The following is a 70,215-nucleotide window of genomic DNA, read 5'->3' as shown; positions in this document are numbered from 1 at the left end:
AGATTACTGTAACTCCTTATTATCAGGATGTTCTAACAAGTCTGTTAGAATCCTTCAGTTAATTCAAAATGCTGCAGCATGAGTTCTGACAGGAACTAGAAAGAGAGACCATATAACCCCAGTGTTAGCTTCTCTACACTGGCTCCCCGTACAGTTTAGAATTCAATTTAAAATCCTCCTCCTCACGTACAAAGCACTTAATGGTCAGGCCCCTTCATACCTGAAAGACCTAGTCTTACCTTATCACCCTAACAGACCACTTAGGTCACAAAATACAGGTTTACTTGTGGTTCCCAGAGTCTGTAAGAGTAGAATGGGGAGCAGTTCGGGAGGCGGGGCCTCTCTCTGTATTTAAAGTTAGACTTAGTAAAAGTAAGTAAAGTAGAGTTGGCTCTGGGCCACACGGTGCTGTAGTGCTTAGCACTCTTGCCTTGCAGCAAGGAAACCCATGTTCAAGTCCCGGTTAGAACAAGGGCCTTTCTGCATGGAGATCGCATGTTCTCCCAGTGTGTGCATGGGTTTTCTCCGGGTTCTCTGGCTTCCTCCCACAGTCCAAAAACATGCAATGTGGGGATTAGGTAAAGTGGACACCATTCTGACTGACTGAATTGAATTTATTGAACGTTTCGTTAACACGTAATTCAACCGGAAAGTCAGAATCTGTCAAGATTCAGACACCGGGGACATGACTCCACCATCAATTTATCTTTAATACTAGAATGAGTGGGAATAATGTACCTACTAGAAATACCATAGTGGTCATTATGACCGCTCATAATTCATTTGCATATAATTTCAATAATCAAAGTGAAAATAAATAAAGTAAAAACGTTATCTTTATGTTGTCCCTGCACTCCCACTGTCTCTGAGCCTCTGAACTGACCTCTGCCTCCCTCCTCATCCCTGGAAAAACTGGGTAACATTACAAAAATAAGATATAATCTATATTAATACAATCAAGGCTTTTTTATCCAAGTCTTCATATTATTGTTTTATTATTATTTTGTGGCTTAAAGAGAAGCGTTAAGAAGAATAACCAGCTTTATTTGATGTGTGCTTGTTCTAATATCTCCAGTTGACTAAAATGTTTTATTTCTGTCAAATCATAAATCATGAATCATATTCCAGGTTACACATTGAAGGAAAACTGTTGGTCTCTCAGTCTGACACATCACATTTACATGAAATATTTACAAAAATAATATTAACTGGAGACACCATCAAAATTAATAATCACAAAATGAATAAACTTTACAGCTGTGTTCACACGTAAAACAGATTTTGATATGAGCATGTTTCTTTGGATGTTTTGGCTGATTAGAGCTTAAATCAACAGTCAGGGGGGACTTTGAACTGTAGAGGGCAGCATTTAGCCTGATGGAATTTAATAGAAGAAGAAGAAGCACTTTGGTGGATCCCGACCCTGGAGTCAGCGGGGTCTGGACAGGCCTAAAACCATCTGTGTAATAATGTTAATAATGTGAACTTATTATTCTACAGGTTTGATCAGCTGCCACACAAAAGGCATCGTAGACGGAGGCAGTGTCACAAACTGTATTAACTCTGTTTACATTTGTCGCACCTTGTGTTTAGTCATTACATATCCCATTTCTCTCTTTCAATTTATTTCACATATTGATTAGTTCAAAGTGTCACCGCCCAGTCGCACTCACATCCCTCATCACCAAGTGCCTGGAACGGCTGGTCCTAACCCAAATTAAGACCCGCCTCCCTCCCTCCCTTGACCCTCACCAGTTCGCCTACAGAGCAAACAGGTTGACAGAGGATGCAATAGCCATCACACTCCACACCACGCTGAGCCACCTGGAACACCGGGAGAGCTACGTCAGGATGCTCTTCATTGACTTCAGCTCAGCCTTTAACACAATCATCCCTGACATCCTGGTCAGCAAACTGTCTGACCTGGGACTCCCCCCACCTGCTCCTGGATCAAGGAGTTTCTCACCAACCGACCTCAGACGGTCAAACTGGGTCACCACCTTTCCTCCACCCGGACACTGAGCACAGGCTCCCCACAAGGGTGTGTGCTGAGTCCACTGCTCTACACCCTCTACACCACTGACTGCAGATCACTGATCACGGGGGGAGACTCAGTAAACAACCTGTCTCTGAACACCACAAAAACAAAAAAATTATCCTGGACTTCAGGAAACACAGGTCAGATCCACTTCCCCTCTATATTCACGAGGACTGCATAGAGAGGACCCACACCCTCACCTTCCTGGGCACTGTGATCTCTGCAAACCTTTCCTGGTCTGCTAACACCTCAGCTGTCATCAAGAAGGCACAACAGCGTCTGCACTTCCTGAGAGTGCTCAGGAAAAGTAACATCTGCCAGAAGCTGCAGGTGGCCTTCTACCGCTCTACCATCGAGAGCATCTTAACCTACTGCATCACAGTGTGGTTCTCCCACTACACAGAGGCGGAAAAGAAGAGGCTACAGCAAGTGGTCAAGACAGCACAGAGGATCATTAGATGCCCCCTCCATTCCCTCAGAGAAATCTACTCTTCCCGCTGTGATTGCCTCAGGCAATCACAGAAGACAGTTCCCACCCAGCACATCACCTCTTGGACCTGTTACCCTCTGGCAGACGCTACAAGTCCATCAAATCTAGAACAAACAGACTCAGAAACAGCTTTTACCCACAAGCCATCACTGCACTGAACACAAACAAACACTGACACACACACACACACACACACACACACTCACACTGACTGACACGCACACACAGCAACCAAGAACAATGTGCATATACTGTAACAAACACTGTACACACTATCTATTTATCTATTTTATATCCTTTTCCACTGAACATTGTTCCTTTTTTTTATTACCTGTACTTTTTTACGTACTTTGTCGTTGTACATGTGCAATGACAATAAAAGATTCTGATTCTGATTCTGATTAATCTAATGTGTGAGCCAGTGGATCATTTCATCAGTACAGGCCGAGGTAACGCTGCACTGCCCCACGCACTGTACGCAGCAAGTGTCCGCTGAGGCGAAGCTGATCACCTCCGATACCGTTGCTGCCAAACTATAAATACGTCATATCTTATACACAAACCACATTTTTGAATTCTAAATGACTAATTTCTCACCTCAAATGATCTTAAAACTGCATTTGGGAACATCACGCGTGCATGCAATACTTTCTGGTGCGCACAAGCTACTTTCTGTTGTGCACAAAATACTTTCTCGTGAGCACCAGAAACGTTTAATTTAAAAAAAAATTCTAAAGTCCCTTTAGGGGCTCTGTACAAAACTGCTCAGACACAACAGAGAAAAAAAAAAAAGAAAACAGAAAAAGGGCATGTGGGTACAGCAATCGAAAAATATATGAAAAAGTAAATTAGTCACCTAAATCAAACCAAACATACACACAGCAAGACTACAAGGTGCTCATCAGCTAGGCTGACCTGGGAAAACCACCAAGCAAGGACTATGACAGCGTGGGCCCAATATGCTGCAAGTAAGGGTCCCATACCCTAGTGAAAGCATCTATTTTACAGTGAATCATACAGAGTCCAGACACTGTCACGACTGCTCCCCTGAGACTGTGCTTTTTTTGGTTATTTAAGTGACTTTCATCTTTTCTCTTGCGTCTCCCACAACGATAGTCTATGAACGCAGTTTACTTCTGAGCAGGGACATTTCCACTCACAATTTTAGGATTTAAACACTCCTGCTCTACCTGGCCGAAGGAGATCCTACGGGACGCAGCCCCAAACAATGGACCCTCACCTCTGCGGAAACGTAGGAAAAAACGGGGGAAAAGGGCCAGAATCCACAACAGACTGTGCACACCGTCCACCGCTGCCCAGTATCCTGCTGGCTAATGTCCAGTCCCTGGACAACAAGCTGGACGAGATCAGGGCCCGCGTACGCTACCAAAGGGACATGGGGGACATTGTTGCTGTTTACATCCCACCACATGTAGATACGGACGCTGCTTTGGCTTCACTTCATGACACAGTAATCAAACTCCACAACAAGCACCCGGACACCGCCCTCATCGTGACAGGTGACTTCAACAAATCTTATCTCACAAAAGTTATGCCGAACCTTTTCCAGCATGTGACATTCACAACCAGAGGAGGTAACACGCTGGACCACTGCTATACCCTTCTTAAGGACAGCTATAAAGCCACAGCACTGCCGGTTTTCGGTAAGGCAGACCACGCTGCCATCTTCCTCCCGCCGGAGTATAAACAGAAGCTAAGTGCGGTTGCCCCGGCAACGAGGCAGGTCAGACGATGGTCTGCCCAATCAGAGGCCACGCTGCAGGACGCACTGTGTGACGTGGACTGGGACAAGTTCCAGGAGTCCTCCGGTGATGACGTCAGTCTGACTTCATTGCTAAGCTTATAGATGATATCATCCCCATAGTGACTGTGAAGGTTTTCCCAAACCAGAAACCGTGGGTTGATGGAACTATTCACGAGGCTCTGAAGACGGATTAATCTCCGGTGACATGGTCCTTTACAGAGAGGCGTCCTACGAGCTCCAGAGGAAGGTGAGGGTTGCCAAACGGCGGTACAAAGACAAAGTGGAGGCATCACTGGGCGATTGGGACAGCAGGCATATGTGGCAGGGACTTTGGAATATCACGGACTATAGAGAATGTAAAGAATCATCGGCTGCTGTGGATCCTTCGCTAGTAGAGGAATTGAACTCCTTTTTGGCACGATTCGAGACCTCTAGCGTCGCAGCTAGTGCTAACGCAGAGAAGCCCAGCTTAAACACCGGTGATTACCATGCACTGTCCGTCTAAGAGCACGACGTGAGGAGAGCTCTAAGGTGTGTGAACAGCATGAAGGCTGTCGGCCCTGACGGCATCCCTGGCCGGGTGCTGAAATCATGTGCTGGGCAGCTAGCCCGTCTTCACCTCTATTTTCAACCTGTCCCTGGCTCACTCCGTTGTCCCTGCCTGCTTCAAGACGTCCAAGGACTTCATCTGCGCTTCACTGCCAAGCTCACTTGACCCTCTTAGTTCGCCTATCACCCTAATAGGAGCACTGATGATGCCATCACCCACTTAATTCACTCCACTCCACCTAAACAGCGGAAAGGGGAACTATGGGTGGCTGCTGTTCATCGTCTACAGCTCCGCATTCAACACCATAGTTCCTGGGGCTGAACTCCTTACTCTGCTTCTAGGGTCCAGAGCTTCCTGACAGACAGACCACAGGTGGTGAGGATAGGGAACCACACCTCCAGCCCACGCACTCTCATCATCGGAGCCCCCCAAGGCTGCGTCCGGAGCCCTCTGCTCTACTCTCTCACACCCATGACTGCAGAGCCTCCAACATTGCGAAATTTGCGGATGACACGGTGGTGGTTGGCCTGATCTCAAACAACAGGGAGACGGCCTATCTGGAGGAGGTGGATGCACTGTCAACATAGTGCCAGAAAAACAACCTGGACCTGAACGTTGCGAAGACCAAGGAGATAGTTGTGGATTTCAGGAGGGAGAAGCAGAGGAGCCATCACACCCTCCTCAGGATCTATGGGACCCCGGTGGAGAGAGTTAGCAGCTACAGGTACCTCGGTGTCCACATCTTCGAGGACCTAACCTGGACCACACACATCGCCACCCTAGTAAAGATCTCCTCAGTGCTGCAGAGAACCTTTTACACTGCAGCAGTGGAGTTTGTGCCCACCCGCAGCATCACTGCGTGGTACGACAGTTGCACTGCCAGGGACAGGACAGCTCTCCACAGAGTGATCCGCTGTGCTGAACGCTCCACCAGGACAGCACTGCCCACTCTGCAGGAGATCTACACGAGTTGCTGCACCAGCAGAGCCAGGAGGATCATAAAAGACACTCACCACCCATTTAACAGACTGTTCCAGTGGCTGCGCTCCTGCATGGCCAAAACAGAGAGGCTGAGGACGACCATCCGGAAGACCAAGTATCAAGCACATAGGGTCCATCGGTATTGGGACACCAATAGCAGTCAGATCATTCACGATACTTGACGTGAATGATCTGGGGGGGGGGCATACAATACAAACTGTGAGTATTCATAATGATCCTCATGAATTTGTAATGTTAAAGCTGGCTTTTACTAATCTGCTACCTGCAGAGGAAACTGAACTGTACAAATTTCATATTCTATTGGATCATTTACGTCTATTGCACTTTCCTACGCCCATGACCCACAACCTTTCACCATGGCACTGGCAGTCTTAGAGTGTCAGTATGGTCAGCCACATGAACTAGCCCTAACAGAGATCCAGACCTTATTAAATTTCCCAAAATTAGCTTGTGGAGTGCCGTTAGAGTGAGGTCATTGGTTGACATGTTACAATCCCTGAAATCAAGAGAAGGTGATGCAGAACTGGCCTGTGCTTCACATGTGCAGCGATTGTTGAGTAAACTCGCAGTAGAGCTAGTTTCCAACTTTGCTACATTACATTACATTACATGTCATTTAGCAGACGCTTTTATCCAACGCGACTTACAAAAGTGCATTTAAACATTTGGGTACAAATAAGAGCTAGAAGTAAGAGTTTCAAGTAGATAATTGCTAGACACACTCACTCAGCCTCTTCTAATACTCACTACAACCTGGTGGACTTTTCTGCATGGCTGGAAGGAGAGTCAGAATGTCAGGCAGTAGTCGCACAAGCTAACAGCCTTCAAATCAGTGGTCCCCAAATTCAAAGGAGAGATGCAGGTCAAAGATTCAAATCCCCATCGGCTACCATTTTTCACAGTGTTGAACGGAGGTCACCACGAGGACAAGCTGCATCAGGACATCAGCCACAACCACAAACGAGGTATCCGTGTGCATACTGTCAGTCAACCTCCCATTACCTCACAAACTGTGAAAGCTGGAAAAATTTGAGCAAAGGAGCAAAACAGATGCTGGAGATGTGGGAGGACTCACAAAGCAGCGGATAGCACCCTGAGGAAACCTTGCCCCAAATGTAATGGCCGACACCTAGGTGTATTACATGATGTAAATAAAACCCAAAAAGCATCAAAGGTGCTATATGTGAACCCACAGAGTATGTCACAAGTATGCCAAAGTACTACTAAAAATAGTTAAAGTGAGACTTTTCAACAAAAATAGGACATTTGATACATATGCCATCTTAGATGATGGTTCAGAACGTACAGTGTTGTTACCAGGTGCTGCTAAGACACAATCATGTTTGTTGAGCAGAGTTATCCAATTGAGAAACTCAAGCAATGCTATCAACATTTACGTGACCTCCCACTTACATCTTTCTCTAAAGTTCAGCCACACATCCTCATTGGATTAGACAACCCATTCCTCATCACACCGATGGAAAGAATCCAATATGGTCCGAGGGGAGCACCTGCTGCAGTGAGAACAAGGCTTGGATGGGCTCTACAAGGACCTACTTCTCTTGGTGAGTCATCCGATTCCACCCAATGCCTATTCACATCACAAGCTAATCCTTATGCTGAGCTAAAACATGATGTAGAGAAACTATGGCAGGTAGACACCCTTCCCTTCAGAAATGAAAAGCTAATCACTAGATCAAAACAAGATAAAGAAGCCATGGACCTTTTGAATGCAAAGACCAGACGATTAGACATAGGAGGAACTCAACGTTATGCAACCCCTTTGCTGAGAAAGAAAAATGCACCACAACTGACTGCCCCATTTGAATCGGTGACGCTACTTCTACGCCGCTCTGAGCGCAAACTTGAGAAAAACCCTAAATTGGCCGACATCTACAGTAACGAGATCAACAAACTGAAGGAGACCGGCTATGTTGCAGAGCTTGATGTAGGACAGATTACAGGGTCACAAGAATCATGGTATATTCCCCATCACCTGGTAGAGCATAATGGTAAACACTGTGTTGTATTCAACTGTTCTTTTACATATGAAGGCCAAATGACCAGCTCCTCCCTGGCCCAACATTAGGTCCATCACTGCTTGGTGTACTACTGCGTTTCCGCCAACATAGAGTTGCTATGAGTGGAGATATTAAAGGAATGTTCCACCAAGACTCTTACCAGAGGACAAACCACTTCTCAGGTTCTTGTGGCGTGACATGAAACGGAAAGAAAACCCAACAGTCTATGGTACAACATGTAGCCCCTGCTGCGCAACATATGCCGTCCAAAGACATGTGCAGGAGCACAGTAAAGGCAATGAGGATGTGGTTGAAACTGTTCTCAAATCATTCTAGATCACTTCCCTGCCCCAACGAAGCAAAAGAGCTCCTCCAGAAAATTAGAGCCCTGTTGTCCACTGGTGGATTTGAAATTAGGCAGTGGGCAAGCAACTTTCCATCTGTTGTTGAACACCTACCATCAGCTGCCACCTATCAAATAATGCGAACCGCAACCTGTCATTCAAATTCTGACCCTACAAGCATATCAAGAACCAAAGTAGAAATTGCACTAATCTCTCATGCCCAATCTAAGTTTCCCAGAGGAATTTCAAGCACTGAAATCTGGTAAAGAAATTTCCCCTCATAGCCGTCTGTTATCTCTTTCTCCCGAGTTTGATGAAACACCGGAAGTGATAAGAGTGGGTGGCAGACTTAGACAGATTAAAGATCTTGATCCTGATACTTGCCATCCCATAGTACTTGACCCTAAATATCCTCTAACACCGCTTCTGATTCAGGACTATGACATGCTACTCTTGCACCCAGGACCTGATAGAGTATTTGCTGAAATACGCCGCGCTTACTGGATCCTCCGAGGCAGACAAGCTGTTAAAAAACATCAATGGTCATGTAGTGCAGAAAATGGCGGGCAAAACCAGTCTATCTTAAATGGCAGACCTACCTTCCTCCAGGCTGAGGTTATGGAAACCTCTTTTCTGGTCTACAGGAGTAGACTGTTTTGGCCCCCTAAATATTAAACTGGGACGACAGATAGAAAAAAGTACTAAAAAAATACTGTTCAAGTGTATGACCACCAGATGCATTCATATTTAACTATTGAATAATGCCTTGAGATAATGTATGTTATGATTTGGCGCTATACAAATAAAATTTAATTGAATTATTTGAATAGCCTTGACTCTGACAGTTTTCTTATGTCCCTCAGGCGTTTTATTGCACATAGAGGACAACCCTTTGAGCTCCTTTCTGACTGTGGCACCAACTTCAAAGGAGGACACAGAGAACTAAGAGATGTATTTGCTGCCATGAATCCACACCTGAGAGAACAGTTAAGTAAATCCCAGATACAGTTTCACTTTAATCCTCCGAATGCCCCACATTTTGGTGGAATGTGGGAAAGAGAAATCAGGTCCATTAAAACTGCTCTCAGAGTAACTGTAGGAAGTCAAACCATTTCTGATGAGGTCTTGCACACAACCCTAGTGGAAATAGAAGGAATTCTGAATTCTGAAATCCCAAGTCTCCTCCTCACCTGCCTCATCACTGCCACACCTACCTGGACCACCCCCCTAATCCTATATAATCCGCCCCTTCCGCCCTTTGACCCCCTTATTTTCCCTCCAAACAATTCATGAGAACAAAGGAACACTGGCTGTGAGTTTTATGAACGTTTACTCATTTGATTGATACTACATATAGGAGCCGATGTGTTTGATTGTGGTATGAGGTTTGGTGTAATAACTCAATGTGTGTGTGGGGTCGCTGTGCTCTCAGAGGGGGAGCTCAGGTGTATATAGGTGGCATTATCACTGTCCTTGTCAGGTTTTTGACCCGGAAGGGCAAACGGTTTTCGACCGCTGTAGCGCGGAGGCGATCCCCATGAAACTGTTTTGATTGTTTGATGGAATTTCCTTATGTATGGAACGCACAGCAATAAAGCTGTTGATAAAGCCATTGGAGCATCGGATCATTGGACCATCAGACCATTAGACCATGGAATTACCGCACGGTGCCAAACGCACGGAGGTATGTGTAGCGCTACACCGGTAAATGGCCATTCAAATTGTGTGCACACATCGCCGGGCATAAACCCAATGCATTGGTCGCCGAAGCAAGGGGGACAAGGGATCCGTTGATTGCTGCTGGCTGTTTATGAACTGACTAGTGTGCAAAATGTTATTAAATCTAGTAGTGTGTGTAGAACTTTCTAGCAGGCAAAGCTATTTGTCTTTCATTCTATTTATCTGTTCATTGTTGTAACTGGTATCAAAGCACCGTTGCCTTTAAAGTGCCTTTAAGGTGCATCGTCAAAGCCATGTTTTGTTATGTATTGCTTTCGTATGCGCCTTTGTAGGTCCATCTATCATCAGAACCTGTACGACTTGTCGGTTTTATAACCTGACTGACTGTCTAACTGACTGTAGTTAGTAGCTAACAAGATGCTGTCTAACTTCTACCACCAACGAGGTACTGTCTAACTTCCAACTTCTAACTGACTAACTGCTAACTGACGTCTGCTTAACTATGTATGTGGAATAAACCTTCAGAAAGACAGTCGAGTTGTGCCCGCCGTACTTGTTCTGGTCACCCTTTCCAGAAGGGAGCGCTGGCTGGGAAGGCCAGCCAGCAGAAATCTGGACAGTTGTAAAACCGTTGTCGGCGCCGTATCTGTGGAATACGGACTGCCGAGCGGAGGACGGCAATCGCGAAGTACCAGGACCGGAGTGCTGGTGAAGCAGCCGTGAATCACTAAACGGAGGAGCCGGAGCAAAGAGCTAACGGAGCCGTTGAAGGATTAAAGGAAGTGCCGCAGCCGTGAGGAAGGCTGTGAAGATTGCACAAGGAATACAAAGCTCTTCTGGGCGAAGAGCCTCACAGAGGAGAAGCTGGAACAGAAGAGCCAACGCAGCCGTGAATAAGGTTGTGCACTTGGAATTCAGAGCTCTTCTGGGCGGAGAGCCTCACAGACTGACTGACTGTGACATTGAGACTTCGACAGTTGGGGGCGTTGACATTCGTGTGCCATTCATAGACGTGTCGTTTGCAAAGAACTGAATCCTTTGAACGAGTCATTGGCAACGAAACCAGAGAGTCAACTCCAATCAGTTCCAATTCCGGAGTAAGTCAGGAGTTCAAAGAAGTAAAATGGCAGACGACAAGCCAGATCTGGAAAGTCTGCAGCGGAGACGGTCAAATACGCAGCGGAGCATAACAACACGTATTAACCGCCTTAATGTCAATGCTGGTTGTCTAGGTGCAGATGAATTGTTGGAAGAGTTGTCAGGATTAAAGAGCGATTATGGTGCTTTCGTCGATGCCTGCAATGAATATATTGAAGAACTAGGACAGATAGACCCAACGGACGATAACTGTGAACTGAGCAGTGCCCTAGCGACGAGGGACGCCATTGTGAGAAGGTACCGTGAGTCTATGGAAATGCTGTGGTTCAAGGATGCTGAGCCGGAAATAGAAGCCATCGTAACACAGTTCAATTCGGCCTTCGATCAGGTTGAGGCGCTCCGGAGGGAAAATATACTGCCGTGGAGTCAGAAAGAGGCCACAGGAAGACAACTGGACCGAAAGCTTAATAGACTGAGACAGCCTGTATATGCTTGGAGAGGCTATATTCCATACGGAAAAGAGAAATGGACACTCCTTTTGGCATTAGAAGATGAAAAGGAGGCACTAATGGATAAGTGGGCGTGCCGCCGGGATAACGAACAGGGAAATGGAAATGGGATCCGACCAGTAACCCGTGTTCGTACTATCCCACCTGTTCACACGCACTCGGCTATCGTTTTTCCACCTGTTGACAGGCGGAGTACTGGATGTGTTACCAGCCCTCCGCAGCCTCAACAACCTAACCGTAAACCTAATGTCAGTTTTGCTCGACCCCCAACCCTCACTAGTATGCCAGGACTTCACGCTACTCCCGTCCACTTCAGTATGGGACGAAGGAGCACTGTGCCCACCAGCAACTTTGGTACAGTCACGGGAGGAGACAGCACTCAGTGGCCCCAACCGAAAGCAAAGGTCACACCGATAAGCTTGCCTAAGCTCTCCGGGAACGAGAAGGCTGATTGGGAGAGTATCCAGACGCAAGCGGGTCCCACAGAGTCCTTTGAAGTGGAGCAGAAGAAACTGAAGGGTCAAGTGACAGAGTTACAGAAAGTAACGGAAGTCAATAACAAGAAGGTAGAGGAGCAGAGTAAACTGAGGGCCGAGATGTCTGAGCTCAGCAGGGAGCTGAGCTCTGAAGAAACCCAAACTGCAGAGCTGCAGGAGACCTTGGTGCAAAGTCAGGAGAATCTCACTAAGCTTCAGTCTGACTTCTACCAGAAAGAGTCAGAAGAAGAGTCTGCTCTGCATCAAGACCTCAAGGCACCAGAAGAAAAACTGAGCTTAGCACAGGAGGACTTGGCTGCTAACCACACCAGCCAACTCCTGCTAACACCACTGCTAACTCCAAACCAGACAGGTTTGGAAGCTCAGACAAAGGAACTGAAGAGAAGCCAGAGCTCATTGGAGCCAAAGCTCACTAAACAAGAGCAGAAGCACCTGGTGATACTGTCTTTAGAGAGCAGACTTTCTAAGAAAATGCTAACCCAGTGGCTTTCACATGTGAGCAGCCCCAAAAACTATGCCTTCCCGGGAAACCATTTCGAGAGGCTGTTAATGTTCCTGAAAGGCCAAAAGTCATTATCCACAAGAATAGAGATTTTGAAGTTCAGCAAGCCAATCCCCATTTACATTTCTGAGAGACCCAGCTACCATGAGAAGCCGGTCGACTGGAAGAAGATCCTAGAGGGAGTGGAGAAGATCCTGAAAGCAAGGGGCTTCTACCTCAAGCCCTGGATCCAGTCTGGTCAAAGTGGGAGGAAGGACGAGGCAAAGCCAGACCAAATGACTCTCCTTACTAGAGAAGTGGATGTAAAAGCACCAAACCCATTAACTCGTCGCGTCCTACTGAGCCAGATCACTGGATTGTACGACCCCATCGACCTAACGACACCTGTGAAGCAAAAAGGTGTGATTCTCGTGAGGAAGGCCTCCCAGGAGGCTGGCAAGTTCCTGTATAGTCAAGTGAAAGATTGGCCTATGGAATCTGCAGCAAAAGTGGCGGCTGATGCTAAAGAGACAGTGAGTAAACTCCAGAAAAAAGACTTTACAGCAGCTCTCATCAGAACCCAAGCGCAGAAGTTGTTAAATTCTGGTAGTGAAGGCCGGAATTTCACAGATGGAGATAACAGGTCTCTAGCAGGGCTCCAGTTGGCAGGATATGAGACGAAATCGATCCCTGTCGAGACCAAGAAAGATGAGACACTGGGGGGAGCCGCACTCATAGTCCGAGTGGGTCTGAAAAGGTACAACCCTCTAGCTAAGCTCTGTGAAGGGGTCAGTCATGCCCGAAAGGCTGTAAAGAAATGCGTTGCTCGTATAGGGAGAGCCCCTATTCCAGCAAAGTGGGAGGTAGTACTGACAGTGACCGAACTTGAAACTGCATTCCAAGATCCCCCTACGTCATCCCGCTACGTCATCAGAGACACTGTGAGGCGGGGAATAAAGAACAGACTCGTCGTCAACAAGGACGAAGCTTCTGGGCTCCTGCGGTGCTACGCCAGAGTCCAAGCCATCACCTGGGGAAACCCAGGAGTACCCCTGGCCCCATATAATGCCTGGATCAGCACCCTCCTCACACGGGAAGCCCACGGAGCCAACAACATCGACAAGGATCAAGTCCAGAAGAAAGCGACCGCTGCTGGGACCGACTGGTCGTGGGTGTTTCACCCAGCTGACTCTCCCCATCGAAACGGAGCAGCTGAAGCAGCAGTCCATATACTCAAGAGGGCGTTGAGCAACATCGGGGTGGAAAGTCACCTGACAGCACTGGAGTTCCAGACCCTCCTCTACCTGGCAGCTAATCTGTCAAACGAAAGACCAATCGGCGCAAGAGTCCAGGTACAAGACGAGACTGTAGGAGTCATCACTCCCAACTCACTTCTGCTAGGCCGTGCTGGGCCTAGTGGGGACTCTCGAGGGTTCGAATACCTGACTTACCCCGTTGCACGCCTGAGAGCGGTCCAGATCGAGGTCGACAAGTTCTGGAAGCGGTGGAGCCAGCTGGCGGGCCCGGGCCTCTTCGTTCGACAGAAGTGGCACGCACCCGCGAGGAACGTCACAGTGGGAGACTTAGTGTGGTTGGCTGACCAGAATGCACTGAGAGGCCAGTTTAGGCTCGGTCGAGTTGTGGAGGCCCATCCTGATGTGAAAGGCATAGTTCGAGACGTTAAAGTGAGGACATGCCAAAGTTGTCCGGTTTCCAGTGGACAAAGTGGGAAAGGCAAAGAGAAAGAGAACTGTCCCTCCACCACCATCCTTCACAGAGATGTCAGGAGGCTGGTGGTTCTGTTACCAGTGGAGGAACAGAAATAGATTCCCCACCACGCGATGGTGTGTTTCGGAAAAAGGATCAAGACCCCCACCCCCTCCACCATCCTAGTGGTGTGTTTCGGAAAAAGGATCAAGACCCCCCCTCCACCATCCTCCACGAGAGGTGGTGGTGTGTTTCGGTAAAGGGCGTCACTGCGTCATCAAGGACAATGTGAAACCTTTATTTGTCATTTGTATCTGTTATTCATATTGTGTGTAATACGTTCATACTCCACGATGTAGCTTCATGTACCCATTTGAAAGTTAAAAAATTGTGTGTAATACGTTCATACCCTGCGATGTAGCTTTATGTACCCATTTGAAAGGTAAAATTGTGTGTAACGCGTTCGTACCCAGCAATGTAGCCATTTCGGAAGGCAAAATTTGTGGTTGTTGTGGCCTACTTGGATTTAGGAATCAGTAGGCCAAGTGGGAGGTGTAGAACTTTCTAGCAGGCAAAGCTATTTGTCTTTCATTCTATTTATCTGTTCATTGTTGTAACTGGTATCAAAGCACCGTTGCCTTTAAAGTGCCTTTAAGGTGCATCGTCAAAGCCATGTTTTGTTATGTATTGCTTTCGTATGCGCCTTTGTAGGTCCATCTATCATCAGAACCTGTACGACTTGTCGGTTTTATAACCCCACTGACTGTCTAACTGACTGTAGTTAGTAGCTAACAAGATGCTGTCTAACTTCTACCACCAACGAGGTACTGTCTAACTTCCAACTTCTAACTGACTAACTGCTAACTGACGTCTGCTTAACTATGTATGTGGAATAAACCTTCAGAAAGACAGTCGAGTTGTGCCCGCCGTACTTGTTCTGGTCACCCTTTCCAGAAGGGAGCGCTGGCTGGGAAGGCCAGCCAGCAGAAATCTGGACAGTGTGGCTGGTGGTATTGAAACGCAAACACAAAAACGTGTGGTTAAACTCACAGCAAAGGCGCTTGCTAATGAATTAGACAGGTTGCAGTCTGGCAGAAAAGCTAAGTTAAATAAAACAGCCATCATAAGAAAATCAATACAAGATTTGATGCTAAAGCATGATAAAACAAAGGTACAGGATGCTCTTGATGAATTGTTGGAAGTCTGTTAAAAATACATGCATAATAATTTGTTGGATTCTTTGCCATGTGAGGAAAAGGAAAAACAGGAAATATGGTTCAAGGCAAAAATGTTGCCTATTAATGAGTGTATTGCTAACACAAAAATGTGGGTATCAAATGACAGTGTTGCAAACGAAAATGGTAATGTTGTGGATGACGTTAATCCTAATGACAGTGTTTCAAATATTAGTAAACACTCGAGCCATAGGAGCCATAACAGTGCAAGATCAAGTACTGCGTCCTCTGCAGCCATAAAGGTTGAAGCAGAAAGGGCAGCACTTGTTGCTCTGGCTGCAGCTTTAAAAGAAAAGCATGACTTGGGGGAACAGGAACAGCAGCTGAAAAGGAAAAGAGAACAGCTTGATTTGCAAGCTGAAATAGCTGCGTCCACTGCTAAGCTGGCTGTATTACAGGCTTCAGAGTGGAGAAGTTCTTCTCAAGCACGCAGCAATTGCATGAATTGGAAAAGGAATGAACTACTTGGAAAAGGAGAAAAAGAAAAGGGTTTGAAAATTCTGTCACCACGTTGAACCCTATGGCAAAGACGTACCGTCCTGTTGCATGGAAATCAACACAAAATGAATTGTCAAAATGGTCACTACCACCCAAGGAAACCTTATTAAAGGATGTGCAACCCAAGTAAACTGAGCAATGGGTCCAAGCTGCTTCAACGCATCAGTGCAGCCAAAAAGAGCAGCAACAGGTCAATATATCTGAAACATCGCTGCATTTTCAACACCAGTCATCAACTGCTCAACCTATGCAACAACACCACATTGGCCAAAGTCCACCTGACATACTTACCATAATGCAAAGGCAAAATGAAATAACAGCAGCTCTGGTACAGCAACAGATATTCCCACATTTGAGGGGGACCCTATCCATTACAGGACGTTCATCAAAGCCTTTGAGCAAGGAGTAGAGGAAAAGGCAGGACAAGCGGATTGTTTGTACTACCTGGAACAGTTCACAAGAGGACAGCCACGTGAACTGGTGCGAAGCTGCTAGCATATGGCTCCAGAGCGTGGTTATGCAGTGGCAAAGGAACTTCTCCAGAAACCGCAAGTGCCTATATGGAAAAGGCTCTGGCCTGGCAGACAATTAAATCTGAGGACGTAAGAACTCTGCAAGCCTATTCCTTATTTCTGCGTGGATGCTGCAATGTAATGGAAGAGCTTCAGTACATGCAGGAACTGAATATGCCAGTAAATATAAGAGCCATTGTGTCAAAGCTGCCATTCAGAATGAGGGAGCAATGGAGGACCATAGCCCATGACATAATGGAGACAACCAATCAACCAGCTTGCTTCATGGATATGGTCATGTTCATTGAGCGTCGTGTCAGAATTCTTTCTGACCCTTTGTTTGGTGAGCTACAGGAGTCATTTGGTGTTGCTGGGATAAAGTCTGTCACTGGGTTTAAAGCACAACCTCGATACAATATGAAAGGAAATGTCGTGGCCACCACCATAACATCTATGGAAGTGCCGGAAAAGGATAAGGAGCCCACAGCAGGCCCAGAAAAGGCTGAATGCCTTTGCTGTGCTCGTAGCCACTCTTTGGAAGACAGCAAACAGTTCAAGGGTTGGAAGCACAAGGAAAATCTGAACTCTGCTAGAAGGTAAAGAGACGGGACTGAACAGAGAAAAACTACTGCAGCAAGAGCACATGCTGGATGACAGCAGGTACAGGCTACTTGAGTCTCGACTGGAGGAAACTGTCCAACAGTCCATGAACATAAAGGAGGAGAAAATCTCCACTCTGGATAAGAAGCTTCAGGAGAGCAAAGCACTCAATGTTGCACTGCGTGCCGAGCTAACCACTGCTCATAAGACAGTAAATGCCCTGAGTCAGAAACAGGAAGAGCAGAAAAACACCTCCCGGCAGTTCTCAGATGGTGACAGGAGTCAAGGGTCAGCCACTGCTGAGCTTCTGCGAATCAAAGATCATCTCATTGATGTAGAGAAGAGTAATGCCTCTCTGCAGACAGAGAGCAGCCTGTTGAAGGACCAGATCAAGCAGTTGGAGAACCAGAACATTTCTCTTAACAACCAGATGGTGGCATTGCAGCTCCACACTCTCCTCTCAGAGTGCGTCTCTGACGGCCCAGAATGCTGTGCTGCAAGGTCAAGTCACAGCCTTGGAGACGGAGGTAGAGTTGTGGCAGCGACAGTGTGAGGAGGCATGGCGGGCTCGAGAAAGTGTGCTCAGTGACCACGAACGCCTGCTTGAGCGTTCACGAAAGGCAAGCGCACGTGTATGAGCAGCTGATCAGTCAGCATGCATCGTTGAAAGGCAAACAGAGGGCACTAGAGAAAGAACACAGGACACTGCACAACAAGTATTGTGTTTTGGTGCAGCAGAAGGAGAAATGGGACGAGCATGAAGGGTGTGGTCAGAAGGAGAAGGAGGAATTAAACCAGGCGACTCAGAAGAATCGGCTTTTGCAGCAAGAGAATCTGCAGCTGAAAACAGAAGTGGACAGACTGACAGAGAGCCAATCAAAGCTCTCAGAGTATGCTATGGCCTGGAACCTCTCATGGCTGGGTTCTGGAGGTTTTTCCAGATAAACAAGGGCTGGTGCGTTCCGTGAGGTTACAGACAAGGGCTAACATTATTGAAAAGCCAGTGACAAAACTTTGTTTGGTACATGGAATATAGATTTGTCTGTACTGTACTTTAATGTAACTGTATCAACACATTATTTGCTCCTGTCTTGTTGTGTTTGAATTGTTATGTCAGGCTGCCATTAACAATTAGGGGCCAGTGTATAGGAGCCAAATGTGTTTGATTGTGGTATGAGGTTTGGTGTAATTCACTCAATGTGTGTGTGGGGTCGCTGTGCTCTGAGGGGGAGCTCAGGTGTATATAGGTGGCATTATCACTGTCCTTGTCAGGTTTTTGACCCGGAAGGGCAACGGTTTTCAACCGCTGTAGCGCGGAGGCAATCCCCATGAAACTGTTTTGATTGTTTGATGGAATTTCCTTATGTATGGAACGCACAGCAATAAAGCCAACATATTGCAACTCAACGAACAGCATGGACATTCAGTCAAAGGCAGAAAAAGAGCGATCGCCAAGGCGAAGCGTGTCAACCAGGTTATCCGGAGTTAGAAATCTCAGTAGCGGAAGTTTTACGCTGAGCTGCTTTAATACTACATATTGTTTGAAGATTTACTTATTTTTTGTGTTTTCATTATACTAGATTCCTACAAATCCTTTGTTAAAGAGAGGAAAGTAAGAGTGGATGCATTATTGATGTAAGTCTAAGACAACCTAATTTCTTATTGTATATTTGATACTTGCTAGATTGTAATATTTCCTTTATCATTTTCATATAGACAAATCATCCACCATTACCCCTCATCATCAACTACCGTTACTTAAAAATAAAATATTGGAACTTGGAAAGCTGCCTGGATCCTGTGTTTAAATGTGCACCCAACATATGATGTTCAGTGAATCACCGCCACTATAGTGTACAGTTTTTTCACTTACTATCATACTCTCTCACAAACACTACAAGACTGAATTATTTCTCAAACAGCCTCTCATACAGAGGGCTTCTTTACCTTAATTTAATGTAATATGTACTGTGTGATTCATATTAACCATTGACATCATTCATATGTGTGTCTGAACCAAGAATACATACATACATTCATTTAGATTTATTCTCCTGTCATTATTAGCTATGTTCTTAAAAAGACATGTAATTATAGAATATTTCACAGAAATGAATGACAGCTGTTTTATGTACGAGTTTCAATGAGACTGGAATAACATCAGTGATGTTTGGAATCTTTTGTCATTCACAGAGAAGGTACAGAGGGGAGCAGTCTGTATTGTTCTGGATGAGTTGGCAAGTGTTGCCCTTGCTGTGGTGATGTTGTTGGCTCTTAACCTTAGCCAGGGAAAGGTTAGAAAAGCCCTGAATCCAAATGTCTACCAACCCTAACCCAACAATGATTATAATTATTATTAGAAGTATTAGCACTAACTATTAAGGAAGTTAATTGTATTGGAGTTCCACAAGGCTCAGTGCTTGGGCCTATACTTTTTACCTTATATATGCTTCCTCTAGGGAACATTATTAGAAAGCACAACATACATTTCATTGTTATGCAGATGACACACAGCTATATTTATCAATGAGGCCGGATGAAATAAATCAGGTTGTCTCAGGGACATGAAGTCCTGGATGCCCTGACTTTCTACTTTTAAACGTTTATACTCGGCCCTAAACACCTCAGAGAAAAACTTTCTGATCACATTGTCACTTTAGATGACATCACCATGGCTTCCAGTTCCACTGTGAGGAACCTTGGAGTTACTTTTGACCAGGAAATGTCATTTGATTCACACATAAAACTCATTTCCAGAACAGCCTTCTTCCACCTGCAGAACATTATGAAAATTAGAAACATTCTGTCTTTACAGGATGCTGAAAAAGTAGTTCATGCTTTTGTTACATCTAGATTTGATTACTTTAACTCCTTATTATCAGGATGTTCCAACAAGTCTATTAGAACCCTTCAGTTCATTCAAAATGCTGCAGCACGAGTTCTGACAGGAACTAGAAAGAGAGACCATATAACTCCAGTGTTAGCTTCTCTACACTGGCTCCACCCACAGTTTAGAATTCAATTTAAAATCCTCCTCCTCACGTACAAAGCTGGTCAGGCCCCTTCATACTTGAAAGACATAGTCTTACCCTATCACCCTAATAGACCACTTAGGTCACAAATACAGGTTTACCTGTGGTTCCCAGAGTCTGTACGAGCAGAATGGGAGGCGGAGACTTCAGTTACCAGGCTCCTCCTCTCCTGTGGAACCAGCTTCCAATGACAGTTCGGGAGGCGGAGCCTCTCTCTGTATTTAAAGTTAGACTTTAAAACTTTCCTTTTTGATAAAGCTTATAGTTAGAGCTGGTTCAGGGAAACCTGGACCATCTCTTAGTTATGCTGCTATAGAACTAGACTGCTGGGGGATTGTCCTGTGGTACACGCACATTCACTCTCTCACACTCAGGATATGATTATGACTTTTTATATGTCATTAACCTTGTCTCTTTCTCTCCCTAGTTTGTGTCTTTCCTTCCTTCCCTCTCTCTCTCTGTATTCTCATCTTGCAGGTTGCAGGATCAAGATCCAGTTTTCGAGGCTATCCATATCATACAAATCATCACCATTATTATTGTGCTATAATTAAAAGTCGATATCATTAACTGTATAAACTTGTAACCTGGTGCAGTTGTATCTGCTCCTGGTCTCTCTCTCTCTTCTGTCTCTACCTCATCTCCCTCTTGTCCTTTCTCTCCCCCCTTTCTGTCCCCCACCTCTCTGTCCCCCATTTTCCTTCCACCATCTCTGAGGCTGGTTTTGTCAGAGATTTCTTCTTCTGTTAAGAGGGAGTTTTTTCTCTCCACTGATGCCTAGTGTTTGCTCATTGTGTGAACTGTTGGGGTTCTCTGCTCTCCTTGATGTTGTCTGTGTACAGTGCCTTGAGATAATGTATGTTATGATTTGGTGCTGTACAAATAAAATTGAATTGAATTGAATTGAAGTGGATGAACATATAACATAAATAACAGAGAAGGGGCGGGGTTTGGTAAGTCATATTTCCACTCCTTTTGAACATGTGTCAGCTTTAACTATTTCATTTAAACTTTCTACACTTCATATATAACAGACAGTTGTCTGCTCTCATCATGAGATCATTCTCCACTGCTGCGGTAACACTTCCACGCTCTGTGGTGAACTGTGTCAGTATCACACAGACACTCAAATATTTATAAAACAATAAATAAACAGGCTTTATCTCTTTAAAATTCTAAAGGTCAGTGATGTGTAGATTTCACACAGATCACCTTTAACAACAGGCTTTCATCTTGTGCCTCCCCTGCGTTTTGCCACTTACCCGAGATATCCAGGTCCACTTTGAAGTTGATGAAATGTGTGTGGATGTTCCCCTGGACATTCTCTGCTACCTGGTGTCCGTATCTCAGACTGCCGTCCACCAGATAAGACGAGGAGACGTAGCCGGTCGCATGCACCTTGACCTCCACTGCTCCATTCTGGTAGAAGACAAAGTCCCACATGTAGTCATAGTTTCCTATGGCTGTGATGGTTCTCATCACCAGCGCGCTGTTAACCATTCCTCCAAAACTGTGGTGCGAAAAATCCGAGAAGTGTCTCCGCAGGGGCTGACCCATGTTGTGCTCAAAGACGCAGATGGAGTTCCTAAATCTGACCGGGACTGGGACATCTATGTAGCGATATGTGTCCACATACGTGGCTTCCGAGGGGCAATCCACGCCACGAACCAGCTCGTGCGCAAAGCGTCCTATTCCGATGCTGGAATCTACAAACTTGGTGAGGATCATCCCTGGTGTCACGGAGCCATAGACAGATATGGCCTCCTGCACGCTCAGCTCGTACGCTATTCTCTCTCCACTGAAGCGCACATCAAACACCCTCATGCCCGTGAGAGAGCTGAGCCCGAAAGCGAAGCTCCAGTCCAGGTAGAGGACGTGGTTGTGGCTGACGCTGAAGCGCTTCCCCTCTGCGTAAAAGAGCTGCGGACCAATTTGCAGCGGCTTGGTCCTGGTTTTCAGGGAGGCGTGGTTTGGAGAGTCCTTGTAGATAATTTTCTTTATAGTCCCAGCGTCATATTTCCGCTTCAGCTCTTCCACACTGTCAAAGTATTGGCCGTTATAAAACAACCGCTCGACTTTCCAGTTCGATGCATTAACGCTCTCGTGGTTGATGAGCACGTTCAAACCCACCGGGTTGACGTACATGCCGCTCACGTCCTTCAGGAAGTTGATCCACGTCTTTCTGTCTCCAGATCGGAGTCCGCGCGGCATCTGCTCGAGTGCGTTCAGCGTCTTGCCCTGACCAACGTCGAAACTCTCTTTCATGAGCTTCTTGAGTTTGGAGAACAAGTTTTTCTCAAAAAATTGGAAAAGCAGGACATATTCTCCGACGGTGACCGTGCGCGCATTGATGGGCAGCTCCCTCTTGTACCTCTCAGTGGTCACATCTCGGTGGTGTTTCGGGTTGGGAAGAGGCCACACCAGGTACTCCTTGATGAAGCCCCGTGCGCCGTGGAAGACCACCACCGTCGCCTCCCTCACCGGCTGAGCACCTTTACCGTCCAAATAAGCCAGCGCGTCCGCTTTTTTGGGCAGAGAGAGGTCGATTAAGAACAAGAAGTTTGCCCTCGGCTCAGTGATCCGGTTGGTGGAGATGTCCAGGTCCTTCTGCTGGAGCATGTACCGCTGGACCTGCGCGTACTCCTCCTGAGTGAGGTCCGCGAACATGAGGCTGCGCTCTTCGTGCTTGCCTCGCAGTGGGTGCAGGCGCTGTGCGGAACATTTGGGCGCCCTGTTGGAGTAAATGCCAATCAGGATGATGTTAAGAATGATGGAAACGAGGGCGAAGAGGATAAGCAACCATTTCACACCAGAGTTCATTTTTCCGCTCTGCCTTCACACACGAGCTTGGAGACAGAGAGCAGAGGACTGAGTCCTGCGCAAAGGCGAGCAGTCAGGCAATTCTGAAAAGCAGAGTTGCGCCCTCATTCTCCAATTCTCCCACCCTTATCTTCGGGGATCTCCCCACCCCCCGCCCCTACGTATTCCTTGGAATGTTATTTTTTACCCCCGTCAAACCGCTCAGCTCCACAGCAAACAGGAAGATTTTACGCACAACATTTCATCTTTCATTAAACAATGAAGATCGCCAGAGCCGCTGCTCCACCGCTTCTTCACGTCTCCCACAACAAGACAAAAGTTTATCAAAGCAACAATAACAATATTCAATGAAATAAATAAAGCTGTTCAATCAACCTCTGCATGTTTTTGGACTGTGGGAGGAAACCCACGGCCACAGAATGACAACATGCAAACTCCACACAGAAGACCTTCAGTCCACCCAGGATTTGAACCGGCTACCTTCTTGCTGTGAGGCAACAGTGTTTGCCACTAATCCCCCTGTCTGAAGTTTGTGATACATAATAGAATAGACCATGGGGAGATTACGTAATGGGCACTGCTCATAATTCACACTTGTATGTGTCGCACATTTTAAATGGAATAATTCACACTTGTATAATTCACACTTGTATGTGTCGCACATTTTAAATGGAATAATTCACACTTGTATAATTCACACTTGTATGTGTCGCACATTTTAAATGGAATAATTCACACTTGTATGTGAATGAACTTTTTCTGATTTTGCTGCGTCTTAAATGTGAATATGTTAATGTTTCATTTAACAAAGAAAACGGAAACATTTTCTGAGAAACATCTGAAAACATCATCTCCAGGTTTGAATAACACCCTTCAACATTTTCTAAAGTAAACAAATACTCGATTCATGGAGAAAATAATGGACAGATTAAGCCATTATGAAAATAATCATTATTTACCATACAACATCCTCACACCATGAATAAACACAGCAGAGTGATAACAAACACACTCTGATATTGAGTCCCTGTATGTCCACATGTGTTTGTCTCAAAGGTCTCGCCGGGTCACACAGAATAGCATGTCAGACCTAATTGGCTTGCTGTTGACCTGCAGTGTTTCCTGTCAGCGCAGTAGGAAATGTTTTGTTGGGATCAGGCTGGAAGCCAGCTGCATTCTCTCCAGGATGCTCATGTGTTTTACCCGACATGAAGACATGTTTGAAAATAAATAGCCTTTTATAAAATACTTTGGATTCTAATCGATGTGTCTTTTTCACACACTTCCTTGACCAATAATCCTTGTGGAAAGCTTGAAGACAAACACCCGTGTATGACATTTAAACCTGTCATTACTGCTTGTTTGGCAAGTAAAACAAGGTGTGACTACAACATAGATGTACGTCATCATTCAATTGTATGTATAGTGTACAAGCCATTTATTTCCACATGATTAAGCTTTGTGTTTGAGTCCAACAAGGAAGTATTTGTCTCAATACTCCTTTATAATGAACAGCTGCTCTCTGACTGTGTATGAACCTGTGTAGTTTGTGGACTGTGCTACTGTCTGCTCAGGCCTCTTTCATCAGGTGCAGGCAGGACCTGGCTCGCCTCAATCACATGGTTTGCTTGTGCCCAAAACTGACACCATTTAATACAGGCATTGTATGTATGACCCTTCAGGGCTTCCATAGGTTACTAAACCTGTATATGTCATCTAAAAGTGGTTACTATGCCTCACCACAAGGGGGCGCACCAGCCCTTTACCCACTGTCAAGTGTATGCCCTCTGACTAGAGAAACCCGTTAGATTTCAACATCCATGTAGATGTTGACCGTGATAGTCTTAGCTGCGCATTTAACTCGCTGTTGGAATCAATAGGTTTTATTCAACACCTTAATAAACCAACTCATTGCCTTAATCACACCCTCAACCTTGTTTTAACTTATGGTATTGATATTGATAACTTAAACATTTACTGATCCTTATTTACTCACATTTAATTGTACAATAATGAACTACAATAACATAAATAAGAAATACTGTCTGATAATAATATGAATACATTCAAAGAGACAGTGCAACCTTTATTTAACTCGGTGCCATATGTCAGTACATCTGAAGGTACCTTTTGTGACTTTACTCCCGCCCTCATAGATAACCTTGTTGATAGTACAGCAGCCTCACTGCGTACTACATTAGACTGTGTTGCCCCTCTGAAAAAGAAAGTGGTGAATCAGATGAGATGAGCACCATGGTTTAACTCCAATACTCGTGCTCTTAAACAGACGTTACGTAGATTAGAAAGAAAATGGCGTTCCAGTAACCTAGAGGAACTTCATATAGCCTGGAAAGATGGTTTTGTAGCTTACAAAAAAGCCCTACACAAAGCTAGAGTTGCCTATTATTATTCTCTAATTGAAGAAAATAAGAATAATCTTAGATTTCTTTTCAGCACTGTAGCCAGGCTGACACAGAGCCACAGCTCCACTGAACCATCTATTCCTTTAACACTGAGCAGTGATGACTTTATCAACGTCTTTGTGAATAAAATAACATCAATTAGAGAAAAAATTGATCATCTCCTCCCTCATATTGGGACTGACTCATCTTCTAGCACAAGAGCTTTAGAAGCACCAGGTGCACAGTTAGACAGTTTCTCCCCTATAGATCTCCCTGAATTAACATCATTAGTTTCATCATCTAAGCCATCAACCTGTCAGTTAGATCCTATCCCCACCAAACTGTTTAAAGATGTGTTTCCTTTAATTAACAGCTCTATATTAACTCAAATTAATCTATCCTTATTAACTGGATATGTGCCCCAAATGTTTAAAATAGCAGTTATTAAACCCCTCCTCAAAATAGTGACCCTTGACCCAGATATTTTAGCTAATTACCGACCTATATCTAATCTTCCCTTTGTTTCTAAAATCTTAGAAAAGGCAGTTGCTAATCAATTATGTGAATATTTGTGCATTAATGGCCTGTTTGAAGATTTTCAGTCAGGTTTTAGATTAAACCATTGCACAGAAACAGCACTAGTTAAAGTTAGTAATGATCTTCTCTTGGCCTCAGATAATGGTCTAGTTTCTTTACTTGTCCTGTTAGATCTTAGTGCTGCATTTGACACCATTGGTCATGATATTCTACTTGGTATCACAGGTGCTGCCCTCTGCTGGTTTAAATCATACTTATCTGATAGATTCCAGTTTGTTCATGTTAATGATAAAGCCTCACTACAAACAAAAGTTAATTGTGGAGTTCCACAAGGCTCAGTGCTTGGGCTTCCTCTCTGGAACATTATTAGGAAGCACAACATACACTTTCATTGTTATGCAGATGACACACAGCTATATTTATCAATGAGGCCGGATGAAATAAATCAGGTTGTTCAACTCCAGGAATGTCTCAGAGACATTAAGTCCTGGATGACCTGTAACTTTCTACTTTTAAAGTCAGAAAAAACTGAGGTCATTATACTCGGCCCTAAACACCTCAGAGAAAAACCTTCTGATCACATTGCCACTTTAGATGACATCACCATGGCTTCCAGTTCCACTTTGAGGAACCTTGGAGTTACTTTTGACCAGGAAATGTCTTTTGATTCACACATAAAACTAATTTCCAGAACAGCCTTCTTCCACCTGCGGAACATTATGAAAATTAGAATCATTCTGTCTTTACAGGATGCTGAAAAACTAGTTCATGCTTTTGTTACATCTAGATTAGATTACTGTAACTCCTTATTATCAGGATGTTCTAACAAGTCTGTTAGAATCCTTCAGTTCATTCAAATGCTGCAGCACAAGTTCTGACAGGAACTAGAAAGAGAGACCATACACCCCAACCGGTCGAGGCAGATGACAGTTTTTTCTCTCCACTGATGCCTAGTGTTTGCTCATTGTGTGAACTGTTGGGGTTCTCTGCTCTCCTTGATGTTGTCTATGTGAGATAATGTATCTTATGATTTGGCGCTATACAAATAAAATTGAATTGAATTGAATTGAACATTAAAAGTTACATAGTTGTTTTTGGTGTCTATTTGTTTCCCTAGATTAGTGTGTGTGTGTGAATGGGTGAATAAGAGGCATTATCTTTGTAGAAAGGCACTTTATGAAGTTCAGTCCATTTCCTTGTACCAGTTTATGGGGCAAATCTGCCACATCCAATATGGCGGAGGTGTTGACTTACGATTCAGCGCTCAGTGCGGCGTCTACGTATATACGTGGAAGATATTCAGATGTGGAATGATGTGATTCATATTTAAACTCTGTTTGTAGATTGGTTTATTTGCTGGATCGATTTAGATTCTGGACGTGTGGAGGTTTGTGTGTGTGTGATCCACTCCGGAGCTGAGGGTAAAATAATCTGCTTTGTTGGACAAGCAAGTTCAAGTGTCCCACAAAAGGGCAATATTAAGATAAATTTAATACAACAATGCAACACAACTTTGGGGTTCAGAACTGTATTACCATGTGTAATGCACATGAGTGTTATTTTCATTAAGTTAAAGCATGTGTGGTTGTGCCAGTGTACAGTTCTGTAGGAAATGGAATGTGTGGCAGCTGCCTTCCAGTGAGGTCGGCGCAGGAATGCAATTGCATCAGTGGTCTTCAGCAAGGTGTGCAGATTTCTGCTTGAAACTTAGGAGAATATTAAGTAGGAGACCCATAACTGCAGAATCTTTGATAAAAGGGGACCAATCACATGGCGGCCACTGAGGAACAGCTGTCTTCTGGTTTTGGCTGTTCCATTTGAAGCGACTTGTTCTGCAGGGCTCCCCTGGGCAACAGTGGTTGGACATCATGACTACAAAGCCATTGCTCCTGGAAAACTATAACATCGTTTCCATCGCTCTGTCGGATTGTTTGCAGGTCTATTCAGCTGCGTACAGAGGCATTTTGATCTATGTCCATTGGTCATGCCTCTTGGAAGTGGAAGATGATGACACCCTTTCCAGACTCTGACTCAATCTCACTCAAATGTGATCTTAGCCAGGTTACCTGTGTCCCCACAAAGTCACTGAAACATGGCGACAAGTGGGGTCAACAAAAAGCTATGGCTGCTTAAGTGTTACACAATCTAAAAAATAAGGTTTGCTGCTTTAATTTGCCATTAGACAACATGACATGCAGGAGTTGTTGATCCACTGCTGTGGATCATGGTTATGTTATTACATTACATTAGATTACATGTCATTTAGCAGACGCTTTTATCCAAAGCGACTTACAATAAGTACATTTAAACATTTGGGTACAAACAAGAGCTAGAAGTAAGTAAGAGCTTCAAGTAAGCCAAACTATGAAGTGCTAGTCATAAGTGCAATGTATAAGCAAGTGATTTTTTTGTTTTGTTTTTGTTGTCATCTTAGTCGAGGTAGAGTCGGGAGAAATGTGTTTTGAAGATGTGGAGGCTTTCTGATGTCCGGAGGTCGATGGGGAGCTCGTTCCACCATTTGGGAGCTAGGATAGTGAACAGTCTCGAGTTCTGTGAATGCCTCTGCGATCCTCTCAGTGAGGGGGCAGCAAGCCGGTTTGCCGATGCAGAGCGGAGTGGGGTGTAGGTTTTGATAATGTCCTGGATGTAGGCTGGACCGGATCCGCTTGTAGCATGGAATGCAAGCACTAGAGTCTTGAAGCGGATGCATGCAGCTACAGGAAGCCAGTGAAGGGAGCGGAGGAGCGGTGTAGTGTGGGAGAATTTTGGTAAGTTGAAGACCAGTCGAGCTGCTGCATTCTGGATGAATTGCAGAGGTCGTATGGCACACGCAGGGAGACCAGCCAGGAGGGAGGTGCAGTAGTCCAAGCGTGAGATGACAAGAGCCTGGACCAGAACCTGTGCCACGTTCTGGGTTAGAAGAGGCCATATCCTTCTGATGTTGTGTAACATGTATCTGCAAGATGGAGCTTCGATTTGATTTCCGCCATTTCCTTTCAGAAAGGGACTTATGAACCCGCCGTGAAGTAAGAGGACAGAGAGAGTCAAGAGAGGAGGACAGAGTAGAGAGGAAGGTGTCTGTGGCAGATATGGGATGCATGAGGGAGAAGGAGTCAGCTGAAGGAAGTGCTGATAGAACAGTTGAGGAGAGAGAGGAGGGAGAGAGAGAGCGAATGTTACGACGGACAAGTGCAATATCTGATGAGATGAGACCATCAGATTGGGAGAGTGGGAGAGAGTAGGAAATGAAGAAATGATCAGAGACATAAAGTGGGGTTACCTTGAGGTCGGAGGTGGAGCAGTTTCTGGTGAAGATGAGGTCAAGGTGGTTGCCAGCTCTGTGAGTTGGTGGAGAAGGAGCAAGTGAGAGAGAAAGAGATGAAAGTAGAAGAAGTAGATCGGATTACTTTTCTGACTGGATGTTGAAGTCACCAAGAAGAACAAGTGGTGGACCATTTTCTGGGATGTTTGAGAGGAGGACATCTAGTTCCTCCAAGAAGTGTCCCAATGGGCCTGGTGGACGGTAGATGACAACAATGATTAGCTTGACTGGGTGAGTTACAGTTACAGCATGAAATTCAATCATCTGTGAAGAGAATTGTGGCAGTGGGTAAAGAGTGAAAGTCCAGTTGGGGTTGATAAGCAGACCTGTCCCGCCACCTCTTCCAGTGGATCTGGGTGTGTGGGAGAAGGAGTGGGCAGAGGAGAGAGTCGCAGGGGTGGCTGTGTTGGAGGGTGTTATCCAAGTCTCAGTGAGAGCAAGGAAGTCCAGGCATTGCTCAGTAGCAAAGTCAGAGATGAACTCAGTCTTGCGGGTAGCTGACTGGCAGTTCCACAGGCCCCCTGCAACAAGGTGTTGGATGTGTGTGGAGCGGGTGGGATAGATAAGTGAGGACAGATTACGGTAATGCTGTGAGTGAATGTGAGGTTTGTAATATCTATGAGAAGAAACATGAACAGGAATGGAAAAAAGGCACATATGTGAAAAGGTAGAAAAACAATTGCAGGCAGGTAATTAGCCTCATTAGCCTCTTTTTTAGACTCATTAGCCTCCTTGTGACTCCAGTGTTTGGTTTACTCTGTCTTTAAGAACAGTGAGCAGGCAGTCTGGCTGTTTCTGATCAGCCAGATGTTGATTGAGGCTGAGAAACTTCTATCTGTCCCGCCATCTTTGAAACTATAAATAACCCTACTGGTTCCCTTTCCCCCTTACAATGCATTTTTTTTTTAAAAAACTTGCGAAAAAAAAACAATAATGTTCCAAAAAATATAAAAGATAGGAAAGCTTCAAAATACATTGAAAATGCAACAGCTCCACAGAAATCAAATAGTGTCAGTGAATTCAAGACCATTTCCCCATGAGAACTGTCAGATCAAAGCAGAGGACAAGGATATCAAGTTCAGTGATCAGCCGTTTTTTCAGTTAGTTTCATAATTCACATGGAGTTAACTGTACCTACAGATCATAGAGGATGAAATACCTTCCCAGTAAATTATAAGGGAAACTACATCATCGATGTATTATTATTATTATTATTATTATCTAGAAAGTATCTCAGCAAACTGATACTTGTGCCCACAGTTTATCATCTGACATTTGAAGGAGGAGCAGGATTCATGACGGCATGAATCATGTCATCACATGTTTCATGACGGCATAAATCCTGCTCGTGTAGGTGAACATGTGCTTTGGCAGAATCAGAAAAACTCAGCTTTCTCACACTTGTCAAAGGAAACAGGAAATTCCTTTAAATCCCTGCGAGCCCCACAACGTAAGGACCCTTAAGTGCCACAATTGATGTCAGTGATCCGTATGCATGCTGTTTTGCAACAACATTAGGTGAAGTGGATTCCACATGGGAGAAGAACACAGGAACTGCTCACAGCTGCACACACACAGCATGACAAATACTAGGAAGCAGTTTGGAAGCACAACTTCTCTCCTCATGTTAGTCCCTGGCCAGCAGAAATGGAGAGGTTTGTGTCAAATCAATGATGCACATCAGAAAAGACACAAGGTTGTGATGAGAGAGGGCATGGAATGGGTGGGTAAAGGAAAAAGATATGTAGGATAGGAAGGAATGGAGGTGAAGAACCCTGGAGCAGCGAAAAGACACAAGAGAAAGCTCATGACAGAAACAAGGAGGTAGACATCTGCCATTATTTTTGTGGCATTTCCTGTCAGTAGCTAGTAAGCTTTACACAGCAGGCTTCAAAAGAGAACATGACTTCTATAAAAATGTGAAAGTTTTGACCATAAACAAGCAACACATGAACTCTTTCCTTCTGCGAGGAAACACTTCACTTGTGGCTGAAAACCTTAAATTTGAAGAAACCGTCCCTATGTGTGTATATTATTTATATAATTTCTACATACATAATATAAGACTTCTTCCTCATGGAAGTGACCTGCCATTTCCACATAAAATGTCCTTGTTTAGTGTGTTCCAACAAGATTGATAAGAGAGGAAACTCAAATGATATTCTGGTCCAAGTCAACTTCTGTACATTGGCATCAAACCCCTGTGGTCGTACCTGCAACCCTGTGGTTACCGCTACACTTAAGATATAGTTTCAATTTAGGAAACTTATGCAGCATTCATTTTGACAACAAAGTCCAGAAGAACATGTGCAATTCCCTGCTGCTCCGACAGCAGTGGGAAACTTCAAATTACACAAACTACACGTACCTTTACCTCTATTTGTGCCTGTTTGACTTTGATACAGTTTAAAGTTGTATTTAGATGTCTTTATTCAAAGACAAGGTAGTTGTTGATTTAGAATTCCATAAGTCAATATGACATTTGCTCATTTGACCAAAGCACAGGTTGGATCTAAAAAACATACTGACACACTCGAGTACGGACTCTTTCCCACAGCGGCACACACACACACACACACACACACACACACGCACACACACATGAGCACACCACTAGAATCACACACACACACGTCTGTTACCACTTAAGCATTATAAATGACTGTTTACATTAATACATTCCAACTCTTCTGGACAGACTCCCAGTCTCAGCTCCAGATGGTCAGCTCATCACTGATCTTTCTCCCACTTTCTCTCTCTATGACCTTGGTGTTTCTTCCTCCTCTCATGCTTTTATTTATACTTAACCCATTACTGTCTGAAAGTATTCTAGCCAAGCTAAATTAGCTAACCTCTGTCTGATCAGCAATTATTGCATTTTATGAGGGCTAAGGATGTACAGGTGATGAGGGTAAAGGGCACCAATTACACACACACCAACTGTGGGGCTCCGCAAGGAGTATATACTTAAAAAGGGTTGGGGCGACAGGTGCTAACAATAAGGGCTGGGCTAGAAATCAGGCCACAGGAAGCAAATCATCTGAAATTAGAAAATAAACTGAATACCAAAATAAAACAGGATATGAAGGAATGAATGAATGGATAGAATATACCAAAACTTCACAATGAACTTATAAGGCTTGAAAAAATGAAGAAGGTAAAATGGGATCAAGTTTACGGCAGAAAGGTTGAAATTGTTCAAACATCTTGTTGAAAAATATCCCAGGATTAAAAGTCAGTTTTAACATTTATTTTGATGTAGTTTTTTGTTCAGATGTTTTACCAAATCTAAAGTTACATTATTGTCTTATAATAATTAGTGCTGTCAAGAGATTAAAACAATTGAGCGATTCATTATGATCTGTAATTAATTGATCTAATTAATCTCTTAAGAAAAGCCCTTAACTTGAGGTATTTTCATTTTTCATTTTTCATTATTACATTATTGTGGCAGATCAAAATATTGATATATAACAAATAGTGGTTTTATAAAGTCATTTAATATTTTAACATAATATAATACTATAATACAGATAATACAAATATAAAGTAGCCTGTCAGTCACAGACTTGTTCTCCTCCAGTTTAATTTGGTGAAGCGCTTTGCTATGGCTTGCTAAATTGCTAACGGCAGCAGCGAAGACGCTAGCAATTTAGCACACACACACACACACACACACACACACACTTGTTTCTACAGTGGAAAGACCTGGCAAAGATTAAGGAGGTGTCACATGTGATGTTATGAAATGAAGTTGAACTCCTGTGTTCAGTCCTTATACAGAGTAAACTGCAGTGTCTGCTCTTTGTCCACACATCTTTTGTCACTTTAGCTTCACAAACACAATGGAACTATTTACATTTCAGTTCCTCTCCAGCTTCAGATCCTTTTTTGGGAAAATCCTGGAAGGAGCCACACTATATGCCGCGAGACTTTGTTAGAAACACATTTACTGTAGGTTCACTTTTGTTTGCCCGTACACTCGCACACATAGTGACAGGTGATCCCACGCTTACATAGATAGATAGATACTTTATTGAGAAAGCAAATAACTTCAACAAAGCAAAGAAACCTGTTCTGAGAAGCTACCATCTGTTTTTATGTCATTAAATGTTTGGATTTTAAAGGAGAAATATAAAGACACCATGTTAGTACAGATGATATAGTATTGTACCATAATAATAAAACGAAAATAGTGGCAGTTACAATTCTAATGAATGAACAACAAATGATCGGATTCCGGATATTTATATAACCCTTTAAAATTATTTATCTTTGCCAACCTGTAAAATGACATAATTAAAAGAGTAAAAATAGAAAAAGTCAAAATGCAAAGATGCTGAGATTGGTAGAGCTGGATGGATGGATGGATGTATGGATGATGGATGTACCCATGACACAAGATGTTAATAAACAAAACACAAATACAATTTCCTCTTCACATGTTGTGCACTCTTTGTGTATATGTGTGTGTGTGATATGTATGCAAGGATAAAAACAAAAAGTACAAATAGTCACGAATGTGGCTCTTTAGATAATCATGACTGATTTGTGTGTAGATGCACAAAATTAAGTGGTTTGCAGCACATGCAGTTGTTGGATGACATGTTGCTGTACACTGTCCTCTTGTGGTGCAGCTGCAGTAAAACAGAAATCCCACAGCTTTGGGTGGCACAGTGTGAACTGTAATAATGTAACGAGAATCCACCGCAAGCATCGAAGATGGACGGCTGTAACCTTCAATCATTCATGCTTAAATATGTTTTCATTAAAAATGCAATCTAATGAAAGAGTTCTACTTTAACAATAATAGTAGTTAAAATACATTAAAACACAATATTCGCAATAAAGTCGCAATAAAGATATTTGTGATGATATGTCATAGAATTTCAAAGTAAAAGTGCTTGTTGTGTTATGAAAGATGTATATTTCACAATAATGACATTCATGATGCAAAATAAACCAATTTCGACTGTTAAAATTCATATATATATCTATATATATATAGATATATATATCTATATATAGATAGATAGATAGATAGATTGATAGATTTTCCTTTGCTGTCTGCATTATTGCTTTTTTAAACATGCATCTGGTCTTGATTTTGGTTGGGAGTGACCAGGATGGACAGGATTAGAAGTGAACATATTCCAGGGACAGCTCAGGTTGAACGGTTTGGTAACGTGCAGAGGAGAGATTATAATAATTATTATTATTATCGTTATTATTATTATTTTGGACACTCCTGACTGCCTGCGTGTTGCTTCACTGCAAGTTGAATTAGGGAAAGTTTCTTTGATTTTTGCATTCATCCGTTTTCCTGCATTTGGAAGTGGAAACACCAGAGGTTCAAAACATTAGCTTTGAACTTCTCAGTGTACAACCCAACAGAAAGAATTATTATGAGAAGAAGAATGGTCTTGTTCTTCCTGTGTGTGTGTGTAGGTTTTCTTCAGGTTCTCCGGTTTCCTGCCACCATCCAAACACATGCAGATTTGGGGATTAGGCAAATTATACACTCTGACCATAGATGTGAATGTGAGAGTGAACAGTTGTTTGTCTCTATGCGACCCTGTGATGGACTGGCAATCCTCCACCCTCATGTGGAGGATAAAGAAGATGAGCATAGAAGATGAGCCATAGAGGTGAGTGAGTGAGTGAGTGAGTGAGTGAGTATGAAAACTGCAACCCAAGCCTCCAACTCAAGGCTCCACATATAAAAATCAGGCAAAGCACGTACATCCTTCATCAAGAACACCAGTAATTGACTTTCTGGTCTTGATGACACTCAAAGCTGCTTTACATGACAGTTTTTTACACTACATTCACCCATTCACTCGTACTTTCATGCAGTGCAGCACATTTTCTCATCTTTCACACCCATTCACATGCTGCTGACACAGCCATCAGGAGCGTGTCTTGCCCAAGGACACATTGGCATGTAGACTAGCGGAGCCGGGAATGGAACCGACATCCTTTGTCCTTAGTCTACTACTTTATGAGGAGCCAGTACATTATGGTGCCAGTTAGATAGGTGAGTAAGCATGGTGGCAAATAGAGGAAATGTTAATGGGATTGAAGGATCCAGGAGTCTAACGATGCAGGGGAAGAAATTCTTATGTAATCTGACTGTTTTGTATCGTATGCCATTAAATGATAAGCATAGATGGCATCTTTTGGGACTGTTGCTGACCTTGGTCAGGCAGTGTCTTCTGCAATGTACTGGTTTGAAGGAAGTGAAGTCCCCATGATTTTCTCACTGGAGTTCAGGTAGGAGTCTGGGTGGAGCCTCTGGAGCTCCCTGGGGAATGCAAGTGACAAAGTGGGGCTCCAGTGAACCTTTAGGGTTAAAGTGGACTTGTGTGGCTGGGCAGGCCACTCTAGTTCTATCTTTTCCACAAGTCATATAGAGCAGTGGGGGCGCCAGAGATCACATGGAGGGGGCGCAGATTTTTGACAGTTCTAAGTTTGTATAAATATAATTATATTTGTGCATCCATTACATTACATTACATGTCATTTAGCAGACGCTTTTATCCAAAGCGACTTACAAAAGTGCATTTAAAAATTTGGGTACAAATAAGAGCTAGAAGTAAGTAAGAGCTTCAAGTAGAACAAACTATGAAGTGCTAGTCATAAGTGCGATGTACAAGTTTTTTGGTTTTTTTGTCGTCTTAGTCGAGGTAGAGTCGGAAGAAATGTGTTTTTAGTCGGCGTCGGAAGATGTGGAGGCTTTCAGCTGTCCGGATGTCGATGGGGAGATCGTTCCACCATTTGGGAGCGAGGACAGTGAACAGTCTCGAGTTCTGCGAGTGCCTCTGCGATCCTCGCAGTGAGGGGGCAGCGAGCCGGTTTGTCGATGCAGAGCGGAGTGGGCGGGCTGGGGTGTAGGTTTTGATCATGTCCTGGATGTAGGCTGGACCGGATCCGTTTGTAGCATGGAACGCAAGCACTTGAGTCTTGAAGCGGATGCGAGCAGCTACAGGAAGCCAGTGAAGGGAGCAGAGGAGGGGTGTAGTGTGGGAGAATTTTGGTAAGTTGAAGACCAGTCGAGCTGCTGCATTCTGGATGAGTTGCAGCGGTCGTATGGCGCATGCAGGAAGACCAGCCAGGAGGGAGTTGCAGTAATCCAAGCGTGAGATGACAAGAGCCTGGACCAGAACCTGTGCCGCCTTCTGGGTTAGAAGAGGCCGAATCCTTCGGATGTTGTGCAACATGTATCTGCAGGATCTAGCTGTTGCAGCAATGTTGGCAGTGAGGGAGAGATGGTCGTCAAGTGTCACACCCAGGTTCCTTGCGGTGTGAGAAGGAGTTACCACAGAGTTGTTGAGGGTGATGGTTAGATCTGTGGTGGGAGAGCCCTTTCCTGGGAGAAAAAGAAATTCAGTCTTGTTGAGATTGAGTTTCAGGTGATGGTCAGACATCCACTGAGAGATGTCAGTCAGACAAGCGGTGATCCGTTCTGCTACCTGTGTGTCGGAGCTGGGAAAAGAGAGAATGAGTTGGGTGTCATCGGCGTAGCTGTGATAGGAAAAACCATGAGAGCGAATAACCGAACCAAGAGAGTTGGTGTATAGAGAGAAGAGGAGAGGGCCCAAGACAGAACCCTGAGGGACCCCAGTAGCTAGAGGACAGGGTTCCGACACGGATCCTCTCCAGGTTACTCTGTATGTTCGGTTTTGAAGATAGGACGAGAGTAGGGTAAGTGCAGAGCCTGAGACACCTAGTTCTTGAAGGGAGGAAGTAAGGATCTGGTGGTTAACTGAGTCAAATGCTGCAGAAAGGTCCAAGAGGATGAGCACCTTTCAATTTATTAGGCTATTTTATCTATACACACTGTGAGAATAGGAACACAAACCTAAAACTGCAGTTTAGTTTTGCATAAAAACCTTAAACTTTATTATTTTTTGTATGCGTGCCCTGGACAGGTTTTCCGGTCGGGGGGGCCTGGTTTGTCCTGGACACAAGGGGGGCTTCAAGGAAAAAAGGTTGGGAACCACTAATGTTGGGGATCCGCTCATTCAACATGGAGTCACGTGCATCTTGGATGGAGAACACATGGCCCCTTGCTCAAAGACAAAGAGTGTCATAAAACTCAGTCAATAAAGATCCCTTATCTTCCACACGTCAGTGGTCACTTTGTGACATGTGACCCCATGTAACAGGCAATACAAAAGCCAGGTTTCCCCTCCTTCTTTCTCTTCTCTTCTCCATCTCACCGGAGGACACATGCTCCTCTGCTCTCCCCTGCCCTTCTGGGTGCAGGAAGAACACAGACGTCAGCTCTTTGACTGAAGACCCTTCAGCACAGAGCTTAACAAGCTTCCAGCAGCAAGAGAACCCTCTTTGCTGATCTTCGAGCAGGCCTGCTCGCAGCAGCCTGCCATCCTCCCATCACAGGCAGCGTGGTGTCCAGAGCCTGCCTAAGGATCCAGAGCCAGGTTAGCTCCAAGTAGCTAACTTTGTAAGGAGGAACCTGAGCCACAGACACCAGAAACACAGTCAACCATCTACCGTTCCTGGACCAACAGACAGCCCTCAAAAGGACACTTTTGCATCTTTTTAGGACTTGGTAACGTAACTGGGCCTAGCATAGCATTACACTACTTGGCTAAGCATAGATGAAATGTTGTACTGAGCTTACTTGCTCACACAAAGTGTTGTTGTAATGTCTAGATTTAGGTTAATATGATGTTAGTCCATGCTTCTTAGCTCTCAGCTCTAGATGTGCATGCTTCTAACCTCTCATCTAACCTGGCATCTCAGTTTACAAAAGTAGTTAACCAAGAACACTCAACACTGGCACACCGCAAGGCTGTGTGCTCAGCCCTGTCCTCTTCACCCTCTTCACACACGACTGCTCTGCCATCCATTCCACAGACATGGTTGTGAAGTTTGCAGATGACACCACCATAGTGGGTCTCATCTCCAACGACGAGACCCACTACAGAGGAGAGGTCCAGAACCTGACCCAGTGGTGCTCTGGGAACAACCTTGTTCTAAACACCGACAAGACCAAGGAGGTCATAGTGGACTACAGGAGGTCCAGGAAGACTGTACACGCTCCGCTCAGCATACATGGAAATGAGGTGGAGCGTGTAGACAGCATAAAGTTCCTGGGCATCCACATTTCCTCCGACCTCTCCTGGTCTGTGAACACTTCACACCTGGTGAAGAAGGCTCAACAACGGCTCTTCTTTCTCAGGAAGTTGAAGAGGTCTGGGTTCTCTTCCCAACTGCTCATAAACTTCTACAGAGCCACTAGAGAGCATCCTGTGTCTCAGCATGACAGTGTGGTATGGCAGCTGCACTGCACAGGACAGGAAGAACCTAGCCCAGGTGGTGAGGACAGCACAGGGGATTGTGGGATGCCGTCTACCTGATCTGGACTCAGTTTACACTGCCCGAGTCCGGAGAAGGGCCAGACGAATAGCTACAGATTCCACACACCCGGGCTATGCACTGTTTGTACCGCTTCCATCAGGAAAGCGGTACAGCATACATGGAAAGCAGAAACATCAAAGCAAAGAACAATAGACTCAGGGACAGCTTCTTCCCCAGAGCTGTGAAAGCAATAGCCCCCCCACAGTGAAAACAATTTGCATCCCTTCTCTATACCACCCCCCCAAACACACACACAAGCAGCCACACACACCCACCCTCCCAAACACACCCCTGCTGACCCCCCCAAACCTGCTCAAATCTCCATAAAGCTGGACCACGTCGCACTAAACTGCACTTTGTAGTTGTACATACTTTACTTTGCACACACTTGCACACACTGTACTTTTATATTTTGTTGTGTCTCATTAAGTGTTAAGTCTCTTGTTGTGTCTTATTTAAATGCCTTTCGTCATGTCTATTTAAATGTCAAGTCCTTCGTTATTTCCGTTATTTTTGCTATTTGTACCTCAAGCCAGGAGTCTCTGCAAAAATTTCATTATGTCCTCATAATGACAATAAAAACTTCTTGAATCTTGAATCTTGAAGAAACACAGCAGCCATGCGGTCAAGAAGCCATCTTTGATTCTGCCATCTTGTTGTAGTTACTTTGTCAACCGCCATTTTGAGTTGTAGTCTACCTCTATCTGACTTGACCATTTGAACTGCACACACACAGACTCTCTCTCTCTCTCTCACACACACACACTGTATATAGTTACATTCAGTGGATATTCTGTTCAAATCTTTGATGTCTTTTTAATAAATGTTTTATAATGTATACAGTCTGCTCTGATTAATACTGCACAAGTGTTTATATTGCCAACCTCTTCCCTATTGAACTCCAATCCTTCAATTCACCTAACTATTGATGTAGTATTGTGATTTATCAATTATTAAGTTAATTATTAATCATAATCCAAATTGGTAGTCGGCTTAATTTATGAGACTGTTTTGGAGGTTATGAATTAATGGTTCATTCAGAACCGATTGTTCTCCTCTGTTTGAGAGGAGTGGTGCCCCGATTTGAGTTTGACTCAACTTTTATAAGAAATTATAATATTATATATAATATTATATTATTAATATTCTAAATTCATAACCAATCAAGCTCCTAATCCCAACACTGATATAGAGGATCATAACATTTAATACAGAGAGAGGCATAACTCTGTGAAGCAGATCACCACTGAACCAAAGCAGTCATGACCAGTCTGGCTGATTTTGTTTTGATTAATTTAATTATAACTTACTAATTATTTATTTTAAATGCAGAGAGGATATGCAATATGGACATGGAAGTGGAAGGGAGGGTTGGAGGAGCCTTTTGAGAAAAGAGAACATTGTTCAGAGGGTCAAGTCTAATAATTTGAGCCAGTGGCTCGATAGCAAGAGCAAAGATTAGAGGGGAGAGGGGGCATCCCTGCCTCGTCCCCCTACATAACTGAAACAGGGAGGATAATGTTCGGTTGGTTAGAATTTGGGCTGTCGGGTTTTTGTAGATAATTTTAATCAGTGATAAAAAACCATCTCCGAGATTGAATCTACTGAGAACTTCAAATAAGTATTGCCACTCAATCTGATCAAATAGAGTGTGGTTCCCTTCTTGTGTACATAATATTAAAAAGGCGTCTTAGATTGAAAGTAGAGTTTCTGTTAGGAACAAAACCCGTCTGGTCTGGGTGAGCTAACCCCCCCAACAAGGGGCTAGTCTGTTAGCTAAAATTTTGGCAAATAGCTTCCCGTCAACAATCAGGAGAGAAATAGGGCGATAAGCACCTACTTCCTGTGGATCTTTCCCTTTCTTATGAATTACCGTAATCACAGCTTCAGTTAAAGTCGGTGGTAGAGCACCGCTCTCTTGAGCGTGTTTGAATACCTTTAATAAATAAGGAGATAACATCTCACCATACTTTTTATATAATTCTCCAGGGAGTCCGTCAGGACCTGGTGATTTAGTACCTTTTAATGAGGCAACAGTAGACTGAACCTCTTTGATTGTGAGCTCAGCATTCAGTGATTTACAATCTTCAACACCTAACTTGGGAAGGTTACATTTAACTAGAAAAGTATTAATAATCTCAGGCTCTGAAGTGGATTTAGAAGTAAACAAGTCTTTGTAAAATTCGAGGAACCTGTTATTAATATCTCTAGGTTTTATGAGTATCGTGTTATCACAGGCTTTGACCTTATGTATTGTCCTATCATTCTCCCTTTTTCGGAGCTGACGAGCTAACAATTTAGGCGGTTTATCCCCAAATTCAAAGAACCTTTGTCTGGTATACAAGAATGCTTTACTAATCTTCACAGACATAATTTGATTGTATTCATATTTCAATATTGTTATTTTTCTGTGCAGATTTGTAGATAGGGATCGAGCATTTTCCTGATCCAGTGCTTTGATCTGTTCTTCCAGGTCTTTTAATTTGGACATATTTTCTTTTCTCCTTGATGCTTCAAATGAGATTATGCTACCTCTAATATAGGCTTTAAATGCCTCCCAGAGAGTGGAGGGAGATGTCTCTGGAATATCATTCATCTCAAAATACAATGAGATTTGATCTTTTAGGTAATCACAAAATCTTTTATCAGTAAGCAGGTGAGGATTTAGTCTCCAAGAGGTATGCGGTTTATCTATGTGGTCTAAACATACTGAAAAGGAAAGTGGGCTATGATCTGAAATCACAATACTATGATATGAATAAATGAGTAATGCTTACACTGAGAAAGAGAGATTCTTGACGGATAATAACAATACAATAACGTTATCTATATCATAAAGGATACAGTGTAGCAACCCACGACTTCCACACCATGTACATTCTTACCGTCAGACACCAGTTGTGTGTAGTTAGACAGCTCTGTTTGTTTTGTTAAGGGTTTTTTCTTTTCTTTTTTTTGTTTTTGGCAGGTAACAGTTGTTGCGGTAAAAAAAAAACTATTCCTGAGATCCATGATTATTCAGTCCTCTGCAGCTGTAGATGAGCCCGAACCAGAGTCGCTCCGCGTACTCCTCACCTTTTTTAGGGTCTGTGAAGGATGCCTGTGTACCATTGTGTGTGACCAGGAGTCTTGCTGGGTAAAGTAGGCCATACCTGACGCCGGGCTTGTCGCGCAATAGCTCCCTGGCACGGTTGAATAGAGCCCGTCGCTTAGCCACAGTCGGAGGATAGTCGGGGAATATTTGAATCCTCTTGCCTCTGAAGTAAAGTTGCTTCGCCGCGCTGGCTTTCCGTAGAATGTCCTCAAGCACATGATAATAGTGTAGCCTCAGGAGGAAGGGTCTGGGGGGCTCTCGAGGGTCGGGGCTTCTCCGGAGGGTCCGATGCACTCGGTCAATAAGTAGCTTCTTATCCAAAGATAGCACATCTTTTAGCAGGTCAGCTACGAAGTCGCGCGGCCTGGGTTCTTCTATCCCCTCGGGAACTCCGATGATTCTAATGTTGTGCCTCCTGGATCTGCCCTCTAAATCTTCACATTTTTCAGTCAGTTTCCCCACTTCGGAATTCAGTCGCGTTACCTGGTGTTGGAGAGCAGTAACATCGTCGGAGTGGAGTGAGGCTGACTTCTCCAGCTCTGTAATAGTCTTCTGGTGCGAGGCCGTGGCTTCTTCAAGTGTTGAAATGGATATTTGAATTTCCTTTTTAGTAGTAGCCAGCTCCTCTCTCAGCTCAATGCAAACCGTCTGTAAACGTGCATCTATGGAGGCACATATATCGTTCTTGATCTGAGTGACTTCATTTCGCAGGTTAGCGATAGACAGACAGACAGACAGACAGACGACTTTATTGATCCCTTTGGGAGGTTCCCTTGGGGAAATTAACAGCTCCAACATCAGCACACAGCACTGTAAAGATTAGAGTCACACTTTTCAGGAGACTGGAAAGAGAAACACCCCAGTTACCAAACACCATAAAATATAGAATAGAATAAAATAAGCTAAAAATAAAGTTAAAATAAAAATAAAAATCTAAGAGAATATAAAAAATATAAAAATACAAACATAAATGACCCATGCTATATATATATGTATGTATACATACATACACACAACACACATATATATACATATACATACACATATATACATATACATATATACATACATACACATATACATATATACACACACATATATATATACATACATACATACATATACATACACATATATACATATATATGCATATACATACACACACAGGTACACACACACCTACAGTTACCCCGTATTTGCCCAGGGTTTTATTGCACTGTCTATAAGGTTTTATTGCACATGTTATTATGTTGTTATTGTTGTGGTTATTGCACATTTCACTGAGTTGTGATTAATAATAATAATACATTTTATTTGGAGGCGCCTCTCTGGGCACTCGAGGACACCGTACAATACATAAATAAAAACACTAAGCGAGAAAAAAAATTTAATAAAAATATATATATATAAAAGTAAAATAAGAAACGACGATGTAGATAGTTAAGTGGGGTAGGCAGTTCGGAATAAGTGAGTTTTTAGTCTTGTTTTGAAGAGTGTGAGAGAGTCCAAGTTCCTGAGGTCCGGTGGGAGTGCGTTCCAGAGTTGGGGGGCAGAGCGGCTGAAAGCCCTGCTCCCCATGGTGACGAGGCGGGCGGGAGGGACAGAGAGGTGGACAGAGGAGGCAGATCTGAGGGAACGGGAAGGGGTGGCTATGTGGAGGAGTTCGGACAGATAAGGAGGGGAAAGGTTGTGGATGGCCTTGAACGTAAACAGGAGGATTTTGAAGTCGATGCTGAGTTTGACCGGGAGCCAGTGGAGTTGCTGCAGAACAGGGGTGATGTGGTGGATGGAGGGGGTTCTGGTGATGATCCGAGCTGCAGAGTTCTGAACCAGTTGGAGTTTATGGAGGTATTTGTGAGGTAGACCAAAGAGAAGGGAGTTGCAGTAGTCGATGCGGGAGGTGACAAGGCTGTGTACAAGAATGGCAGTGGAGTGGGGAGAAAGGGAGGGGCGGAGGCGATTTATATTGCGTAGGTGGAAGTATGCAGACCGGGTGATGTTATTGATATGGGATTGGAATGATAATGTGCTGTCGAGGATGACACCCAGACTCTTAACCTGGGGGGAGGGGGAGACAGAGGAGTGGTCAATAGTGAGGGAAAAACTGTCCGTTTTTGAGAGGGTTGATTTGGTACCAATTAAAAGGAATTCGGTTTTATCACTGTTGAGTTTCAGGAAGTTGGAGGAGAACCAAGATTTGAGCTCGGTGAAGCAGTCAGTGAGGGAGGAAGGTGGGAGAGTGGAATTTGGTTTGCTGGAGAGGTAGAGCTGGGTGTCATCCGCATAGCAATGGAAATGAATGTTATATTTACGGAAGATATTGCCAAGAGGAAGGAGGTAGATAATGAAGAGAAGGGGCCCCAGGACAGAGCCCTGGGGCACACCAGTGGTGACGGGGGACGGGTGGGAACTGAAGGGTTGGAGTTGGATGAACTGAGTGCGGCCAGAGAGGTAGGATTTAAACCAGTCAAGGGGTGTGTGTGAAATACCAATGGAGATTAATCTGTTGAGGAGGATAGTGTGAGAGATGGTGTCGAAGGCCGCACTCAGAAGTTCTCCGATGACTCAGCCATTGTTGGCTGCGTGTCTGAGGGGGACGAACTGGAGTACAGGTCGGTCATCAAAAACTTCGTGGACTGGTGTGAGAGCAACTTCTTGTGCTTGAACACCGGAAAGACGAGGGAGATGGTGATCGACTTCCGGAGAAGGACCCCACCACACCCACCGGTGAGCATCCAGGGCTCGGACATCGAGCTGGTGGATAATTTTAAGTACCTGGGTGTTCACCTCAATAACAAACTAAACTGGACCACTCACATTGACGCCCTCTACAAAAAGGGTCAAAGTCGCCTCCACCTCCTGAGGAGACTGAGGTCCTTCGGAGTGTGCAGACCTCTACTCCGCACTTTCTTTGACTCTGTGGTGGCCTCTGCCATCCACTATGCTGTGGTTTGTTGGGGAGCGGGCAGCACGGACCGGGACAGGAAGAAACTGAACAGGCTGGTCAGGAGGGCCGGCTCTGTCCTGGGCTGCTCGCTGGAATCGGTGGAGGAGGTGGGACAGAGGAGGACGTTATCCAGACTGTCCTCCATCATGGAGAACACACTCCACCCACTGCACCTGACTGTGGAGGGGCTTGGCAGCTCCTTCAGCGGCAGGCTCCGGCACCCTCAGTGTAGGACAGAGCGCTACCGAAAGTCCTTCATCCCCACTGCTGTTCGGATATTTAACTCCTCTTAAATGTCCACTCACTTTCCCTGATAATACTCTATATTAGAGTGTAATTTCAATTTTATCTTTTTACTTTTTATCTTTTGGTAATTTTGTCCTACTATTGTATTGTATTGTATTTTTATTTTATCTTATTTTTATTTTTATTCTTATTTTTTTTCTTTTATTCGATTCTCACCTTAACTGAGCTGTTGTGAATGTGTGTTTCCCCCCTGGGGGAGGAATAAAGTCATTCAATTTAATTCAATTCAGATCGAGGAGGATGAGGATAGTGAGTAAACCAGAGTCGGCTGCCAGGAGGAGGTCGTTTGTGATTTTGATTAGTGCAGATTCAGTGCTATGGAGGGGGCGGAAACCAGATTGGAATTGTTCGTACAGGTTGTTAAGGGTTAGGTGGGAATGAATTTGGGAAGCAACAGTTTTTTCGAGGATTTTGGAGAGGAAAGGTAGATTGGAGATGGGACGAAGATTATTGTAATTATTAGGATCAGCACCAGGTTTTTTCAATATTGGAGTGATGGCAGCAGTTTTGAAGAGTGTAGGAACAGTTCCAGTGGAGAGTGAGGAGTGGATGATGGCAGAGATGAGGGGGAGGAGAGAGGATAGGCAGGCTTTTACCAGAACTGTGGGGAGAGGATCTAGCTGACAGGTGGAGGGCTTGGACTGTAGGATGAGGTCTGAGATATCTGAGTCAGAGGGAAGCTGAAAGAAGGAGAATGAGTGAGACGTCAGACAGGGTTCTGGAGAGGTGCTGAGGGAGGAGCTTGGGCCTAGGTGCAGGTGGATCTGATGAATTTTCTGGTTGAAAAAGGACATCAGGGAGTTACAGGAAGCAGTTGAGTACAGGTGGGGGGGGAGAGAGGCCGGGGGTCTGAGGATATTGTTGAGAAGAGAAAACAGTGACTTGGAATTGCCTTCATTTGAACAGATTATGCCGGAGTAGTAGTTGAGTTTAGTTTGAGAAATACAGTCCTTATAATGTAAAATGTGATTTTTGTGCATGTCTTTGTGAACAACAAGACCAGTTTTTTTGAACAGTCGCTCGAGCTGTCGTCCTTTGGCTTTCATTTGCCGTAGTTCAGAGGTGAACCAAGGGGCCGAGGTGGTGAAGGAGACGGACCTGGTTTTCATAGGAGCCAGAGAATTAAGAATGGAGGTGAGGCCGTTGTTGTAGTGGGAGACCAAGTCGTCGGGGGTGGATGAACTGTGAGTGTTCTGGAGACAGCTGATACCAGAGGAAAGTGTATCAGGATTAATCTTCCTAATGTTACGGAATGAGATAACACGTGGGGGCTTTGTTGAGGACAGAGAGAGTTTGACATTGAATGACAGTAGCAAATGATCAGTTATAGGAAGTTCATCAGCAATACAGTTGGAGGGAATGAGACCAGAACAACAAACTAAATCCAGAATGTGACCCTTTGAATGAGTGGGGAAATCAATATGCTGCTGGAAGCCAAAGCTGTCAAGACAGGATGCAAAGTCACGGGTAAGAGGGAGATTGATATTGTCCATATGTATGTTGAAATCCCCCAGCATTATTACATTTGGGGAAAGTGTGGTTAGGTGGGTGAGTAGAGCAGCAAAGTCATTAATGAAGTTATTGTTTGCTTTAGGGGGGCGGTAAACAGTTGCAACGATGGTGGGAACTGGACCAGACAGTTGACACACAGTTGATTCAAACGAGTTGAAGGTGGGAGCAGATACCGGTAGGACTTTCCACTTCTCGCGGTGAATTATCGCGAGACCTCCACCGCGACCGGAGCCACGAGGTTGACAGTTGTAAACAAACCCAGGGGGCGTGGACTCGTTGAGTTGGGAAAAGTCGTTCGGTTGTTGCCATGTCTCGGTCAAGCAAAGAAAGTCAAACTTACGGTCAGTAAGGAGGTCCTGGATAAGATGCCCCTTGCTCGTAAGTGAGCGGATGTTTAGTAGACCGAAGTGGACCGGGGTGGTGTTGCATTTTCCAGTAGCGTTAGCGTTAGCCGACCTAGCAAGGCTGGCTAACACGGTGTGGTCAACAACCCGGCCGGTGATACGTGGAGGGCATCGTGCGGAGGACCAGATGGATTGTATTGGTTTGGAGTTGTCAAAGTGGAAGCTTCGACGAGATCCGCGATGGATATATCTCCGACGAGGCAGGGAAGCGATGTCCGGATGAAGGAGAATTGCCGGTGGAGGCTTGAGCAGATGAAGACGGAGCCGATGGAGTTCAGCCGCTGAGTACTGGAGGAGTCCTGTCACCGGTTGATGGAGAAGCGACAGGAGAAACCAGACGAGGATCCCCGTGTAAAGCCTACGAGCCCACATTGTAGACGGAGACCCAGATGACTTAGGCCGTCAGGTGAACAGGCGAACAGCCCAGGTAAATGGCTCGAAGCCGAGGCAGTGGGCTAATGTTAGCTAGCTCACGCAAATGCACAGAGATGTCAGATGGTGCGGGCAGGTAAGCAATCTGTCTCTCACTTGAATGTTGAGAACAGTTGCACAGTCCAACAATAGAAAAGCTCAGAAGTATACACGTTTAAAAAAAAGTTAAAGGTTAAAAGTTATCGGCGAGTAGCGGCAGCATCGGCGCCAGCGTTCACTCGTGCCGCAGTTTTGAGTGATGATTATGGACATATGTTTGTTTAGTTCGTACTGCTTGTTTTGTTTGCCCTCCTCCCCCCCAGTGAGGAGTTGTACAGTTTGATGGCCCGGGTGACAAACGAGTCCCCCAGCCTGTTGGTCCTATACTTTGGGATTTTTTTTTTATTTTTTTTATTTTTTATTTTTTTAGCAGCTAGTATTTCACGGTTAGGTGGGTCCGCATCGTCACACATATCAACGGGTAGAGGTGTATAACTCGGGCCCGAGGGTTGGTGGGGGCCTGTTTCTTGTTGATCGTTTTTCCTAGTTTTCACCTTTTTTGACATATTTCCTTACATTGGTCTCTGTAATGCACTAGTGTGTATCTTCTTGCGTCATTCCGAGGATCTTAAGAGCGGATTTACAAAAGTTTAGTGTTTAATAAAGATAAAGTTATCAGAGCTTGCGTGAACACGTCTTACTCCTCCATCGCTCAACAGTGCCCCCTGAGATGGTATTTGTTGACATGAAATAGTATTTGTTGACATGAAATAGTATTTGTTGACATGAGATAGTATTTGCTGACATGAGATATTATTTGCTGACATGAAATAGTATTTGCTGACATGTAATAGTATTTGTTGACATGAAATAGTATTTGCTGACATGAGATATTATTTGCTGACATGAAATAGTATTTGTTGACATGAGATAGTATTTGCTGACATGTAATAGTATTTGTTGACATGAAATAGTATTTGCTGACATGAGATATTATTTGCTGACATGAAATAGTATTAGTTGACATGAAATAGGACAAACACACAAATTGGGGATCCACTCCAGATTGGAGGTTGTGCTATTGTAAGTGCATTACACACTGATTACTTGACACGGTTAAAACCCGTAGAAGCTGAACATTGTGTTACTTAATTAACTGCATATACATTTACTATATGTGTTTCAAAAACATGACTGAGAGATAGATACATTACATTACATTACATTTAGCGGACACTTTTATCCAAAGAGCCTTACAATAAGTGCATTTCAACATTTGGGTAAGTAAGTACTTTAACTATGCCAAACTATGTGGGTCAGAAGAGGTTGTATCCTTATGATGTTGTGCAACATGTATCTGCAAGATCAAGCTGTTGCACCAATGTTGGCAGTGAGGGAGAGATGATCGTCCAGTGTCACACCCAGGTTCCTTGTGGTATGAAGGAACCTGAAGTTATAATATAAGGTCATTATAGCATCACTGAACAACAAATCTATAGGAATAGTTTTAATCATGCACTGTGCTTTACTATATTTGATGTATATAATAAATCAGGGAGGACAAACTTATCATGATCTTATACAGTCTAATCTGAGGTGTCAATGTTGAATAAAACATCCATTGGTATATGAAGTACTAAATGAGCCCAAACTAGGGAACGGACACAGCAGTAATGTTGTTCCAGACACATCACATAAAAGAGAGAAACAAAGACATTTCAATGCAACATGAGAACTCTTTTGATATTGGCATACTTGAGGTTTGTAATGTAGTTCACCTGCCCACTTTACCACACTGAATAACCTTAATCTAACTTTGTTATCTTCATCAGTCAAGACTATTTATATTAAGATGAGGACAAAACTAGTTTCAGCTTCAGAAATTCATCATTGTAACAGCAGGACTACAGTGTTGTAAGACTGGACTACAGTGCTGTAGGACAGAACTCACAGACTCTGTTGATCCAGGATCAGGCCTCTGTCATTTTAGGCAAATAAGTCAGTGCCTCAGGTATACATCGTTCATTCTTTAGGAGACCTGCCGGCTGTGTTCGACCCCCTGCTCTGCACAATTATTTCTATTCCCTTTAAATCATGTGCTTCTCTTTATCTCCCTGGTCTTGCACTGCAAGACGTGATTTTCAAGCAAGTAAAATAAGCCTTGTTTCTGAAAATTGTCCTTGTATTTTCCATTTAAAGAAAAACAATCTTTTTGCCCGAGAAAAATGTGCTCATTTTATTTTGTCTTAGTGAGTTACTACAGCTTACTTTAAGCTTGAATTGCCAGTAAACAGCTAAAACAGTGGTTTGGATCAAATCCCTATGGCTCCTGCTCACTACTGTGTGTTCACTACTATTGTATGTTTAAGAAAAGCAGATTCTTCTTAAAACAAGAACATTTAAATCAGTCATATATCTTTAGGAAGGTGCTTTCCTTTGTGTGCTTTTAGACTTGATAAGCAGCCTCTGCTAGCCAGTAAATCTAAATGACAACTTTATTAAGAGCAAGCAAGCGTTGTTATAAGCTAATGACGAAACAACCATTTCAGCAATTGTATTACCTTTATTTGAAATAGTAATTCTTTACCGTCCAAGAGTTAGAATTTTCTTTATGCATAAAATGCAGCTTGAAGCAGAACTCCACCCAAACAGGGTGGAGTGGCTCAGTGGTTAAGACCCTACCTTGTGTACCAAAGACATCATGGTCGCAAGTTCGATTCCACCCCTGGCTAATTGTACTTGATTCCATTGTAAGTCGCTTTGGATAAAAGCGTCTGCTAAATGACATGTAATGTAATGTAATGTAACTTTGTAAGTCTGGTCGCTTTTTTCCCTTGATCTCTGTGGAGCGCCCCCTACAGTTTCGGAGTACATAGATTAATGACACCATCACAAACATCCATTGTCTACTGTTTTATCGTCATGTAAAGCTCTCCTGGCCATTTGCATGTGTTGCTGTCCATGCCGGTCACCCTCTGTTTTACATGTGTTATAACACATGTTATAACACTGCCCACTGATCATATTGGGGGAGTATTTGTAATGACGAGCTGTAGATGTCAACAGTGAATCCTTTCACTCTTACAATTACACTCTGTGTGTGAGTGTTGGCTTTTACCTTTGATTGTGTCGTGAAACAGATCCAAGACTCGAAGTGACGATTGCTTACAATTTCATTTACAAAAATTACAATTTATCACAAAATAAGTAAGAAAAACAAAAAAAAAGTGAAAAGACTGTTCCGTAGTGTCCACTCTGTATCCATCTCCATCTCTCACAGGTCATGGCGGCCCTCTCCTCAACATGGCCGACCCCCCCTTCCTATCACCATGATGACAATCTGCACTACCCCCCCCCAGTCCAACATTACAGCTGTCTCCAGATTCCCCTCAGACCCTGCAACCCGACTCAACCACACCTTGTGGTTTAGCGCCCCACAATCCCATCACGTGGACCGTTTGACTGAGCATGGCCCCTGGCCCTGAAAGCACCACCTTCCTTCAGTGTTGAATGTGTGTGTGCTGAGGTGTGTGCTGAGCAGTAGACGGGACACAACTGAGACATGCGGGACTCCGTGAAACAGAGGGAGCAATGGACCAAGAAGAGAGAATATATTCTGGCTGTAGCAGAAAATGTGGTGGGTCTGGGCAATGTGTGGAGATTCCCCTACCTGTGCTATAAGAATGGAGGAGGTAAGTGTCAGTGTCACACTTTTGTACCTGTATACTGTGTGTGTGTGTGTGCTTATGGCTGTAGAAAGACTTTGTACAATGGAAGGGTTAAGAAATATACTGTCCATTTGTGAAAGTTTTAAACTCACTCATTTTCTCCCACTTCATCCTCCACATGAGGATCGGGGGGGCACTGGTGCCACCTCCAGCTGACATAAGGTGAAAGGCAGGGTTCATCACAGGGACACTCACTCTCACACACACACCTACAGTCAGTTTTTAGACAGTGGGATGAAAGTGAGAAAGTGAGAACCCTGAGAAAACCCACGCACACACGGGAGAACATGTGACCTCCACGTTATTGGCTCAACAACTTTATTACATTATTGGCCGTTATTACATTATTGGTTTTATTACATTAAAATGATTACATTATTGGCCGTTATTACGTTATTGGTTTTATTACATTTAAATGATTACATTATTGGCCGTTATTACGTTATTGGTTTTATTACATTTAAATGATTACATTATTGGCGTTATTCGTTATTGGTTTTATTACATTTAAATGATTACATTATTGGCCGTTATTACGTTATTGGTTTTATTACATTTAAATTACTACATTATTGGCCGGTATTACGTTATTGGTTTTATTACATTTAAATTATTACATTATTGGCCGTTATTACGTTATTGGTTTTATTACATTTAAATTATTACATTATTGGCTGTTATTACGTTATTGGTTGCTACAAGTCTTGTTTAGGCTGGGTGGTGGACCCGGGTCTTCTTTCAGTGAAGGCAGGAGGTGAATGTTTTATAGCTAGAGAAATATGTTGTCCACGTCTTAAAAGTGAAAATAATTAGTATCTGGGTATACTATAATATTATACAGTATTTTATATATACATATATATATATATATATATATATACATATATATATATGTTGTATGTGTGTAAAATAATTGTAGAAATGTTCTATTTGTAAACAAGTCTGAGACACAGATGGGATCATGATCACAGGAGTATATCCTTGGTACGGTGGCCTGGAAGTGCAAACCAGTATTATAAAACTGGAAACAAATTTACAAAATGCAAAACATTTTTACAAATACCAAAACAAATGAACAAATAAACAAAAGTTAAAACAAATTAACTAAAGTTAAAACAAATTTACAAAAGTTAAAACTAATTTACAAAAGTTAAAACTAATTTACAAAAGTTAAAACAAATTAACAAAAGTTAAAACATATTTATATTTTCCAATTTTTTTTTACAAATCCTGAAACAAATGTACAAAAGCCACAGTTCTTACAGAAAGGGAAACATCCCAAGGTCTGCACGTGACCTGGAACAATCATACTGTGAGTGTTCAGTTGAGACTTATATGTGTCATAAGAATGAATACTTGTGACAGATTTTTATCATCAGTCATGGATGTTTTATAAGAACTGGATAGAGCTCCGCCCCTTTGGCTCCGTTCATTCCCATAGAGTTACTCACATAGCACATATGTCAAAAAAGTTGTGCACACTCATGATCATATTATTGAGCTCGCCAGACCATGTGATTAACACGCAATGCATTCTGGGGGGTAAAGGGAAAATGCTGGTAAGGATTTCAGGATTTGTAAAAGTGTTTCGCAGTTTGTAAATTTGTTTCAGAAAATGTTAATTTGTTTCTTTATTTGTAGATTTGTTTCAAGTTTTGTAATACTGCACTTCCAGGCCACCGTACCTTGGACACATGAACTAAATATTTTCTTTGTCTACTTTGGTGCAAAAGAAGGAGCAGTTTACAAAGTGACTGCAGATATATGCTTATTTTATTTCAGGCACAATGCAGTCAGCTGTTGAGATGTCAACAATTAAATCAACCACACTTCATTAAACATGAACTATCTCTCTGAGTTCTCATGTGTGAGCACATCATGCGTAAATCAGCAAATCCAATATCAGATTTTCTCAACAAATTTATTCCTGACGACTACAAACGTCCTGCACAGCAGCAGAAAAACCCATGAATCCACAGTCAGATGCTTTGTCATCAGTTGATGTGTGTGTCTGTGTGTGCAGGCGTCTTTCTGTTGCCTTACCTCTTCTTTGCTGTGCTGCTGGGTGTTCCTCTCTTCCTGCTGGAGACTGCAGTTGGTCAGTACACACAGGAGAGTGCCATCACCTGCTGGACCAACATCTGCCCACTAGGAAAAGGTAATCGTCATTACTGTTTATATCAATCAACAATCTAAACTCTGTTTGCATTAGTTATAATATAAATTCAAGAAATAAAAAATCTAAATGTTTTTCACAAGTCAAAGACATTTTTTGTAAGTTTTCAGTGAGCATTTCAGTTTTTGGTCAGGTTTTCCATCTACCTGGCCAGTGAGGCATATGCTGCTTGAACAGCATGATTAGTGCCTTGCAGTGGTTCTTCCATGAGTTGGCAACCACCACAGGTGTGAGCACTGAGTAACAGCAGCAGACGTGAGAAACACCAGAGCATCAACTTTTCTCTCTCTCCGTCTCACTCTAATTTCATTCACACCGTTCGAGTGATGCACATCTAAGCGAGAGTACAATGAGGGATCAATCCCACTCTCACAGCTCTGTGAGCGATGAGCTGAAAATCACATATTTCCTGCACACATGCTCTGCACCAGACCTAAACATTCATTTTACTACAATAAGACACCTCAGGGGCCAGACACACTGTTGTCAATATTTACTCAGGGTTTGTGCTTAGTATTTAGTATTTAGTATTGGTGGCTATGTGGAAGGGTTAGGGTTTCAAGTCTTCATTTTGTTTGTATCACAAATACACTTCCTAATTTTAACAATTAAATCTGTTCATTCTTAGACAAGTGGCTCTCCCTTCTATTTGTATTACATGCCCTCTATTATTATGTATATATACAGTATTATATCCCCTCTATTATTATGTATATATATATATAGTATTACATTCCCTCTATTATTATGTATATATAAAGTATTATATCCCCTCTATTTTTATGTATATATACAGTATTATATCCCCTCTATTATTATGTATATGTATAGTATTATATACCCTCTATTATTATGTATATGTATAGTATTATATACCCTCTATTATTATGTATATGTAGAGTATTATATCCCCTCTATTACTATGTATTACATTACATTACATGTCATTATCAGGAGGTTAGAGAAGATCGAGAAAAGTTTTTTGGGGTTAGAGAAAGAGGATTGCATTTTAGTCGGATAGAAAGATTTTTTGGCTGCAGAGATAGAGGCGGTGAAGGTGGAGAGAAGAGAGTGATAGGAAAGCAGGTCGTCAGGGTATTTTGATTTCCTCCATTTCCTTTCTGCTGCCCATATCGTGACATCTAGTTCCTCCAAGACGTGTCCCAATCGGCCTGGTGGACGGTAGATGACAACAATGATGAGTTTCACTGGGTGAGTTACAGTTACAGCATGAAATTCAAACGACTGTGAAGAGAAGTGTGGCAGTGGGTAAAGAGTGAAAGTCCTCTTTGGTCTACCTCACAAATACCTCCATAAACTCCAACTGGTTCAGAACTCTGCAGCTCGGATCATCACCAGAACCCCCTCCATCCACCACATCACCCCTGTTCTGCAGCAACTCCACTGGCTCCCGGTCAAACTCCGCATCGACTTCAAAATCCTCCTGTTTACGTTCAAGGCCATCCACAACCTTTCCCCTCCTTATCTGTCCGAACTCCTCCACATAGCCACCCCTTCCCGTTCCCTCAGATCTGCCTCCTCTGTCCACCTCTCTGTCCCTCCCGCCCGCCTCGTCACCATGGGGAGCAGGGCTTTCAGCCGCTCTGCCCCCCAACTCTGGAACGCACTCCCACCGGACCTCAGGAACTTGGACTCTCTCACACTCTTCAAAACAAGACTAAAAACTCACTTATTCCGAACTGCCTACCCCACTTAACTATCTACATCGTCGTTTCTTATTTTACTTTTATATATATATATTTTTATTTAATTTTTTTTCTCGCTTAGTGTTTTTATTTATGTATTGTACGGTGTCCTCGAGTGCCCAGAGAGGCGCCTCCAAATAAAATGTATTATTATTATTATTATTATTATAAGCAGACCTGTCTCGCCACCTCTTCCAGTGGATCTGGGTGTGTGGGAGAAGGAGTGGGCGGAGGAGAGAGCTGCAGGGGTGGCTGTGTTGGAGGGTTATCCAAGTCTCAGTGAGAGCAAGGAAGTCCAGGCATTGCTCAGTAGCAAAGTCAGAGATGAGTCTTGCGGGTAGCTGACTGGAAACAAGGTGCAACAAGGTGTTGGATGTGTGTGGAGCAGTTGGGATAGATAAGTGAGGACAGGTTACGGTGATGCTGTGAGTGATTGTGAGGTTTGTAATATCTATGAGAAGAGACATGAACAGGAATGGAAAAAGTGCACATAGTCCTCATTAGCCTCTTGTTAGACTCCGGTTTAGACTCGTTTGTCTTTGTCTTCCTGAGTCTGCCGCTTCAAAGTGAGTGCTGCTTTTTGCTCAATAGAAACTAGGTCAAAACAGCAACAATAACAAATTTCTTTGACCTAGCAGACAAATATCAACAACAAACTTTCACCTTAACTAAACAGACAAGTCAAAAGTCAAGCAACCCAGCTAGATACTATAGCAATTAATGAAATAGCAACCAAATAAGAAAGACCTACAGAAGTGATACTTAGCTTAATTCCAGTAGTCCTATGAGATACCCAGAAAGTCCAAATGCACACTGATATATATGTATGGTATTATATGCCCTCTATTATTATGTATATGTATAATATATATATTTATATCAATTTCACATGCTGTTGTGCAAATGAAATAGACAACAGGTGGAAATTATAGGCAATTAACAAGACACACACAAGTGACTCAGGTAGTGCAGCTTATCCAGAATGGCACATCAATGCGAGCTGTGGCAAGAAGGTTTGCTGTGTCTGTCAGCGTAGTGTCCAGAGCATGGAGGTGCTACCAGGAGACAGGGCAGTACATCAGGAGACGTGGAGGAGGCCGTAGGAGGGCAACAACCCAGCAGCAGGACCGTTACCTCCGCCTTTGTGCAAGGAGGAAAAGGAGGAGCACTGCCAGAGCCCTGCAAAATGACCTCCAGCAGGCCACAAATGTGCATGTGTCTGCTCAAACGGTCAGAAACAGACTCCATGAGGGTGGTATGAGGGCCCGACGTCCACAGGTGGGGGTTGTGCTTACAGCCCAACACCGTGCAGGACATTTGGCATTTGCCAGAGAACACCAAGATTGGCAAATTCGCCACTGGCGCCCTGTGCTCTTCACAGATGAAGGTTCACATTGAGCATGTGACAGATGTGACAGAGTCTGGAGACGCCGTGGAGAACGTTCTGCTGCCTGCAACATCCTCCAGCATGACCAGTTTGGCAGTGGGTCAGTAATGGTGTGGGGTGGCATTTCTTTGGGGGGCCGCACAGCCCTCCATGTGCTCGCCAGAGGTAGCCTGACCAGCCATTAGGTACCAAGATAAGATCCTCAGACCCCTTCTGAGACCATATGCTGGTGCGGTTGGCCTAATGCAAGACAATGCTAGACCTCATGTGGCTGGAGTGTGTCAGCAGTTCCTGCAAGACGAAGGCACTGATGCTACGGACTGGCTCGCCCATTCCCCAGACCTGAATTCAATTGAGCACATCTAGGACATCATGTCTCGCTCCATCCACCAACGCCACATTACACCACAGACTGTCCAGGAGCTGGCGGATCCTTTTATGCAGTAGGGAGATGGGAGAAAGTTCCACAAAGTCAACTATCACTGCAGCCCTCCACCAGTTGGGGCTTTATGGCAGAGTGGCCCCACAGAAGCCTCTCCCCAGTGCAAGACATATGAAAGCCTGTATAAAGTTTGCCAAAAAACAGATGAAAGACTCCCAGACTATGAGAAATAAGATTCTCTGGTCTGATGAGACCAAGATTGAACTTTTTGGCGTTAATTCTAAGAGGTATGTGTGGAGAAAACCAGGCACTGCTCATCACCTGCCCAATACAATCCCAACAGTGAAACATGGTAGTGGCAGCATCATGCTATGGGGGTGTTTTTCAGCTGCAGGGACAGGATGACTGGTTGTAATTGAAGGAAAGATTAATGTGGCCAAGTACAGAGATATCCTGGAAGAAAACCTCTTCCAGAGTGCTCAGGACCTCAGACTGGGCCGAAGGTTTACCTTCCAACAAGACAATGACCCTAAGCACACAGCTAAAATAATGAAGGAGTGGCTTCGGAACAACTCTGTGACCATTCTTGACTGGCCCAACCAGAGCCCTGACCTAAACCCAATTGAGCATCTCTGGAGAGACCTGAAAATGGCTGTCCACCAACGTTTACCATCCACCCTGACAGAACTGGAGAGGATCTGCCAGGAAGAATGGCAGAAGATCCCCAAATCCAGGTGTGAAAAACTTGTTGCATCATTCCCAAGAAGACTCATGGCTGTACTAGCTCAAAAGGAGCTTCTACTCAATACTGAGCAAAGGCTCTGAATACTTATGACCATGTGATATTTCACTTTTTCTTTTTTAATACATTTGCAAAATTTTCTACATTTCTGTTTTTTTTCTGTCAAGATGGGGTGCTGAGTGAACATTAATGAGAAATAACATGAACTTTTTTGATTTTAGAAAATGGCTGCAATGAAACAAAGAGTGAAAACATTTAAAGGGCTCTGAATACTTTCTGTACCCACTGTACATATATATACATAATTATATCCTCCATAAAATGCTTTTTAAAATATGCTAAATATGAGTTATTTTCCCTTCTTCAGGAACTGGTTATTCTGTTATCATAATCCAGCTGTATGCCAAAATCTACTGCATGATTCTGGCGTGGGCTTTACTCTACCTCATCCACTGTTTCAAAAGCACTCTGCCTTGGGCAACCTGCAACAATCCCTGGAACACAGGTCAGCATGGGTATCGAGAAAATGTCTAATGTAATGTCTAAATGCTATCACTTTCAACACAGCATGTCTCAAGATGCTTCATATTCGGATATCATACAGTTAAAATGACATTGATTTTGTTGAAGGTCCAGTGTGTATGAAATATGAGAATAGACTCTTCTGCAATCCCTTCCCTGTACCGTCGGTCTTTGGTGGCTTACATACCAAGAACTTAAAACACTTTTACTCCCGACTCTCTGTCTCATGGCACAGTTCTAGCACCACTAATACATCGTTCTCCATTACTTCATCGTAACTTTTCAATGTGGGCGAGGTCGTCATAGAAAGGCTGCGTGAAACTGCTGTGACGTTGTTTTCTACGTGACATAACCACACAAACTAGTGACTGAATCATTATCATTGATACCAGTAAATGAAAAAGTACTTCCTGCATGACTGGAGCACAGACACTGGCCCTCTCTCAATATCCATACTTGTGCGTACTTGTCCGTACAAGTGCGTCCTTGTGTGTACTTGTGTACTCCTGTACTTGTGAAACGTCATCAGCCTCAGTCCAAGTTCTGTTCCAATTCTCAAGTCCGCGACCACCCGGAAATGTTCTCACTCTGCCCATTTTACCAAGTATGCATCGGGTGGTGACTTGAGCGTACTTGGGAAATCCCACGATGCATTTCGGCAGAACATAGCAGCAGATAATACAAATATAAACCTGAAATAAATATTTTTCTCTGTCCCGGAACAGTTTTAACATCATTTGAGGCGAGAAATTAGTCATTTAGAATTCAAACTTGTGGTTTGTGTATTAAGATCTGACGTATTTATAGTTTGGCAGCGACGTTTGTCAGAGGTGATAAGCTCCACCTCATCAGCTTTCGGCAGTGATATTTTAATTTAACAGTTCAACATTGCTCGGTTTGATTCTTGTCACACGTGGCACTCATGGCACTCTCTGACCATCAGATCAGTGGCGGCAGTCTGCTGATGTCACATCTTATATCAGATATCAGCTTGCTTGAAATCTCACCAGAGCAGGAGTCCAGCTAAGTGGTGCTAGAACTGTATCATGAAAAAACACCATTAGGTTTTAGAAGGCTACTGTACAGATGTGTTGGCCTTTTTTAAAAGCTTGAATGTCTACAACAGAGGTCACTAACAGGCGGACCACAGTCCGAGTCCAGACCCAGACGCCGTCCTATATGGACCTGGACCAACAGTCAATAAATTATATTCAAGTATTTAATATGGGGCGCTTCTATTTTGACCGGCGCAGCTTCTCTAGACTTTACGGTACTGGTTTAGCGAATCAGGAAATTCACTGACCAATTGCATTGGAGTTAAGCCATCCCACGTGATGCCATTAAAGCCAATCAAATGTCTGTATTCCGTAAACATTGCAACCCTGAATAAAGACAGATGAAGGAGGTGCGAAGTGAGTGACAGACGGAGAGACGAGTGAGCCAGAGAAAAATAACGAAACATGGCTCTCATAAGCTCAAAGACTGTGAACTCTCAAAAAGTGGCAACGTGAAACTGAGACAAAGCACAAAGTTTTTGACCAAACATCAAGTCTGAACTGAGGTGTCGTTTTTGTCAGGCTTCCTTCTTCTTATGAACGATAGGTGATGAGTTGATGATGCAGGAAAAGACCCCACTGACACAGGACTCGTACCGAACAAAGGGATTTTATTTGGTTACAAGTCAGGCGTCAGAACCAAGCTGCTGCAGCAGCTCAGGGAGAATGTGTTCTTGCCGAATCTCCAAACAATTCTGCCTCAGAAAAGCAAAACTAACCTTATATAGATTTTCTAGCATTCTTATTTGCAGGCATCACATGTTTCGACTCCCGCCTTTCTCCTGTTTCCATAATGCAACATACTTGAAGAACAAGTCGGGTCCAGATATACCATACTGTCCCATGATCTTTAAATTGGACAATGTCACCATTTAGTCAAACACGAGACATCTATATTTCCTAACTAACCATATCCAAAACAGACCCTCAAGCTTCCTGTCATATACAAGATGCCTATTGTAAAACATATGGTCTGACTTCAATCATCAATACATTTAAGTATTAAACATTAGTTGTGTTAATGCAGGGGTGTCAAACATACGGCCCGGGGGCCAGAACCGGCCCACAAGATGAATTTGTTAAAATTTCACACTAACCTAAACGTAATGTCAAATGCTCCAGATACCCGTGACTAAATGTTTGTGCCTTTATAGATCCAGTGTGCTATGTAAATAGTAAATTTAGGCATGATATTGTTGAAATTGCACTTATATTTCTCAAGAAATTTCATGTTTTGTAAAATTATCCTTCATTAAATGTAAAACAAAAGAGAAAAAACAAAGGGGTTCTTGTTGTTCAAAGGTTATTATGCTATTATTTTACTATTTTTACTGGTCCGGCCCCCTTGAGATCAAATTGTGCTGTATGTGGCCCCTGAACAAAAATGAGTTGGACACCCCTGTGTTAATGTGTTCTTCTTAGTTCATATACTTCAGAGGTCACAGAAAATAAGCACTAAAATAAATTAAAAACAAATAAAGAGCGAAGAAAATGTCCTGTGTGTGTGCGTGTGTGTGCGTGTGTGTGTGTGTTTGCAGTAGTGTACCGTGGGGTTTCAGTCAGTGCCTTCAGTAAAAAAAAAAAAAACACGCAAACACACATGCACATACAAAACACACTATTATGCAGTATATTGACGAGACAGTTGATCTGCAACAACCATAGCGCACACGCACACCACTGCGCATCTATAGGCTACTGCATCTTTACCACCACATCTTCCGTTAAGTCACTCAGCAAACGCAATTTCACAAGCCACTATATGACACAAAAACAAGCTTCCACATAAGCATAGGCATCAGCTACGCGGGGAACACGTACTAGTACTATTCATGATCAACAGTTTTGTCCTCACCACTTCTAAAAAATGTTATAAAGGTATCATTAACACTCCAACTACCGTAAATGATGTACCTCTTGGGTGTAGGTCTTCCTCTTGAAATAATTTCCTTCTTTTCTCCAAACGATGGCCGTGAAAAGTGCACACAAAAGAGATCAGAAACATGATGGATCGGTGGTGTTAATGCAGTGATCATAGTTTACTTCAAAACCCGCCAAAGGTTCAAACGTCGTTGATGACAACAGCGGGGGCTAGCGCCAGACACATCGCTGGGCCTGGGGCATTCTGTCACTATGATATCACATTTTGATTGGCTGACGACACACGTCAGTCAAAGTTATAACCAAATAGGAAATGGCAGCTTCATGAAAGGCCAGCAATACTACTGGAGCAGGTCCATGGAGCTATGATGCGTTTAATGACATCCAGGAAAATCCAGCTCAGCTTCACAAAAAATAACCATATTCTTTCTGGAAATATAATCATAACATACTGAAAAAGTCATTGAATTCAGACACGTTCAGACACACATTCATTTGATTATTAAAAATAATAATAATAACTAGATCGGCAATTCCGTGCCGAAATTTCGAGGGTGCCTGCAGTTCTTGCGGCATGTGGAAGTTATATGGCATTTTTTTGCGATTTTTGTCGCCATGGTTACTTGAAACGCTTAGAAAAGTCATAGCACACAAGTCCCGATCGAGCCGCACGTTTTGATATAACATGTGTGGGGGTTTTCTCAAAACTGTGGGAGGAGTTAGACGTCAAATTTTGGGTGGAAGAATACAGAGAGACTGACAAGCCCCTCCCAAAGTCCCCTCTGCTCCTTACACACGCACACGCACACACACGCACACACACACCTGTCTCTATCTCTCCAAAACCAGCAGAGAAAGCAGAGAAAACAGCATGTTTTAAAGTTGTCATATTTCAAGAACGGTTGATGAGAGAGATACAATTTTTGGTTTGTGAGCGTCAGGAGGCTTTCAGCAACTCCCACATTTAAATTGGTGACAAACGGACGTGAATTGACAGAGAAATCACAGTTTTAAAATCATCCTCGTCTTGATTTTTCCAGAACTCAAAAGCAGACATTTTAACATTGAGGTGGATGGAGAGTGTGACCAGAGTTGTCTGCGCTTTGAGGTGATTTTAAGAAAAACTACAAGTCATATGAACATGAAAACACACACAGGGTTACACGACACCCATGGCAATGTTTTGATGTAAAAATTGTCTGTGTAGGTTGGAAATCGTGGGCAGGGGAAGAGTTTGTTTAGAGATTTTTGGTGATTATTTTGCTGGTTCTCACTAGAGTACTCTAGCTGCCGCCTACACATGCAATACACACTCATTATAAAATCTGAAAACGTAAAAAAAAGTACAAACTGCGATTGTTTAAAAACCGTAATATGTATCAAAACTTTGACTTAGGTCAGAAAAGTCTCAAGTCTTGTGACTCGTTTAAAGTTTCAACCACGTTTCTACGTTAAAGTATGACGACACTGTGATGCTCCAAAGCGGGCTTGGTTTTTGGTTGTTTCCCATTATTGTGTGAGTGGAAATTAATCGCAGTTTTTCGCGATTTCTGTCGCCATGGTTACATGAAAGTCTTAGAAAACTCATAGCTCACGATTCCCGGTCAAGGCGCACGTTTTGATATAACTTGTGTTGAGGTTTTCTCAAAGCTGCGGGAGGAGTAGCGCGGCGAAAAACGGGCGGAGGAGGAATAATATCAAGCGGAATATACGCAAGTGGAATATCAATAGATGCTTGCTTTGCAATGCATTCTAGTGAGAACCCTAGGGTTCTGACTAGTATGCCTTGCAGCAGCAGGCACCTAATAAAAAAATACTTTTTTGATATTGTAAGGGCCAGTAGAGAAGGCCCTGCTGGCCCTGACAGCCCACCACTGTGTGTTTGTGCATAAAACAAAACTAAAACAAACAAACAGGACCCAACTTGTTAGACTCGGGTCTAACACGGACCCATGTCTGTGTCCGTGTGAGAGAGGAAGGAAGGCTTCTTCAAACATGAGGCGTGTCCAGGTGATGATAACCCCACCTCCAGGCCTGAAACAAAACAAAGAAGGCCAGCAACACAGTCATCACAGGGGCCAGCGTGGCTGGAATCTCCATTGTCCTTTATGAGCACGGCCTACATGGTAAAAGTCTACAGTCCATGTGAGAGGGATTACAGTGAGCGTCTTTTCCAATGCAAAGGACTGCATGAAGAACTCCTGCTCCACCTCTGCTGGACAACATCCACTCCACTGGCTAAGAGCGTCAATACAACTGCTGCTCATTTTCACTTCTCTCTTCCTCCCAAACGTCTCCACACTCCAGAATATGAAGTTGCGGTAACTCTAAGGACAGCCTCGATGGTCAGAGCTGCACCTACACTCTTGTCATCCAGTGATGCTGAAGAGATCACGCTGGTTTCCCTGCAACAGATTTCAAAGATATTTAATAAATAAATAATTATTAATCCTAGTTATTTTATGAACTGTTGTCCCCCAACAGTACTTTATTCTATGTCAGCAAATAAGTGCTCCTAAATTTGACGTATTGGACCTTTAAGTCACTAAGGGCTGTCTTTAGCTGGTTTTAGGCACAGGGAACCTGACCAATGCCTTTAATGAAGATGATGATTTGCTTACAGACAGATGTGTGGACCTCACCTCTGTAAACCTGACAGCAACACGCAGTGGTAACCAAACTGTCAACGTTACATCTCGAAATCTCACATCTTCAGTCTCTGAGTTTTGGGAGTGAGTGTTCTGTCACACACACACACACACAGCAGCAGCAGCAGTAACAGCAGTAAAACACATGTATGAAGTACGTTCATACATGTCACATGTATAATCTCTGTGTCTCTGAACAGGAGAGGAGTGTTGTCCATGTCTGGGGGAATAGAAGAGGTCGGCACAGTGCAATGGCAGCTGGTGCTGTGTCTGCTGGCCTGCTGGGTGACCTGCTACTTCTGCATCTGGAGAGGTGTCCGCTCTACAGGAAAGGTCGCTCAACACATTTTAATGAAGCCAAAAGATCAGAGAACCACATGATCTACTAATGAATCCACCTCGCTGATTCTGTGCCAAAGAAATACATACACTTTTAATCTAAGGGGTCGAAGCTAATTCTGAGATAACATCTTCAAAAATGTATGACAACACTAGATTCAGTCTCAGGAAAAGCAGGATGTATCATGTGAGTAGTGTGGCTGCTCTAATTCATCAACTTTCCTGAACTGAAGGGATAGACATTCCATGCTACTAGACCGTCTATGTCCATGTCTATGTTTTGTCATCAGTTTTGGGACTCCAGGTATTTGTGATGTGAACTTCTGACTCAAGCTGAATTGTCAGGAAGCCTAAAGAGGTCTATTTGTAGCGCACCAGACCTTTTATCTAATCTAATCTAGAGTCCCTGCTCAAGTGGCATTAATCAATCTAGTTTGCAGTTTAACAAAAACAACAAATCATACTTGAGTCCAAGACGAAAAGAAACTTGAAACCAATTCTGGATATTGTTCATTGTCCAGAAGAACAGAACAGAACAGAAAAGAACACTGCGATTCACACAGTCCGTGTGGCCCTAGCCTTTCGCTGCTAACAAAACATGATGTCATTAGCCTGTTTCTGATGACTTTATGACTTTTCTGGTCATTCATATCCATGTTCTAGAGCATGTTTCAGGAGTTCACACTGATAATGCCAAATGTGCCACCTTACCACACCACCACCACCAGCACGTATAACATGGGCAGTATGGTATACTCTAAATAGATCAGTTGTGACTAAAAAGCACTAGTCACTACTTGTCATTTAGGGTCTATTTAGCTGTTTCCAGCAGCCATATTATGGAAGAAAGCCAAATAAGCCATTTTTATAACTACTTTATTAATCCCCTTAGGGAAATTATTTCTCTGCATTTGACCCATCCTAGAATTAGGAGCAGTGGGCTGCCACACTGAATAGCACCCGGGGAGCAATGGGGGTTTGGTACCTTGCTCAGGGGTATCCCAGACCTTTTGACCTGGTGGGGACTTTAACCGGCAATCTTCTGGTTACAAGCAAAGTTTCCACTTGGCCACGGGCTGCCCATTTTAGAAGCTTGGTTTTTTTTTTTACTCCTGCATCTAAAACAGGCCAGAAGAATAAAAATAAATAAACACCACCACCATGGAGCTCACTTTTTCTGTTCATCTTTCAATCGATCTTTGAGTTGACGTTAGTGTAAAAAGTGTAATATAAACATATTTTCACTCTCCTGTGAGCAGATTGAATGTCATTTCAGGTGGTGTACATCACGGCGGTGTTTCCCTACATAATGCTGGCCATCCTGCTGGTCAGGGGGCTGACACTGCCGGGAGCCTGGCAGGGTGTGATCTTCTACCTCTACCCAGAACCTTCTCATCTCGCAGACCTTCAGGTGAGAGGTTGAGAGGTCGCTTTAGTGAAGACAGTGTTCTGCTCTGGGACTGACAGAAATCCCATGGTTCATTTCTAATGTTAAAAAAAAGTCAGTTGTTATTGACGGGAAACAAAGAGCTGTGGTGTTTTGTTCTTACCTTTGTTGAACAGGTGTGGATGGAAGCTTGTGCTCAGGTCCTTTTCTCATATGGTGTTGCAGCAGGAGCCATAATTACTCTGGGCAGCTACAACAAAGTCAACAACAACTGTTATAAGTGAGTCATGTGATCAGTGTTATTCCAATGTAACTCAGCATAGTCCAAACATCAGTTTATCAGTTTATTGCTGTCATAATAGTGAATATATGTATATATATGTGTATATATATATACATATATGTGTATATATATATATATATATATATATATATATATATATACATATATGTATATATGTATGAACACACATTCTCTGTTGCACACACACGTCCCTGCAAACATGCACAGAAAAGCTCACACACAACATACCAACGTACCCATTCAGGTCGTTTCTTAGAAACTAAGACCAGTTATTCAGTCTGCCACACTCTAACAGATGGACCTCAGTAGTTTGCTGTTAGTTTTTTGCTCCTTTGCTCACTCCACCCTGATGTTGCTTTTAGGTACCTTATAGATACTGACAGACACAGGAAGAGACGCGTAGAACTGACAACGCTTCATCTGCATTGTGTGAACTCGTTTGAATGTAATGGATGTTTCTTTGTATTTAAAACTAACACACTTCAGTTTTAATTTGAGTTTAGTTTATCACTGCAGACATAAATGGTGTGCAGGGATAATTCCTCATGGGCATAATGAACAGAATCTTCTGTTCATGTATGAATTCAGTGTAGTTTCTTCAGTCAAATCTCACATATTAAAATGAACACTGTTATGTGTGCATGCAGGGACACTCTGGCACCAGCTTGGTTGCCGGGTTTGTTGTCTTCTCATCTCTGGGCTTCATGGCTCAGGCTCAGGGAACGACCATCGACATGGTCGTGGATTCAGGTGAAAGACACTCACTCATACATCATACATGCGAGGACAATGATCCTGAGTCATGTGTCTCTGGTCTTCTCAGGTCCTGGGCTGGCGTTCATTGCATTTCCTCAGGCTGTAGCCATGATGCCTTTGCCTCAGTTGTGGGGGGCGTGCTTCTTCATCATGCTCATCATGCTGGGGCTGGACACGGTGGTAAGGCTGAAGAAAGTGCTCTCAGACTTTTGACGCAGCTATTTTTGTCATAAGCTACCCTCAAATGCAGTGAACAGTGGAGATTCCCTGTCTCACCCAGACAACGTCCTGTAAACGGAGTGTGAAGAATATTAGGCCACGCCCTGGCCCACGCTTTGAGATTTTCTCACTCTGGGAGTTCAAAAAATTCTACAAATAGTATTTCAGTTCCCCGAAAATGCCGTGTCCATGTGGACGGCCCCTGAGACTCACATCTCTCGACACAAACAAGCAACAATTTAGTGCAGCTGACACTGAGTATTTAAGAGTATAATATACTCTATATCAGTGGTGTAGTGGTCCCTGGAGAAGTGGGTATACTCTCAGTTTTCACCTATTTTTTTTCTTTTTTTTTCCAAAGTAGTCCGGAACAGACTAGGTAGGATCAGGTAGCCCTGTTTTAGTGACATGTAAGACTACTCTATTTAAAGGAGACATATTATACCCTATTTCCCCCATTAAAATAGTTCCCTGGTGTCCTAATGAACATGTCTGTGACATGCTTTGGTCAAAATACCATAAGGATGAAGCATCATAGCAGTTCAATAACCCTGCTAAACCCGCCACTTTCAGAACGCTCGGTTTTCGTGCATGGTCCCTTTATATGCAAATGAGACACAGGCAAACACACACCCACTTCTTCCAGGGGGTTTCGGATTTGTCCTCTTTACAGCACTCACTCGCTCAGCTCCTGTTCCCTCCCCTCATTCCTCTCCCCCTCCCTCCACTAGTTCTCTGACAATATCAACATGGCAGCGTGTGCGGAAAAAAGCGAGAGTGGTGTCCTACATAAGGATCAAGTCGAACAGTGCCAGCTCCGGAGCATACAGTCACCGGTCTGATACAGTCACATACAGCGGCAGTTTAGGCAGCTCGCCGCTGGCGATCAGTGGTGGCAATCAGCGGTGCTGTCCCTAAGTCTTTTAGTCTTTTTAGCAGCAGCATTCGGATGTGGATGTTCTCTGGGAGCAACAGACCACACCATCAATCAGGCTTTGTGCCCAGACTCTTCTCTTTACACTTTACATTTTCTATTCCAACATGACTGTGCTCCAGCACACAAAGTCACTAAAGTTTTGTGTGGAAGAACTGGACTGACCCGCACAGAACCCTGACCTCAGACACGTCAGTAAACTTCTCTGTCACTGATGCAATGATGGCTGTCTGTCTGTGTTAGTTTACAGGTTTAGAAACAGTGATCTCATCGGTGACTGACATATTCCCAGAAATGTTACGGAGACCGTGGCGCAGAGAAATATTACTCCTCCTCTTCTGCTTGATCTGCTTCATCACACAGATCCCTCTGACTACCCAGGTATTACACAATCACAATCAAACAATGAACCAATTAACCAATCCTCGTAGTTCAGTAGTGGATTTTTTTTTTGTTCTCTGTTGTCCAGGGAGGAGTTTACCTGTTCCAGCTCATTGATTACTAGGGTTGCAGTGGAGCCTGTTTGTTATTTGTGTCCCTGATCCAGTGTGTGACTGTTGGGTGGTCTTTTGGTAAGAGAGAGTTCAGTCCTCCACCGAGTTAAATGACATATTTCCACCAGCTCGCCTCGCCTCGCCACGGCACGGTTTAAGTAATCTTTCCATATGTGATGATTGGTCAGAGTGTCGTCACAGACGTCGGACACAGAAATCAAGCCGAACAGCACCGAACTGTAGATCAGTGAAAACTACTTAACAATCCTAAAAACGTGGGTTAATCTCCAACAACTGCAGGAGTCTGCTGTATTTAGGGACAGCTGCATGTGTCAGAGTCTGTGCTCGGGTCATGGAGCAAGAACTGAATTAATATGTTTAATGAACTGATTCTAGTGATTTGATTCAGTTACACTGAAAACAACTGCTTTACATGAGGAGAGCTGGTGGAAATACGGCTAAAAGTGTCCATGCACCCTTCTGCACTGATCAGTGAAGATATCAACAACACAGAAACTGGACCAACCTGAAATATATTTCTACATGTATTATATAATACAACAGACTCAAAGTGGAACCCTGGTGCATGCGCTCATATTGACAAAAATGAAGCCACATACAGCATGTCCTGGCTGAAATAACACGATCTTTGTCCTCCAGGGGCTGAGAGGCTGTGTGATGCAGTTGAAGATATGAGCGGTCAGAGGCCGTGTGTACTTTTTAAACTGTGCTGGCAGTACATCACCCCTCTCATATGCATGGTGAGTTACACTTTGACCAAACATCAGTAACAAATGCATTGACAGCTAAAGACAGAGTCCAACAACAGTGTTTGTTGTATGTTGTTTCCAGGTTTGCTTTGTCGGCTCTTTTCTGGACCATAAACCCCTGAAGTCTGGGGACTATGTGTATCCACACTGTGCCTACTATCTTGGCTGGGCCATTGCTTTGTCCTCTGTAGTTTTAGTGCCCATGTCCTCAACAGCGTCTCATGCTCCTGTGGGTCCCTGTTGCAGAACCTGACATTACCAAGACAACAAAACTTCATCTAGTGGATGAAACTGAGATGACACCAATGTCAGTATGAGTATAAGACTAATGAAATAATGATGCCATCAGTGATGGAGTGGCTGCGCATATGAATGGTGATGACATGACTGCACATACATGTGATGTTTTAACTGTAAACTGTAAAGAGTAAAATGAGAAAAGTGCAAAAATACAAAGAATACACATGACACTATTGATGTTATTGAGCAATAAAAGTGCTTCCTGTCGTCAGTGTCTACAAACAACTGAAGCCTCAACATTGTCATGTTAAACGTCTGTGTGTGAAGGATAAGATGTTCACTACATTATTAACTCTCATTCATGTGTTCATCACATTTATCAGTAACTTTATGAAAAACTGCTTTTTGGGCCACATGAGTATAAAAAATGTGTCATTCAAGGCAGAGGGGGCGGAGCTACATCCCATTCTTATAATACATCCATGGCATACACTGAAAATGTTTCTGAGTTGCTTATTTGTGGGTTGTGTGGCCCTGAGCATGTACTCCTGTGTTACTCCCATAATGCCTCTGGGCTGCCTCTGGGATGCTTGTGAAACGAGCATTCATGAACAGTGATGCAGTAACAGCTGCAGTCAGTGTTTACTGTGATATTAGAACATTTAATATCAAATGTTTTTACAATGTTTCCACCTATGGTCCCAGCTGGCCTTGGCATATAATACTGTATGTTGATTCTGATTAAAGTCTGTATGTTACTTTAGATTATCATTTTCCATTAGATAGATACCCAGACGCTCATGTTTATGCTGAACTGCATTATTTGAGTTCATTAAGTCCTATCCTGAATACAAGTGTTTATGATTTATATACAGTCTTTCTCTATGTTTTACAGTAGTGTTATGCCTGTGATTTGTGGTGATTATTTCTTGTTTCAGACTGATGACAACACAGAGTATTGGAAATAAATATGGCTGGAACACAAACGGTCTAAGAAGGAATACGTCTCCCTCCCTTCATTCCTGTGTCCTGAACGACAAATAAACCATATGATTGTTGGAGATTAAGCCACGTTTTTAGGATTGTTAACTGTTTTTAACTCATCAAAGTACCAGGTACCAGGTGCTATGCTAATAGAACGCTAAATAACTGCAAAAACAAGATTATACATATAGCACATACATAGTATATAAGTTTATATTCAATTCAATTCAATTTTATTTGTATAGCGCCAAATCATAACATACAGTGTGTATATATATATATATATACACATATACATACATATACTTATATATATACACACACCTACATTTTAAGCCACAGGAGCAGCAGACAAAAGCA

The 70,215-nt window shown here is 43.4% G+C and overlaps 1 protein-coding gene and 1 pseudogene across 1 annotated transcript; one reads left to right on the top strand and one right to left on the bottom strand.

Moving 5' to 3' along the window:
• Positions 1 to 21,226: 21,226 nt before the first annotated feature.
• Positions 21,227 to 22,948, bottom strand: LOC122785463 (primary amine oxidase, liver isozyme-like). Its single transcript, XM_044051266.1, has one exon. The coding sequence runs from the start codon at positions 22,877 to 22,879 to the stop codon at positions 21,242 to 21,244; it is 1,638 nt and encodes a 545-aa protein (XP_043907201.1). The 5' UTR covers positions 22,880 to 22,948; the 3' UTR covers positions 21,227 to 21,241.
• A 22,590-nt stretch (positions 22,949 to 45,538) lies between these two features.
• LOC122785466 lies at positions 45,539 to 69,872 on the top strand (annotated as a pseudogene).
• The last annotated feature ends 343 nt before the right edge of the window (positions 69,873 to 70,215 follow it).

This window comes from Solea senegalensis, linkage group LG19 (genome assembly GCF_019176455.1).
Source record: "Solea senegalensis isolate Sse05_10M linkage group LG19, IFAPA_SoseM_1, whole genome shotgun sequence".
Taxonomy (NCBI): Eukaryota; Metazoa; Chordata; class Actinopteri; order Pleuronectiformes; family Soleidae; genus Solea; species Solea senegalensis.
Note: the sequence above shows the minus strand (reverse complement) of the source record. Positions and strands in the feature narration are given on the sequence as shown.

Bases quoted from the DNA above. Each gene is read 5' to 3' on its own strand.
- LOC122785463 (XM_044051266.1), bottom strand. From the start codon at position 22,879: ATGAACTCTGGTGTGAAATGGTTGCTTATCCTCTTCGCCCTCGTTTCC.